Source organism: Vicugna pacos, chromosome X (genome assembly GCF_048564905.1).
Source record: "Vicugna pacos chromosome X, VicPac4, whole genome shotgun sequence".
Lineage (NCBI taxonomy): Eukaryota > Metazoa > Chordata > Mammalia > Artiodactyla > Camelidae > Vicugna > Vicugna pacos.
Window position 1 is genome coordinate 11,645,330 of NC_133023.1, and position 72,089 is coordinate 11,717,418.

The 72,089-nt window shown below is 40.5% G+C and overlaps 1 protein-coding gene across 1 annotated transcript; it reads left to right on the top strand.

The window, feature by feature from the left end:
- Nucleotides 1-5,280: 5,280 nt before the first annotated feature.
- On the top strand, nt 5,281-38,326 carry GRPR (gastrin releasing peptide receptor). The gene is made up of 3 exons (XM_006218968.4): nt 5,281-5,693; nt 29,702-30,053; nt 31,616-38,326. The coding sequence occupies exons 1-3, from the start codon at nt 5,281-5,283 to the stop codon at nt 32,003-32,005; spliced, it is 1,155 nt and encodes a 384-aa protein (XP_006219030.1). The 3' UTR covers nt 32,006-38,326.
- Nucleotides 38,327-72,089: the final 33,763 nt, after the last annotated feature.

A 72,089-nucleotide genomic window follows, 5' to 3' on the forward strand; every position in this document is an offset into this window, starting at 1 on the left:
TGTGGCTCAAAATGAAGCTTGACTCCCTCTTTCAGAAGACTCCCCCATCTCTCCTAAGTTTCCAAGCCCCATGAAAAGTCACAGAATGTTAAGAAAATAGAAGGGAACTTGAAGCGATCCCAGCATCACAGGATCTGGATAGAGTCATCTGTCTCTTTTGTTCCTGCTGCTGCACTAAAATTTGACATCTCTGACTCTTCTCAGGCAAGGGTTGCTGCAATCTTTTCAGCAGCTTCTCCATGGGGCTGCCACAGATGTCATACTGAAGTCATGTTCAGTACCCACTGACTTTCAGCACATGACCTTTTCCTCAAAGCCTAACTTCACTTGATTCTTGGCAATTTCTCTATACATTTAAACTATCATAATTCAGCGTCCTGGTTCTCAGCCAGTCCTCTTAATTATTTACCTCTCTGCCTTCAGACTTCAGCTCTCATTTGTGTTAACTTCCTTCCTTTCCCTTGTTCATATAATGAACTCAGTATGCCTGAAACCAGCTTCCACATTTCCCTCCAAAGTGGCTTCCCTCTTGTTCTTGCAGTTTATTCTCTGAGTCACGAACCTAAAAACAATAATAAAAATAAAAATAAAATTTTTTTTTAAAATCACCATCTTGGGCTTCTCCATTGCCTGTATTCCCTACATTTGTAATGGAATTCTTGCCCCTCTCTTGGGGCGAAAACGACTTATTGACCATGTAATCTGGGACAATTCCCAGCCATTATCAGTGCTATCAAAAAGCCCCAATTCAGGGATTCTTCTTTCAGCTTCTAGTTGGTCCAGTTGCTGGTTTCATTCTAAACTTGAGATTCCAGTTTCCTACCTGTTCCCAGTTCCTGCCCTGGTTTCTTAACCTTTTCTGCCAGAGCTCCCTAACACCTAGATCAGTACTTCTCAGACTTTAATGTGCACGTGAATCCCTGGGAATCTTATTAAAATGCAGATTATGATTCAGAACGTCTGGAGTGGTGCTTGAGTTCTTGCATTTCTAACAAGCTCTATGGTGATACCCAAACTGCTGGCTCAAGGACCATACTCTGGGTATCAAGGGTCCATAGCAGCAGTCTCCTAAATGTGCTTCCTTGCTCACTCTCTCCCTCTGAGGAAGGGAAGGCACAAGGACTGTAATGTTGCCATGACCTCTGGGTCGCACACTGCCTGCATCATGGGTCCCCAGCATAGCAGAGCGATGGAATCACTTTGGGACCTCATGAAAAATCTCGATTCTTAGGTTCCATCCCTGGAGCTGATTCAGCAGGTCTGGAGTAGGGCCTCAAAAATCGTATTTTTAAGAAGCATTCCAGGCAATCTTGATGAGTTTTTGAACAACCAGTGTTTTATAGGCTAAAGTTCAACCAAAAATCTTAAATGTAAAATCTTCCCCAGCAGACACAGTCTCCTTTTTTCTCACTTATTACTCCCCTCTAGAGCTTTGTTGCATACAGACTGTCTCTCAAACAGACCCAAAGCATCCCCTTCTCTTTACTCTGGTACCACCTACAAATTCTACCCACTCTATAATTCATTTATCTTTTCTGTATGTGTTTGTTGTCAGTCTACCAAGAATGCAAGCTGCTGGAGGACACGGTGCCATGCACACAGCCGGTGGGAGGAGCCTCTGCCTCCACTCCCTTTGGTCCTGTCAAGTCCACCCATCCTCCCAAATTCTACCAAGTCACTGTGCCCCAACCCCAAATTTTTAAAAATCTAATTTTCTGGAAGAATGGAAAATGTGACTCTCTTGACTGAAATAGAAATGACATTCCTGCCCTGACACATAAGAAAGGATGCTGAGTCACACTCCAATTCTATTTGAAAACTAGAGTCCCTGAGGATGGGAACTTTGTATTATGTTTGTTCTATGTTATTTTTATAAGTTGAATGCATCTCACGCTCACCATTAAATAAAAAGCTAAGCAAATGTCTAAGTATTTTGGTCATCTGCCGGAAGCTGACACATAATGGTAGGGATGGAAAGGGTCATTATTGCTAATTAGTTGAAATGACATCAAAATTCTTTAATTAGCTTTAAAACATCTTTGCTCCCAGAAAATATTAGGTGTTGAACCTGAATATATCTTCATTCCTAAAACACCATCGGGACAGTCTGTAGTGTTGTGGAACACATAACACTAACACCAGCCTTGAGAAATCATGACTAACTATCAGTATCAGCGTAACTCAGTGTAACTTACATGGGAAGAAACACTGACGGGCTGGTTGGATTTAAGAGGTGAGGCTGATTCAGCGCATGATGTCTAAAGAGATAAAGGGAAACAGTATCCGGGAGTCCTCTTTGTGAGCTAAAAATATGCCCTCTAAACCAAACTTCTTAACAAGAATACAAGATCCAACACAGTCCCATCCAAACCTGCCTCAGGCTGCATTTCACACTGCTCTTTCCCCACCCCCTCTCTTCCAATCTGGATGGTCTTTCTGGACTTGTCACTGTCCCCTGCTCAATGCCATGTGCTTTCCTTTATGTCCCATCCTGCGTGCATACTATTTTCTCTGTTCAGAGGGTTCTGCCAGACACTTAAATTTTAAGATCAAATGTCACCTTCACTGGAGAAAAGTTAGTTACTTTATTCTGGGGAAGGGCTGGAGTCTAAATTGCTGCGACTCTTTTTTCTTTTTTCAGAAGCCAGAGTTTATTTACATTTAAACAATCCTCAAGGAACTTTCAGAAGGTTAAAAGGCCCAAAGACATCCGGGTGAAATATACTATTATAGCCAGGTTCTGGCTATTGCTGCCTCTGTTTCAAAATCCTCAGGACTACCCTGGGCAGTTCAATGCCTTGCTAATTCTTCTAGTCCAAGAGTGGTGAATTTCTCTGAGTTTTGATATAATTCATACAAGGCTGTCCCTCCAGTAATGATGACAAAAACAATGCCAGAAGCAGTCATTGTCACTGAAAGGCAGAAAGGTAAATGATCAGAGAAAAAAGCCACCACAGCAACTTCAAGAAGCAGAATTACAAAGCCGGTATAGAACGAACAGAAAAGCATTTGCAGAATCTACGTGAAAACCCTTCTTGCATTATTTGACACCAGGTCCTCTGACTCTGAGCTTGCGTAGCTGGGATCATGGCGGGCCTTATAATAACATGTTCTTTTTCTCAGGCTCTTGCACAGTGCCTGGAAACTGGCAGATGTTCGATAAATGTCTTTCAAATAAATGGAGGACTTGCTGATTCACCTGTATAATAGGACCTTTTGCCTATTGATCTGAGGTCAATTTTTCTTCTGACATTATTGGGCTTCTTCAAAGCAAAATCATAAAAATAATCTCTTTCAATCACAACAATAATAATAGTTAGTAATAGCAGCCGGTGTTAATTGAGCACTTACTATGTTCCAAACACTGCGAAGTCTTAATGTGGATAATTTCATTTAACTTCACAAATTTATCCCCACTTTGCAGATGAGGAGCTTGAAGCTTAAGGCATCAAGTAACTTGCCTAAGTAACTTGACAAGGTAATGAATGAGGGAGCCAGGACTTAAGCACAGAGCCCATGTACTGCACTATTAAGCTATACTGCTAGCAACTCATCAAGGCCACTAGGCATGTGGTTGGTTATTGACTCATTACTGATGATACTGATCTCCACTGAGAAGCTCTTCCCCCTCCAGGCACAAAGCATCAGACTCTCTGGTGCTGGCTGAGAGAATCACAAGCCCTTGGATTTATGGAAGGAGCATGGTGGCCACCTCAGTGTCGTAACTTGCCACTGGAAATTTCCATGACAACGTACTTGGAGGCTGTCTTGGTGGGCCCTGGCATGGTGATGAGTGCAAGCTTCTTATTATGAATCCTGAAAAACCAAACCTTCAGTGGCAATGCCTGCTAGTAACTGGCTTCTTGTGATGTCCCTGGAAGAGCTGGCTCCACTTAAGTCTTGAAGATTCACCCTTATACATTGTTGCTGAAGGTCTAGGCTCAAGCCTTTCCTGGCATCTATCAACTCTCAGTTATTTCTTTCCACTCCCCAATTCCTCAGTATTCTATCAGTAACTCCTTTCCAGTTCATTTCCCACTCAGAGCTCAGAAGGAAATTTGCTATAAAATACAGCAATCATTAATCCAAAAATACAAATAACTGCATCACAGTGACAATTCACAGACTTTTTAGATCCAGTGGGAAAATACCCATTCTTCTGCAAAAGACTACTGATATTTGAGAGTTAGAATACAGCTGGCTTGTGATTTTATTTCTCTCTGGTAAAAGGAATGAGAATGGCTTGGCAAATCTATAGGATAGAGCACATGTGCGTTCTGCTTCTGGTTTTCCCAGATGTCAGGTGCTGAAGTTTAAGGCAGGAGTCCTGTGCCTATTCGTCCTCAGTAACAGTCCCTATTCAGATAGGCAGTGGGGAGGCTGAGCGGGACCACTCACACACGGATGCCCTGTACATGGTGTGCATTTAATTCAGAGACAGACCTCATTTTATAACGACCGTAACATGTCATTCTAATGTATCGGAAAAGATGAGAAAATTGGATGTGAGTCCCAGCTGGATTCAGAGCCTAATATCGGAAAGACTTTCAGTGCTTTACAGAGTGCAGCAGCACTTGCGAAATACCTACCATTGGTGCTGCGTCTGCAAAGAGAAGCCGAAGTTATCTGCTGAAGCTGTAGATGGAGGAACTGCAGTCGCTGGTCGATTCCCGATTCCCATCTGGGCAGAGCTGGCAACCAGGCAGTGATTGAAGTGTCCAGCAGGGGGCTGGCATTCTCTGTCTGTAAGTAGCCCTGGTTCCTGTTCAGAGCCTCAGCTCAGCAGAGCTGCCGTTTGCTGATGAAGCTGGTGACGTGCAAAGCATTCCTGCCTATAGCATTTGAGGCTTTCTCAGTGCAGTTTTTTCTACCCACTTTAAACCTTCAGGTTCTAAATATCACGGGAAATGCCGTGTGAAAATAGCAGGCCAAAAGTTCTTAGTAAACTGCAGCCAGGGAGACTCAGACTAGAATGGAGGTAGAGTTGATACAGAGTAGGTTCGATTCTAAGCCCTTTTGGGGCTGAATTTTTGTTGCTGTTCTGTTGTTAACTTATTGAATTTAGAGATGTATTACATTGGTCATGTGAAGACCAGAGCAGCACCAGCATCAAAATAGTGACAGTTTTGAATGCCATAGTATCTGTGTACTCAGAGTATTTTTATGAAAGAAGATAAAGAGCCCAGCATAAATTTTCACCCTCATCTTCACTCAACTGCAAAATCAGAAGTTAAGAAACAGCATCTAAGGGCATTTTCCAGGTGGCAGAGAATCTAGAGGATGGCTCTAAATGACTGTGTGCTTCTGAACTTGGAAGTGGACCATTTCGTGCACTGCAATATCTCTAATCACACTGTGGATCTCCCTATGAAGGATGACTGGTTCCACCCAGGGGTCCTCTATGTCATCCCTGCAATTTATGGGGTCATCATTCTGATAGGCCTCGTTGGCAACATCACCCTGATCAAGATCTTCTGTACCGTGAAGTCCATGAGAAATGTGCCGAACCTGTTCATCTCCAGCCTGGCTTTGGGAGACCTGCTCCTCCTGGTCACCTGTGCCCCCGTGGATGCCAGCAGGTACCTGGCTGACAGATGGCTGTTTGGCAGGATTGGCTGCAAACTGATCCCCTTTATACAGCTTACCTCGGTGGGGGTGTCTGTCTTCACACTCACTGCTCTCTCGGCAGACAGGTAAGTACCGGAGGAAAGTAACATTCTCTCTCAGGGGGGTAGATGCCTCAGTAAATGAGCTACCATGTTGGGACAAATAGGGCTGTTTGCACAAAGGGAAGTTTTCCTCAAACTCTGATTCCCTTCCCAGCATGTTTCTCTTCTAAGGATTACTTCTTGAGGTTGGCATCTTGGTTTAAGAAAGAAAAGTGAGTGGTTGGCGGGGACAAGAGAGAAAAAGAAAGATCTCGGAGCGTAACACTGAGGTGCATTTTCTGGAGACAATTGATTTAACCTTGCCTTTTCCTAACTTCTCCCTCCCCGCAAAGTTAATTGGTGAGAGAAAAAAAAAAATCACACCTAATAGAGTTTAAACCCCAGGCAAACGTTTCTTGGAAGCAATTCAAAGTCTTCAGAGAATAGAAAAGTCCCATTGCATTTCTTCTTCAAATATTCTTTCAGAAAGAACAAAAAGGAGAAAATAAGTGGCATTTCCTTGAAATCCATTTTCTTCAAACAGTTTAACTTTTCTTACAGCTGATTTTGTGTTTGGTTCTCTGTAACTGAATAGTTTGTGTGTTGTTTTTTCTAAGTATTTCTTAAGTGAAATCAGGCATTATTTGGATTTTTGTTCTTGAGAAAGCTCTATTCAAGGCTGATTTCAAATTTTAATATCTTTATTGATGTACTTCCATATATAGTACCTTTGGGGTTTTTTGGGGGTGAGGAGAGAGTCCAGTATAATGTTTTATTCTGGAAAATCTGCATATTTGTGAACTACATTTCTTATGTAAACATATTGCTGAAAATTTCACATCTATTCGTTCTTAAAAATTCATAATTATTCTTGGAGCATTTATCAAGTGTCTATCATATAAAAAACACTTGCTTAAATTAACCAGTCACGAAGTATCTGCAGGTTGTTCACATAAATTGCTGAACATGTCTTGTGTACTCTGAGCTCTAGAACTTGGACACGGGAATGAAGAGACTCCAGACACGTCGTAGACCATATGGTCAAATTAAGAAAAAGTGGTACAGTGAACCAGAGACTATAAATTTTTATTTGAAAATCTACTGTATGTTATGGTATTAAAGATACACAGGGATCTGAGAGTGTACTAGGAAAGGCACAGAAGCAGCGCTTGAAAATTTATACTCTGAAGAAAATGTCCCACATTTAAATACATATGGTGCCGGATTCTCACCTTGTAGAGGAACAAACAGTCCCCAGGTGATCTGGCTTTGTGGAGTAATGGACAAATAAAGATAGTGTTATCAGTATTTGTAGGCATGTGTTTGTACTTAGCTGCCTGAAGTACACTGCACAGCTCACACAACTTTTTCACAGACTGAAAAATAAGAGCCCAGGAACGAGGTTTGCATATGGCGCCGACTGGACAGGGTTTCTCAGTTCCTGTCACTCACCCCTAGCTTGCTCTAACCCTGAACGTGTGCCCACCAGGGACCAATGATGACCACAGACAGTCTTACTGTTGAGCTAGGGCAGGCAAACTGTGGAGCTAGCAGCAGGTCTGTGGCTCATTACTGATGGCCGGGGGCACCTCAGGATGAGGGTCATTTTCTTGATGGGAAGATGAGATTTTGGTTTCTGGATTAATGAGTGCAGTGGTACAGATGGTGTTTCCTATCTTCCTGGGGTGGGATGGGGGTAGGGGAGAGGACAGCGAGGGCATGCAATGGAAAGATGCAGCTGCAGGGAACTCTTCTCTGGAGTTGCAAAGCAGACCAAGTTCACATCAGCAGAAAGGCTCTCTCAAAAGCCAGGGTGCACCATTTGGCAGCTCTGGTGTGTTCTCGGTAAGTTTATAATTACTGCATGTCTTTCCCAAGTTCAGAAATTACTGTAAGCTTCCATATAACTGATTTTTTGTGTTTTGCTAAGGCTTAAAAAAGCTGATAGATTACCTGAATCATAAGTCATGCCTCTCACCAATTTCAACAAGAATAGGTATTGAGCTAGTTACAATATATGAGACCATACTTACCTACTTATCTCATCTTTAAAAGCTATCGGAGTCTTATAAAAACCTCATGAGGTTGGCAGGGCAAATACACACACACATACACAATATCTGTATTTTTTCTTCTCAACAAGGTATAATCTATATACAGTTAACTGAACAAGTGTGCAATATATTCCACATATTCAATATATTTCCACATATTCTATATAACAACATAAGCACCACCAAGACAGAGATATAGAACACTTCCAGCACCCCGGGAGTTTCTTTTATGTCCCTTTCCAGTTAATACCCACCTCCATAGGGAGGTAATCACTATTCTGAGTTTAATTATCATATATTATTTTTGCCAGTTCTTTAATCTCATATAAATGGAGTCATACTTCTTATGCTTATTGTTATGTCTGGGATAGTCATCCATGCTGGTGCACATAGCAATGGCTTATTCTTTTTAATTGTTGTGTAGTATTCCATTGTATCAGTATGCCTCAGTTTATCCATTTTAATACTGATGGACATTGGGTTATTTCCAGTCTGAGGTTGATAATAACCTGCTCTGGATATTCTTTGTCATGCCTGTTGGGGAACATAAGTGTTTCTCTTGAGTATATGCCTGGGAGAGGAATTGCTGGAGCAAAGGAGGCAAGTATTTAGTAAATATTGTCAAAGTTTTCCAAAGTGGTAATCTGTATCTGACAGATTGGTCAAAGAGTGATCCAGAAGACCCTCTCAACTGGATGGCCATTGCAGTCATTGGGGAGCTTCAAAATATGCAGATCCTTAGCCCCCATCCTAAATTTACTGAATTAAGATGGATGGTAATCATCCATCCCTGCCCCCAGTAGGTTGACCAGCAATGTGAGTACTCATCCTAACCTCTCTTCTGTAGTCCTTCCCTTTCCCAGGTGAACTTGAGTCTTTGTTGATATGAATATAACATTTTTCTAAAAAAGTGTATACTGTTGGCACTAAAGGGAGACTTCAAGGCAGTCCCGGGAACCAGAATTCTGGGTTTCACACCATTGACCAGTTGCAGATTTGCATTCAAGCCCCTTCACTATTAGTCCCACCCCGCCTTTCTTCCCATCCTTACACAGACTGATGTCCTCACATTCAGTGGTTATACTGACGACTTCCTGGCTCTGCTCCCTTGCTTACACTGTGTCACATCCACTCTCCAGAATGCTTTCTCCTTTACTAAACAGAAGACTTCTCTGCATCCCATGTGATGTATGGGGGTGGAATGGGTGTCAACAGCCCTACATTTTAAGTTTTATTTTTCTGCCGTTACTACTCATATAAGGGAGTCTGACCAGTCACATAACTCTCTGACCTTAGTTGAATCATCTATAAAATAATAGGGTTGAGCTAGGTTATTTCTAAGGTCCTTCCAAATTTTAAAATATTATAATTTTTTTCTGTCATATTGCCTACCATTTGGAATCTGCCTCAACCCTTCTCCTTAAAGCCCTAAGTTGGACCATTCTAGCCCAGATTTTCTAACCCTCTTCTAAACATGAGGCTCATTATCTGAGACATGAATTATCTTGTGACATCTTTCATCTTGCTGTTTTGAAGTATTTCACTCATTTGTCTTCTTTTAGTCTCTCATATATTCATTGCTGTGACTTTTCAAGCAGATTATTAAGACTGTTGAGGGCACAGATTTCTTATATATTCTTAAATTTTACAGTGCCTCAGATGGTTTCTTGTACCAAATGGGTGATCAACAAATATTGATTAATTAAAATTATGGTTAAGCATCTGAAAGCATACTCTTCAAAAATATATCACACAGTCACCTCCTTCTAATCTGTTCCTCTTTATTAAGCTCTCATTATTTGGGCAAATGAGAGAAAAGCTGTTCTTTGTGAATCAGTAAATCGATTTGGAGGATAAACAGATGGGTAGATGGATGGACAGATGGTTGGATAGATAGGTGAATGTTTGGGATCGATGGATAGATTTTTTTACATACTAGTCTTTCCTACTAGGTGCCCATCTCTGCACTAGGTGCCTCAAGTATTATGTAAATAGAATTTAAGACCCAAATTGAACCCTTAACAGGAAAAGGGTAAGGAGGGCTTGTGGTTTTTTTCCAGAATAATTATAAAGTATAAAGCTGGATTTAATGTTAACAGCATTAATGTCCAAGTTATATTGTGTCTGCTTTAGTATTATTACTCAGTTTTATTTCTGCTAGAATGGAGCTGACAGAATAAGTCCTAAGGACAGTTCCATTGTAAGGCAATTAGCAGTTCCATTGTAAGGTGGGGGGGGTGGTATAGCACAAGTGGTAGAGTTCCTACTTAGCATGCATGAAGTCCTGGGTTCAATCCCTAGTACCTTCTCAAAAAAACAAAAAAACAAAAAACCTAATTACCACCCCCCCCCGAAAACCAAAGTCCACTGTAAGGTGATCCTTCCCTGATTCCATGGAAAAGATTTTTCTTAAGTTTTCCCCTCCCTTGTGATTTAAAATGGGTAAAGAAACAGGACAGTATTACATTTATGGAAACTTCTTGAAGTATAGATTCTTTGAATTCATTGCAGGAATTATGAGATAATGTAGTTTTCAACCTTTCCTGACATCTAGAGCTGCATGGTCCAACATGGGAGCCACTAATCACATGTGCTTATTTAAATTTAGATTTAATTTAAATAAAACTAAAAATTTAGTTCCCTAGTCACACCAGCCACATGTCAAGTGCTCAGTGCCATGTGTGATTCTGTCAGACAGCTCAGATACAGAATATCTTCATCATTGCAGAAAGTGCTGTTGGACAGTGCAGCAGAGAGTTCACTCTGTGTCTTGGGGTCCAAATTTCTTTCCCATGATCCGTGTTAGCTGCTCTCTTTCATCGAGGGTATCAGGAATTCCTCAGATAGGCAAGTATCAGATGCATCCCAGCTGCACGGGCTCTTCCTGTCTGTAAAGTATCTTATATTGGAATACACTCAAAGATGAAGAGGGAAGAATACAGGCAACCCAATACAATCACTAGTCACAGGCTTGGGGACTTCAGGCGTCCCATTGATGAGGTTTTGAGACTCTCTGTAGGATGCATGTGGGGTTCACTTTCTGGGTCCGCATTATGAACTTCTGTCTGGTCCTTCCATTCTCTTTTGCCAGGCACTCTGCCATCTGCCAGTCTAACTTTTTACTTTCCTATCTCAAAACTCACCAGAACAAACACTGCTCAAGCTAAATTCTTACTGTCTCCCACGTGCACTGCCTGACTTCTCCCCTCTTTGACTTCATTTCCCCTCCCTGATGGTTGGGCTCTTTCCTCCATCTGTCCAAATCCTACCAGTCTCTCAAGCCCTTCTCCTCTCTGAAGCATTTCCAGATCTGCTTTCACTGACTGTTTTCCCCTTCCCAAGATATTTTTGCCTATAAGTTTCATTAAATAGTGAATCTAGCCTACCTTGTACTACTGGGTCCTTTTCATAGATGTACTTTCCACCTCCTTAATCATGTGGGAAGCTCCATGGGGTCTGCGCCTGCTGCGACACCCAGGCCCACCTTCCATCTAGTAAGATGACCATACTACAGCTGGGTTGATGTTTGAGCAGTGACAAAATGATAAAGTTCAGCAGCTACAAGTAGAAATCATCTTAAAGTTCGAGCCCATGGAAATGGTGTTCTGAGACTCAGTTTACAACAATGGGGGAGTGGATTCCCCACATATCCAACAAGCAGTTCTCAGAATACCAGCTAGGTGTCTGAGAATTCAACTCATTTCTGACACTGTCAACCAGAGGTAGCATCGGATCCCACTGGTTGAGAACTCAGTCCTACAAGACTGCATTCCACTCCCCCCACCCCCTTCAGATGCCAGTCACAAACCTATGCTTCCGACCAACTGGCTAAAAATCAGATTCCCACAACCCCATCTCCTCAGGTTCCATTAATTTGCTAGTGCGACTCACAGAACTCAGAAAACCATGTTACTTATTAAATCACTGGTTTATTATAAAAGGTGACAGTGCTTTTATCCTCAGGACAGCCAAATGGAAGAGATACACAGGGCAAGGTATGGGGAAAGGGCACAAAGCTTCCATGTCCTCTCCAGGGGTGCCACTCTTCTCAAATCTCTCCATGTATTCAACTGGGACGCTTTCCCAACCCTGTGCTTTTGGGTTTTTATGGCAGCTTCATTACATAGTCGTGACTGATTAAACCACTGGCCATTGGCAATTGATTCAACCTTCAGCCCCTCCTCCCTCCCAAAAGGTCTAAGGATGGGACTGGAAGTTCCAACCTTCTAATCACCTGGTAGAGTCTCTTGGTGACCAGCCCCATTTGAGTGCTTTCTAAAAGTCACTCTATTAACATAACAAAGACACCTGTATTACTCTCTACACACTGAGGCAATTCCAAGGGTTTTAGGAGCTGTGAGCCAGGGACTATGAACAAAGATGAAATACATATGAGAAATAGATGTTTGGTCATCTGAATGACCAAATATACATTTCTAAATGACAGTTTCTCACCGTGTTTGACACAGAGGCCAAAAGTAGTGATATAATTTGGCCTTTTTACCACAAATTCAGGGTAGAGTCAGACTAGGACCTCCAAGTCCCAATTTCTTCAGGGGCTCTGAAAAATTTTCTTCAGAAACCATCAAACAGAGTCTGATTCCATTTCCCTTCTCTGCTCAGTGGGAGCTACTGATCCTCAAACCCTGCTGTTCTGAGGGAGGTACCCTGAGTTAATCCAAGCTGGTCCTCTTCCAAGGGGATCATCTCAGTGATTCCAAAGGGTCCTCTACTGTTCTACAAGCTCAGCTTCACTGATTCCAGGGAGACTGGCCCTTTCTCCCAAGAGAGGACGATTGAATTTCTTGTAAAACATCTTTCTCAGAAAGTCTTTCTGTTGGAGGAGTTTACATGAGCCGCCAGTCCATGACTCCTCTAGAGGGTGATTTTTCTGAAGCACATGCTACGTCTCTGGAAGGAATCTCAGCTGGTGCCTCCGCACAGTGATGGGTCTGTCCCAGCTGCTGGCGGCCTCTTGGGTGTCAGAGGGCAGGTGCAATGGACGTGGGCTTTCCCAGCAAGACGTTAGAGGGCTGTGGGGAGAAGGGCAGCACCCTCTCACACATTATCTCTTAAAGTGGTAGACTTTTATGTGGTTAATTATCATTTCTGGCAACTTAAAATGCACGGAGGTAAAAAAAAGGCTCATACTTAATCATGCAGCAGAGCAGAGACTGAAAGGTCTCCCTGGTGAGTTTTTTTGAACTGTGCTTATCAATACCATCCTTTGAAAATAGACTAAATTTGCATTTTTGCACTTGTAAATCCTCTTGGTGTGTGGTGGTTGCATAAATTCTCTCTTAATTAAAGCACATGTTTTGCAGAATAAAAGAAAAAAGTTTCTTCATTCCTTTTGCTACTTCCCAGTATTAGACAAAGGGATTTTGTTTATTACAGTCATCTTTGAAATTCTGGTTATTAAGTATTAGATTAGTATTTGATATTTGCTGCTACTTGAAATGATTTGATCTGCCTAGTAACCCCGAACAGGCTGCTGGTTCATTTTACACATTGAATGTCACCTTCTGTAGGAGGACCTCATTGACCACTCAGTCTAAAGGAATGACCAGCACTCTTCTACCATCCAGTTCCTTCTTTCAGGTTGATTGAGGTGTAATTTACATACAGTATAAACTTTTAGGTGTGCATTTCTATGAATTTTCACAAACTTATACTGTCAGGTAACAACCACAATCAAAATACAGAACAGTCCCCCAGTTCTCTTATGTCCCTTCATAGTCTATCTCCTTCCTCTACCCAGAAGGGGTTTTTATTTCCTCCACATCCAAACTCTTTAGTTTCTAACCTCCATTACACACTAAGTTAATCTTACAGAAAATAAAGCCCCTGGTAGCCCCTGATCTTTTCCAAAATATCATATGAATAACATCATACAGTCTGTAGTTGTTTGAGTCTGGCTTCTTTCAACTCAAGTTGTTGCATCTGTCAGTAGTCTGTTCCTTTTTACTGCTGAGTAGTTGTCCATTGCATGGCTAGACTAGTTTATCTGTTCTTCAGTTAGTGAGTGTTAGGGTTGTTTTCAGTTTTGAGTGATCATGAATCAAGCTGTCATAAACATTCAGTTTTTGTAGGGATGGATGTCTTAATTTCTCTTGGGTAAATATCCACTTTTATTTCCTTGAGAATTATTTTGCTCATTTGTTTGTTTATCTGTTTACTGTCTGTCTCCTACCACTAGAATATAAGCTCCAAAAAAAAAAAAAAAAGGAGGCTATGGCTATTAGCATATTCTGTGACATTAGGACAGTCCCTAACCTGTGGTACGTGCTTGAGAAGAGTTTGTTGAGTACCTGAATGGATGGATACAAGAAGGAAGGAATAAAGGAAGGAATGAATTCTGGTAGATTCTATGTCCATGTTGCTGCAAATGGCAGAATTTCATTCTTTTTATGGCTGAGTAGTATTCCATTGTACAAATATACCACATCTTCTTTATCTAGTCATCTGTCTATGGACGCTTAGATTGCTTCCAGATCTTGGCTATTGTAAATATTGCTGCTATGAATATTGGGGTGCATGTGTCTTTTTGAACTAGTAGTTTTGTTTTTTTCTTTTTTTGGATATATACTCAGGAGTGGAATTGCTGGGTCATATGGTAGTTCTGTTTTTAGTTTTTCAAGAAACCTCCCTACTGTTTTCCACAGTGGCTGCACCAAATTACATTCCCACCAAAAGTGTACAAGGGTTCCCTTTTCTCCACGTCCTCACATTTGTGTTCTTTCTGATGACGGCCATTCTAAAACGTGTGAGATGACATCTCATCGTGGTTTTGCTTTACATTTCCCTGATGTTTAGCAATGTTGAGCATCTTTTCACGTGCCTTTTGGGTGATATCTTTTTATATAGAGAAATGAGAAAGATAACAGTCTTCTAGCATGTTTGATTCAAATTGACTTATTGCTAATGAGAGGTTTGAAAAGTTTCTCTCAGCTTCATAACTCATTATTGGTAATGTCATATAAATGTTTAGGGCTATTATCAAATGTTGAGGATTATCTAAGAAAGCCACTATCAAGTTTCTTTCCTATACTAGCTGTAAAATTTCACAGCATTTCAAGTTTTCTTGTACCTTGAGTAATCTTAAATACTCATTTAATTAATGATGCCCATTAACCTTTCTGCCATGAATGTCTTTGCATTATGAGTTTTAAGTTAACTTCATCAATGCTGGTATTTTGTGGGTATGCATAATATGAGTGACTTCACACAAACGTATTTGCTATTTGTAATTTGGTAACAGATTTCTGCCCTATAAACACAGACACTCTGATAAACTTGATTTTGCTGATATAGTTGGGTTTAAACTGACCATTTTATTATTCATTTTTTGTTGGTCTTACCTGTTTCATAATCCCTTTTCTCTCCCTTCTTGCCATCTTTTAAATAAATTAAACATTTTAATGATTCTATCCTCCCCCAGGGCCCCAGGATGAATTTGTTAGTTATACAAACTCTTAATATTTTTTAGGGGCTACCCTAGTGTTTACAACACATACCTTTGACTTAATAAATTTTACTGTAAATTAGAACTTTCCCACTTCCCAGACAAGGGTAGTAGGCCACTTTAACTTCATTCTAATTCCCTCCTGCATTTTTCTTTTTTTTGGTTATTGTTCCATATTTCAATTCTCTCCATGTTTTAAAACCCTCAAGACGTAATGTTAATTGTTTTTACATATACTTACATTTACTTACATATCTGCCTTTAGATTTATTTCTGTATTCACCTTTTCATGCTCTCCATTCCTTCCTGCATGTCTGTGACATCATCTGAGATCATTTTACTTCTGCCCAGAGACTGCCCTTCAGTGTTTCACTTCATGTAAGTCTAATAGGGATACATTTTCTGGTTTCATTTGTCTGGAATTGTCTTTATTTGTTGTAATTTGGGGAGGATATCATCACTGGGCATAGAATTCTTATCTTTCCCACTTTGCAGTTGCCATTCCACTGTGAAGTCAGATAGTTTCATTGTAGCTCCTTTAAAATTATTGATTTTTTTCCTCTTTGACTGATTTTAAGATGTTTCTCTTTATCTTTGGTTTTCAGCAGCATTATTATGAAGCACTTAAGTGTGGTTTTCTTTGTATTCTTCCTGCTTGAGATTCATAGCTTTTTTCTTAAATCTGTGACTTGAAGATTTTAGCCACATTTGGAAAGTTCTCAGCCATTACAACTTCAAAGATTGCTTCTGTCCCATTCTCTTTTTTCCTCTCCTTCTTTATGCTGTGTACATATAAATAGAATAACTGCAGGTTAACTTCAAGCTTTTCAAGTTTTTTTTCCCCTTTTGGTTGTTTTTGCTTTTATTGAGGCAGGCAGTTTTATGCTTGGGTCAGGCCTCTGTGACCGGAAACTATTTTAAACGCAATTTCATTTCACCACTTCACCCATACATTTCTATTACCTTTCTGTATTTTCCATTTGTTTTTCTCACAGTACTTCAGTCTGGCCATTTTTCAGCTCATGAATCCTTTCTTCAGCTGTGTCTAGTCTGCTTCTGAAGCTTCAATTTAATTCTTAATTTCAGTTATTGGATATTGCAATTCTTGAATTTCTATTTAGTCTTATTTAATCACCCAATTTCTTGAATTAGTCCTAATATATTATAAACTCCCTCTTGGGTAACTCTAACATGTGGAATCTCTAGAAGTCTGTTTCATTTATATATTTCCTCTCTTGTTTTTTGGTCATTTTGTTTTGTCTCCTGGTATACAAAGCAATTTTAGTTTGACTACCTGATTTTGTGTATGAAGAATTATAGATAATTTGGGGCTCTGGATGGTATTATCTTCCACAAAAGATTAGCTTTTGCTTCTTCCGGGCAGGTAGGAGGTGGCAGTGCATCTAACCGAAACAGGGATTGAGCAGATTGGAGGCTGGGCTTTGGTCTTTGTGAGAATTGCTCTGTTTCCGGTTCACCTGTACTGCTAGAGTGTACCCCTTTGGGCATCTTAACTGTAAGCCTGGGGGGGGGGCGGTTACCTGGATACCTCTCTTTGGTGGGCCCTGAACTCCATTTATTATTCCTCTTCATCCTGAAACCGCTAGTAGCTCTTCTCAGCTCTCATTTTCTCTGCTACTGCTTGAAATTTGGTAAATGCTGTAAGGGGAAAGTGATGCTGAATAACAGCTTCATCTCTTTGTGCTTCCCTTCTCCCTAGGATTTTGGTCCCTCAAGTCCTTACTGCCTTGGTATTTCTCTGATGTTTTGGAAGAGATTGTCTGCCTTTTCATTTCAGAAGAGTAGGTCAGCATCAAGCTAAGTTGCCATGATCAGAAGTGGAGAATCCTGTACCACCTCTTCTTAAAGACCTGATCTGCTGTCCCCGAAGCTATCCACATACCAGTTCCTCTAGAGAGGAGTACAGAACTACCTAGTCAGATGTGGGGAATCAGCATTTAGAGTCTCAAATTAAATCAGCAATTTAGATTTAGAGAAATGAGCTCTGGCTAACCTTAAAGTGAGTAAGTCAGGAATCTCAGCTGAGGCCTGCAGCAGTGGACACTGCCAAGTATCATAGGTACATCAAAGTCTCTGGGATCTTTCAACTTGGCCAGGACTCTTAGCCCCAATAAGCAGGAGCTAGAGCCAACATTTAGTTACGCAGTGATTGATAACAGCTGAAATTTCATGGGACCAGCAGGGCCAAAAAGGTTGCTAAGGTACACGTCTTTAAATTTCACTTCTTTATTACTTTTTCTTTTTTTGTCTTGTATTCAGACCAGTTGGCCAGTGGTGATGGCTAAAGGTTACATAGGAAAGAAATAGGGGGAAAATGCGAAATGCAGCACATAAAGGAATTTATTTCCAATGTGAGAAGAATTTACTGTGACAATAATATGTCCGTGTGACTCACTTATTTCTAGGTTGTCTACATAGAAATAGAATAATTAAAGATCAACTTAAAGCTTTTCAAGGTTTCTTTTTTCTGTTTGGTGGTGGTGCTTTTTATTGTCAGGCAGTTTCATACTAGGGTCAGGCCTCTGTTATGAGAACTATTTTAAACACAATTTTAAAAAATATAAAATTATGTAAAAACAAAATTACGGTGGTTTCTCCATGAGAACATATGGGAAATGCGTATTTCTTTTAAAATAAATGGTGATCAAGACAGATTGTTAAGAATTTCATGATTTTCTTTTCCCCTACCACTTTAAATGATTGGAAACATCACAGAAGAGCAGAAAAAACAGAATTTGATCTTTTCTTTCCTAGATTGTCAACAGAAGTGAAATTGAAGGTTAAAATGATGGCTTCAGGAATACATACATATACTACAGGATGAAGATAAATGTAGTCAGTATTTATTTTCAAGCATGTTTCACTTGTGCTTTAAAAAAGCCTGTGAATCTGAAGTGCTATAGACTTGGATCCAGAGACAGAGGTTCTAGTCTTGGTTCTCATCTAACTGGCTGTGGGACCCCTATGGACACCAGTTTCCTCTTCTTCAAGTTAAGGAAATGGGACTTGAGTTTTATATTCCGTAGTTAGATATAAAGTAGGTTTCTAATCAAACATGTACTCACGTGTCTGTACCATGATGACAGCGTTTAATCTGTTCTGAGTGCTCCACCAAGGGGAATAGACATATGTGAATATCATTCTCTTGTTCTTTAAGGGCTTTACTTGAGTATATCTCATTTCCTCAACTAGATTTTAAATCCTTTGTGGCCTGGGGCTTTTATATCCATAGCGCCAAGCATAGCCTGAGATACTAAATTAGTATTTTAATGTGCTGATAAATTAACTTAGCATCCTGAGCCATGAGGGTTTAATATTGGAAGACCAGCAGCAGAGGTTAGTGGCCTGTCTCTTCATTATCACAAATTAGTGAGTCTAACAGGTGGTGCTATGTGAAATGGAAGACGGGCTTTCCTCTGTCTAAAGAAGGAACCAACAGCTTCGGTGTGGACAGGGAGAGAACAAGAGAAATGGGAGCCCTGGTCATACATTCAGTGCACATAGGACAGGGGCCGGGAAACCTTTTCTGTAAAGGGCTGTATAGTGAACATTTTCCTCTTTGTGGGCCGTAAGGTCCTTGTTGCAACCACTCAGCTCTGCCATTATAGCAGAAGAGTAGTCATAGACATGATGTAAGTAAATGGTCATGGCTGTATCACAGTAAAATCTTATATATGGACACTGAAATGTGAATTTCACGATGGTAATTTTCATGTCATGAAATCTTTTGATTTTTTTCCCCAGCCATTTAAAATGTCAAAACCACTCTTAGCTCGTGGGCCATATGAAAACAGGCAGAAGGTCATGTGTGGCCAGTGGGCCTTAGTTTGCTGTCCCTGATACAGAAGCCTGTGTACACTTGCTGAGGTGGTCATTTAGCAGAGAGAGTTCCCTATTTAAATGGAGTGGGACGTAGGGGAATCCATGACCCCTGTCCAGTTAGCCAGGACAGACTTCCTAGGTGATATCATAAAAATACAGGTCATATGGCTGTGTGATGCTTTCTGGTATCATATCAGGCACATTAGCTTTGGGATCATCAAAAAACTGAGTCAAGCCAACATCTTTAAGCCACATGTCTTTTCCAGCATGCCTTGGGTCCTCTGTGACACTAACAGTTGTTTAAATGAAGAAAATGGGACTTTTAAATCCAGGCTTAGCTGGATTCCAGCTCCCATGGGAGGTGGGCATGGGGACAGAGCCTTCCTGTTGGGGAAGTAAAGATAGAAACAGATGCTGTGCTTCTCACTACCTCCTCTAATGTTCCACCATCAGGCACGGTGCTGCCTCCTCTAAGCTCTTTTCATGCTAGGCTCATGTAAGCAAGTCACTTAAAAATTGTTAAAAAGAGGAATTGTGCTCAGGGAGAATCATTTCCTCAGTACCCCCAGGGATTCTTCTGGGCTTGAAATGGTTAGAGAAGTAGGAAGTATTTGGGTTACAGGAGATCTCCTGGGAAAAGCCTAATAAGATTGGTGTCCAGAGTGATTTGGGGCAAGTGGACTTAAGAGGAGGGTTTGGCTAGAAGCATGTCAGCGGGGGTATAGGTTATTTTGAGCATCATGAACCCATTTCCTTGTCTGAAAGTAAGACATTACAGGCCAGACAAATTGGGTGCACAGTTCTAGATTTTTAGTTTTCATTATATATTTATTCAAAAAATAGAATAGGCGTAAAATGAACAAGACATGGACTCAACCCTTAAGAAACTCATAGTCCTGTGATGCAGGGTGCATGAGCCTTTTTAATTTCCAGGATGGAATGAGAGAAGATGTCACTAAGCGTCCAGGGCTTATGCTGCTTTTGACCTCTTCTGTACCTAGTACAGGGCCGTGCAAAAGTAGGTGCTTAAGACATGTTTTTGATTATTAAAAGTGCTAGTTTTTCATGAGTGAAGATGTTTCATTTCATTTAGACAGGATGTATTGCACTGGAGCTAATCCCAGGAGGGATCTGTGAAAGCAGGGTCGTTACCCTCTAGTGACTAGAGGGGCTCCTTAGAGCTGAATGGACATGGTGCCCAGAGAAGCCAGCTGGCATCTGCAGAGCGCCCCTGCTGGTTAGAGGGGTCACAGGCATCCTGAGGCAGATGCTCTTAGGCTATAGATCCTCAAAAAAGATACAAAATTGTATGCTCTGGATTCTGTATAAAAGACAAAGAAATATTGGAAGGAAAGACATCAAAACATCACATGTAAGGTTTATGGATGATTTCTTCTTCTAAGAATTCTCTGTCTAAATTTCTACAATGAGCTGTTAATTAAACTTTTCAACTGAAAAAAGTCATTCAAATGAACTAACTGCCTCTAGACTGCCTTCCTGGAGGACGTCTTTGCTGACTCTAAGCAAACTTTTCCAGTTGGTTCTCAAGATACCCCCAAAGTTTCAGGGTGACAAACTTACAAACTCCCTCCCTCCTTCTTCCTTCCTTTCCTTCTTTCTTAATTTTATTGTGGCAAAATATACATAACATAAAATTTACCATTTTAATCATTTTAAAGTTCACAGCTCAGTGATCTTAAGTACATTCATGTTGTTGTGCACTTATCACCACATCCATCTCCAGAATTTTTTCATCTTCCTAATCTGAAACTCCATACTCAAACAATAGCTCTCCTTTCTTTCTTTCATTTTATTTTTCTCTTTCTTTTTTTCTGTCTTTCATTTATTATGTTTTTGAGGTTCACATTTAATAAAGAACTGTTCATAATGAGGGTAAATTCAAAAGCATTGAATTTGATTGATAAGATGTCTTGAGTTTGAGCCCTGAGTCTTCTAATTGTCAACTGTGTGACTTTGAGCAAATTACTCTACAGGCCTCACTTTTCTAATCTGTAAAAAGGGAATAAGTGTATTTACTTTTAATATTTCATAGGAGTGTTGTAATTTTTATAATGGTAAACTTTTATAATGTGTTTTATAATGGTGAAAAAATATGTTGACTTCTTTATGAGCTGTTAGAATTTGCAATCAAAAGAGTGAGTGTACCATTAACATGATTGTTGTTTATGTTTATAAGGGAGCCAAGAGGGCTCCCTTTCAACCAGTTGATGTTCTAGTGGACAGTCACTTGAAACGTGTTGGGAGTTGTACCAGGCACACAATAAGTGTGAAGAAATTTTTGTTAAATAAAAATTAAAAAAATAAAAAGAAACTGAGACAGCATGCTTATACACAAATAGCTAATTGTGGAAGTGGGAGTAGAACACAGTGTGGCTCCAAGTCTTCATCCAGTCCCTCTCTCTCCCTGTCCTGGGCTACTTCACCACTAGCGTTACCTCCCTGACATGGCCAGGATCAACCCCCGGGTGAGGAGACTCAATAAGCCACACAGTTGGGTCACCATTTCCCCATGTATAAAACCTCTCACAAAAGATTATTTAAATATGGTGGTGTTAAATTGTTATAATTAGACACAATGATTCATATGCCATGGTGATATTTTTGAGCTGTCATGATTTTCATTTTGAAAAAAAAGATAATGCATTTTATTGAGATAATTTAGGAATTTAGAATTTCTATTTTTATCCCCAATAATTTGAAATATGTTTAAAAACTGAAATTGTCTCATTTTCTATATATATGTTTGGTAAATTGACTGGACCAGGAGAAGAACATAGTGGATGCTGTTGGTGGACCCTGGAGGTCAATTACAGACCTGGACTTTCTGTATTTCTCGGGCCGAGGGTGATCCTGGCCAAGGGGAGGTTTGGGGCAGAGGCCGGAGTGCCCCAGAATTAACACCACAGGACAGTTTTCAACCAACGAGGGATGGGAGTTGGTGGGTAAAAACCCCAGCCTCTTCACCCATTGGTGGCAAGTTCCAGAATGTGCTCACCACAGTCTCTCAGGGGGTCCCCAGCAGGCCTGTGCTCCAGGTGCCCTGCGTGGTCCCCTTCTATCCCGTCCCTGCCCCACTTCCCCACTCCCTCGCTGTGCTTCCAGAGAGCCCCTCCCAAATAAACTACATGCACCTAAATCGTTGTCTCAAGGTCTTTCTGGAGGTGAATGACAATTTATGACTCAGAGTCTATTATACCCTCCACCCTAGAGTACAGGTGATTTTTTTTTTCTGTCTTTGTGATTTTTCCCCATTCTCTGTGTATCTTCTATGCCACGCAGTAGAGTAAATGCAGACTGTGTCTAACTTCAATTTGCAGATGGGATTTATAAGTGTTCTTCAAACTTTCTGGCTCATAAATAGCTGAAAAAGTCTAACAAGTTATAAATATATGTTCCTCCCTCCATAACATTTTTGAGGAATGGCCTACAAACAACTTATGCCAGGATGTTTGCACATCTACTGAAATTTACCTGGGTTACTGCTTTCCTTTGTCATTGTAAACATACCCACTGGCAACTGTAATATTTCATCTTGCTTATACCCCTTCTGACGGGCTCCCTTACAAGATTAGCGCTGAGCTTTGGAATTAGATCATCCTGCTGAAACCCATTTTGGGCCCAGGGGTCAATAGTTACTCAACTCTTTCTGCCAAAGCACCGTCAGATGTCCACCAGTTGCTTGCATCTCTCTTCCCGTTTTATACGTCAGCTTCTACATCCCTTATATCCCAGAACCAGTACCTGTACTTCTGAAACCCTCCCCGCATCAATGACTCTTTCTCTAGCCTCCTTCCAGCCTTTGGTTTTTAGTCCTTCCCTGGTTGGTGCCTTTTTGCCTCTGCTCCAGGGTCTCATTCAGATGGCCTTTTTAGGCCCTGAGGCCTCTGAATATATGAAAGAGCCCAGACTTCACTCTAGGCCTCAGGCCATGAAGAACCTCAGGATGAGTATATAGGGGTGAAAAGGCAGGAGATTAAGTATAACAGACTCAAGGGAGAACAAGAATTTTGGGTCTGCCCAGAAATACACTACTTTCAACATGGCTGCAGCAGGTGGGGAGCAGACATTCTGATCATTTCTTTGGTTTTCTCCCTTAATTCCAATACCAGTGAAGGGGAGCAGAATTTGCCACCTCAAAATGTGCCTCTTTGGCCCAAGGATTATTTTAAGCTGCTTATTTTTAAGAGAGCAGACAGAGGTGAAGATCTAAAAACTGAGTAGCAGTTACCCTCCTATGAGAGATGTTTACATTTATAAGGAAAATCTCCATTTGTAAGGGTGTCTCCCTCTTGGTACCAGATTACCTGGTCAACCACAGGACCATCATGATAGGAAACAGCAGGGCCTAGGAGTGTAGACTTAGGGGACAGCCCCTGCCTGGGCTCAAATCTTGTCTCCAATGCTTAGCACTGATGGCCTGGGAAAAGTTACTTTGCCTAATCCATTATCTGTAAAAGAGCAATAATATTAGTACCTGCCCCATAGAATTGTTGTGAGGATAAAAAGTGACAATTTAAACAAGACTCATAGCATAGTTACCTGATCCATAGAAAGTCTCAGTAAGTTTTAGCATTATTATTGTTGTTGTTCTTAACAGACTCAATCTAACTGAAACCCAGGTACAGAATGGTCTTATTCCTCTGCAATCTGTTACAAGAAAAAAATTCCCACATGGTAGTTGTAAAGTAAGCCTTTGAAGAAAGTAAATATTTACAGGTCTAACTGCCAGCAGCCCTTGCCCCCCAGATGTCTCCTCCATCTGCTGGAGAAATAAAGAAAAATGCCTTTATTGGGAAACAGAGCCTTTCTTCCATAATCAGAGGTAGGACTCTCATAAGGAAGGTGATCTCATTGACTTCAATCCATACTAAAGAAAGGCTGACATGCACTCCCCTCCTCAAAGAAGGGTTTGATCTCAGGGAGGCAGTGGGCTTCTATGGGAAGAGAACACCATGGAGAGGAAATTTTGATTCACAAAAAGGTGACTTCAGGACTTTCCTCAGGGTTGGTGGGTGGATCCATGATCTATATCTTAATCTCTCTGAAGAAACTGAGAAAAAGAAAAGGCATGATTACACTTCGTAAGGTAGATCTAGATCCTCTGCCCTGGCCTGAGTTTAAAGCTTGCTTCCTCCAGAGACAGGTCTTCACTGCAGACCCTTAGAAAGCCCCCTGAAACCTTTGCTAAATTTTCTGGAAAGTGTGTTCTGGGACACTGGACCCCAAAGTGGGGTTCATGTCTACTTATATTGATTTTTATTTAAAAAGAAGGATGAACTAAAAGTTAATACTATGTAGTATCCATATTGAAGCTGTCCCTGTCACCGAGTCCACGTCAGAGGATCCCTTGTTGTCTATAGTTCAGGCAGCAGAAGTAGGGGTCCCACCATGTACAGGTATCAACAGTGACCTTACTCTTCCCTGCACTTTCAGAAGATGGAGAGGCATTGCATACTGACGCATGCTTGTGCATAATTAACCTCCCCAAATGGACAAGTGGCTTAAAAATATTCCTTCCAAAACAAACCAGAGCAAAACCAACCCCCACAGACTGTAGGTGATATAAAAATTGTGAGTTCAAGAGACCAATCTGAACATAACAGAGAAGACAACTCCCTCATTCTTGGTAGAGGCGCTAATCAGATATGACTCATGCAGTCACACTATAGTTATAATAAAGTTTTCTGATGACAAAAGGGTATACTGTTAATAAAATATATAACATATTATTTTAAAATTATTTTACTGTTAGTTCATCTTTTTAAAATTCTGTATTTTAGTGTATGTTTCCCCCCCAGCCTGTTTATAAACTCCTGTATAATACCCACCCACATTCCACAATTAAGATTTCCTAGACTTTGTTCTCACTTTCTAGTGTGTATGTGTGTGTGTGTTTTGTTTTATTTTGCTGAACTCTGGAAAGTAAGGTCCAAACATCCTGAACTTTCACTCCTAAGTATATCACTGGGTATTTCCTGAGGACAAGGACACTCTTCTACAAAACCCAATGCCATTAGCATACTTAATGAATTTAACAATAATTCCTTAGTACCATCTAATATGTAACCCATAATCAAATTTCCCCCATGGTCCCAAAAATATCTTTTGTAGCTTTTCTTTTTCCTAAATCCAGGATCAAATCAAGGTGTATACATTGCATTCACTTGTTATATCTTTCTTTTTTTTTTTCCAGTTGTTTTGAGATATAATTGACACATAACATTATATAAGTTTAGGGTATAGAACATAATGCTTTGACATATGTAAATGCTGTGAAAAAGACTACTTGTTATATTTGTTTAATCTCTTTTAAGGTAGAATAGTAGCTCCCCTACATTCTTCTGAAAAAACAGTGTTGACTGTTTTGATGAATCCAAGCCAGTTATCTTGTAGAATGTGCCAGGATTGGATTTGTCTGATTGTTTCCTCCTAGTTAGATTCAAGTGAAAAATTGGGGACAAGAATACTGCTTAGGCAATGTTATGTCTTCCCGTTTCTTTGCATCAGGAAGCACATGATTGCAGATTGTCCTGCTACTGGTGATGCTAAGTTTGATCAGGGCCGCTTTACAAATTTCCTGGGCCCTTTGCACTTTTACCTTCATGGGATCCTTTATCCATAAAAAATACTAAAAATCATATTTTATAATTGTATTGGCACAATTATAAATATAATCCAAGATGCATTATATTCATTTTTTTCTTCTGATTTTAAAAGAAATTAAAACATTTTCCTGAGCCCCTAAAGGTATCATGGGCCCCAGACCTTGTGCCTGCTTGGCCTGATGAAGTTCACTGTGGGGTTTGACCACTTGATTAGAGAGAGGGGTGACCTCTGGATCTCCCCAACATAAAGGTACATTTTCCCTTTGTAATTAGATAGTAATCCGTGGGGAGACTCTTCGAGACTGTGAATATCTTGTTCCCCTAAAGCCTCTCCCTCTGGTTTTATCATTTTTGCCTGAATCAGTTATTTATTACATTGAAGGTTGCAGGAATTACCTCCTGTCCAGGAGTGAGAATACTTAGGTGCAAAGAGTCCATGATTTATCCAAGATCATAAAGCTAGTGTGTAGAATCACCATTAGGAACTAGATCTCTCTGCTTCCAAGTTCACAGTAGAGCCCAGAGGAAACTGGAGTATATTAAGAAGGAGTGAAAAAGAACATTGTATTTATTTGGCCCAGAGAGAAGAACAGAAAGGCATGACTAATCTGTTACATACTTAAAGATAACGGTTAGATGAGCACCCAGAATCAGCAAGCTCTTCACTTGCAGAGTAAGAGCTCAAAGGAGAGAAGACTCCACTGCTCTGGATTATAGTCATTTCACAAACCAGTTAATAATTGCCTCACATTTCTTCAGAAAAGTTCTTGGCGTTATTCTTAGGGGAGAATAAAGCCAGTGTTTAATAGTCTTGTCAAATCTTATTAGGTATTAGGATTCTAATTTAAATGCTGACAGTGTGTCAATTACCCTCAAGACCATTTTAGTTAATTTCATTTTCTCAGTCCTCTCCAGGTAGTGTATGCATTAGTATTGTAATGGAGATTTTAAAATTTTGTTGTTCAACAATTGCTACAGACTTCAGTAGGTAATTATGGACAAATAAGGGCTGAAATACTGTATCCTTAAAAATAAATAAACTGCCCGTATTTGAATAAAAGACATACCTTTCTGTGGGCAAAGGTTTCCAACCCTGGGTTTGGACGCCAGCTACTTCCACTTGCCAAGAATCCCTTTGACACATTAATCTTGCACAGAGAACGTTTTTTGACCTTTGCAGTGTTTGCATGAGAAAAATGAAGCACACAAGTTTTCAGAAGTGGGAAGCAATTGTCTTCAGCCCTATAGTATCAGAGGAGTGAATTTGTCAGTCTGTGGAAGAATGATTCTTACTAAGTGTGTGAAAGTGAATCTGCTCTTGCTTGTTTGTGAGAAGTTGAAAATAAAAGACACATCTGCAAATCACATGTTATTAATCAATTAATTAGCAAGTATTTGCTGAGCCTCTATTTGAAATAAGTGATATGCAGAACAGAGGACCTGGAGCATTTAAGTGATATGGAAAGAAGGGAAGAGATGTAAGCTTCTGACCTCAGGAACTTATAAGAAAGTTAGGTAGAAAAGACATGCCCATGGAAAGCTAGCAAACAATTCAAGATAGTGCATAGTAAGCACGAAACGAGAAGAGTAAAATTAGACAGGTTGGGAAAAGGAATGGAAAGTATGGAGGCCTAGATTGGTCAACAAATCTTCAAAATAATACTTCGAAGCTGAAATTTGGAAGGATAGGATTCAAATGGATGGAGACTCTGGGAATGGGTATGAAGAAAGGAGGGAGGCAGGGAAGTGATGGAGAATTTAAGAACAGGACATAGACTAGTCTTTCTTGAGTACAACCAGATGTTGACAGCTCATTCTTTCAGAGGGCAGCAAGTGGGGGAAGACCTATGCAAAATGATCATGGAAGTAAAATCTGATAACTTAAATGACCATCATGTTTAATTGTTCTAAAGTTCTTTTGTTGACAAAGATGGAGGCCACTCAAACTAACTCAAGTGAAAAGGGAATGCGAGAATTGTAAGACGGTAACAGGAGACTTCTTGAACATTCAAATGTAGTTCATGAGCCAGGAACCAAGGACCCTCTGTATGACTTAGGGCCGCATCATCTCAGCTTCTTCTTTTATGTCTACATCATTCATCTCTTTCTCTCTGTCTACCTACTTTGCTTATTCATTTTCCTTGACATCATAATCTTCCATTTCTAGCATCTGTGATTACTAACTATATCCTCTCAGTTTTTTAGTTTAAATATTTACGAGAAAGAGAGACTCTTTAGTAGCTGGCCAGGCAGTCTACTGACTGGTTTAGATGACTGAGTATCCACCCTGGTCCAACTAGGACTTAGGTCCATAGCAGTAATGAACTTGCAGACACCCTGATATCCTATATTAGATGTGCCATTCCCCTAGTCAGGGACAGTTAGATAAGCCACAGGCCTCGCTGAGCCCAGTGCACACGCCAGGTTCTGCTTCCTAAACTCGCCACTTAATAACTCACTCCCCCTTCCCTGGAGGGAGGCAGAAAGTGAGTGAGGGTTCAGGGTGTAGCCAAGAGTGGTAACTCAATGGAGGTTTAATTAACATGGAAACAAGTGGAAATAACTGTTCCTCTGTCACTGAAGTCCATTATATAAAAGAGTATCAGAGGCAGAACCCAGTGTTAACATAGCACTTTCAGCAATGAACACCCTCATGTTTGTGTGGTCCCAACTCATATCAAATTCCATACTGTAGCAGCTCATGCACAATTGATCAAATGTTTGTACAGTGTGTGCAGATCACAGTACCGGCTGATATGAAGATAGAAAAAGACACAGTCTTTGCCCACCAGAGGCTCATCCTCTTGTGGGTTCTCAGACAAGCAGACAGAAAATAGGTGTGCAGCCCACCATGCTATGTGTTGTATGGGGAGTTGTACCAGACATGGAGATACTCTGCTCAGATCTCCCTTGAAGAACAGACTCATTGCCCAACTATGGGGACTGTGGTTAGCTCACCACCTCCAGCTGTCGGCTCCTTCTGGGTCCACTTCAGTTTCAAGCTATGGTCATGTTCTTCTTGGGCAGTTCCTGCCCAATGACAGAACCAGGTAGTAACTGAGGTCAGACTGTTTCTGGGTGGCCCCAACCAATGACCAAGCAAGGTGGTGATACACCGGCTTGGTCATTTCCACCAAGATAGGACTCCTCCCTCCATTGGGCAGTCTTTGCTCCTGAGCTTCCCATTGGGCTAGTGTAGGGTGACCAGCTGTTCCGATTACTGGGACTGAAAATTTTCCCAGGATATAGGACTTTCAGTGTTAAAACTGGGAAATTTCTGGGCAAACTTGGTCACTTTCACTGGTATAAACCTTGTCAGGTTTGCATCAGGGTCTGACAGCTCCCTCTGCCCAGTCCTGCTTCCTCCCTTTTTCCCCACTGGTATTCCTAAATGATAAACTCTTTGTCCTCCTGACTTCATCTCAGTGTCTGCTTCCAAGAGCACGCAACCCAAGACAGGGGCACAGGTAGCAGCATGGAAACCAGGAAGGATCTAAATACTACAAGAGAAGATGAGGCTGAAAGAAAGTAGGGCAGGGGGAAGATTAATTTGACAATTACGGGGATGCTCTTGTGTATAACTTTTTCAGCAAACTGTTTGTTCTGCAACCTTTGAAAAAGAAAAGAGGCATATGTAAATACTTGGTGACTAAAGGTTTCCTAAACTGCATTTGAATACTCAAAATGAAGGCTTTGCCAAGAAAAAAAAAGCCAACATTCTTGTTCCTGTGTTCTTTGTTAAACATTCTTTGTTATTCATTTCTATGATCTAAGAAGAAAACTGAAAGGAGCTTCAGCTTTTCTGAGAGAATATGGCCAGAATGTTACTGCTGGAGAAAGTGCACAGCATCCTTCAGGGCTTGGACTAGGATAAGGTGAGCGAGGTGCTTGGGGTGCAACATTTAAGGAGACACTCAACTGTGAGTTCAGAGTCGAACCCGAGAATGAGCACCTCCTTAAGTATTGCACCTCAGGTGCCTAGCTGCCCTCACCCTAGTCCCAGCCCGGGCATCCACAATAATACTAGGCAACTTAACACAGAATGTTCCCTCTTTCCTGCCCCAGGTACAAAGCCATCGTACGGCCAATGGATATCCAAGCCTCCCATGCTTTGATGAAGATCTGCCTCAAAGCCGCACTGATCTGGATCATCTCCATGCTTCTGGCCATCCCAGAGGCTGTGTTTTCTGACCTACATCCCTTCCACGAGGAAAGCACCAACCAGACCTTCATTAGCTGTGCCCCGTACCCACACTCTAATGAGCTGCACCCCAAGATCCACTCCATGGCTTCCTTCCTGGTCTTCTACATCATCCCACTGTCCATCATCTCTGTTTACTACTACTTCATTGCCAAAAATCTGATCCAGAGTGCTTACAATCTACCCGTGGAAGGGAACATACACATCAAGAAGCAGGTGGGTGCTTAGGAGTGATTCATTTCCTCCTTGGGCGTTTGATGCCTTGCATTCCTTTTAGACTCCACTGACAAGTCCAGTAGTTAGGTGGTCACGTCGCCTGACTCTGCAATGAGAAGAGGTGAGTGATCTGCGACCAGATGGTAAATGGGAATGCCTAGCTGCAGAAGACCAGGGATTCAGGTGTTCTTCAGAATCCAGTTCTCTTATGAAAGACCTAAGCTAGGAGGTGTTGAGAACCTGAAAGATTTGGAGTATGGGTTTCTTTTTGAGAAATATCTGAAAAAGTGTTGTTTTAAAAAATAAAATAAAATGTTGAGGCTTACAGGGATATGACTTCTTTAAACTCCAATCACGTTGTTTGGATACGAAGAGGGTTACCACATGTGATAAAGCAGAAGGGGCAGGAAAATGAGGCCAGTTGAAGAAAAAGAAATAGTTTGATTAAGATGGGTTCGCATTGATGTGAGTTCAAATCCAGACTTCCTGACTTACTCACTTACCCTCTGTAAGTGTCAATTTCTCATCCATGATGTAGGGTCATAACTCTTATCTTGTAAGGCCATTGGAGGATTACAAGAGAGAGCATATGTACCCCTAGGTTGCCCAGAATGCAGGATGCCCTCTGTATCTGTTAGACTTCCTTCCCTATCCCCCACCCTATCACCCCCACGATTTCACCCTCAGGCTTTAAATGGTAGAAACCAGGGCTCTGGCTTTCTCCTCTTTGTCAGTTTTTTGCCTTCTAGTCCAAATGTAGATCATGCGATATTTGTGATGGAAAAGCAGAAGACTCCATCCATTTAAAATGTATAGCTGACTCAGTTGGGGGCTGCACCCTCTAAAATTCTTTTTTTCCCCCTCAATTATGGGGGGAAGAGTGGCACTTCTCAGTGAAACTATCTCCCTGCTTGAAAGACCTCTCAATAGTGCACATCCATTGTACCCCAAATTCTTTAATGAGAACGATGTTTCCCTTGCAGTAGCAGAGGGAGTTGGGAACAACGGAGATACTCAGCCTGCTTGGTCTAAGACCCTTCCTATATAGTACAGACCAGAAATAACTTGAGAGTAAAAAAGATAATAATAGGCAGTTACCTTGCTTTGGCCATTGAGGAAGAACAAAGCTGGCAACTTTTTCAAGCATCAGAGGGAAAAAGAAATTATTAACTGTGGAGCTAAAAGGCCTGAAGTCATATGCTTGATAACTGCACCAATGCTCTCCTGAGGAAAAAGAGGGCACTTACTAGAATTTCATTGTGTGTCCGCTGAAGCGCATAATCCACTTTGTGTGAAGATCTGCTCTCAGCGGCACGTTCTAACGGTACTCTACCTCATTGATTTCTGCTTCCCGGCCTTTCCCTTTCTGTGTTTCTAACTTGCTTGCTTTCTCTGTTTCTGTTGCTTTTCCCTCCTTTCTCTCTCTCTCTCTTATGGAACTCGTTTTCTGTGACTTTGTGAGCCCGTCTGTTTCCCAAATTCCTTTTCCCTGTCTTTGTCTCTGTGTTCCCCTACCCTGTCCCTCGGTCCCGCTGTCTCTCTCTGGGTGACTCTCTCCACAGATCGAATCCCGAAAGCGCCTGGCTAAGACAGTGCTGGTGTTCGTGGGCCTCTTTGCCTTCTGCTGGCTCCCCAACCATGTCATCTACCTGTACCGCTCCTACCACTACTCCGAAGTGGACACCTCCATGCTCCACTTTGTCACCAGCATCTGTGCCCGCCTCCTGGCCTTTACCAACTCCTGCGTGAACCCTTTTGCCCTCTACCTGCTGAGCAAGAGTTTCAGGAAGCAGTTCAACACCCAGCTCCTCTGTTGCCGGCCCAGCCTGATGACCCGGTCTCACAGCACCGGCAGGAGCACCACCTGCATGACCTCCTTCAAGAGCACCAACCCCTCCGTGGCCACCTTCAGCCTCATCAATGGAAACATCTGTCACGAGGGGTACGTCTAGACTGACCCTTGATCCTGCCCCCCCTAGAGACCCCTGGCTTTGCTTTATGACCCATAAGGAACCCTCGCATCTCTGATTGTCTCTGTACCCTCAAAAGACCTTTTGGAAGGCTCGTAAGTGGTGTAGGTGGGTTGTGGAGAGGCCCAAATGGGTCACTATTATGTTTGAAAGGCCCATCAAGGTTTATGTTTTCCATTTCAACTTGTGAATGACACTTCCAATGTAGAATACACATTCCCCTTTTTAGAAAAGGAACCAGGTAGGAAATCATTATTTTAAGCATTAAACCCTGATATCCAGATGTGGTCCACTAAGTCATAGAAACTATATGAACAGCCAGATTTATATAGCAGAAATTGTACACTGAATGTCCACTTTGTGAAACACTTCACCCTGTCGTTTCTTTAAGCAGAAGCTTTGAAAATATGGTTTCAGTCATTGTTCAGGAATATTTATAGTCACAAACCAAGGAACTTTTTTTACACTCATAGCACAAAAAGTCAACTCCAGGAGAGTCTCATGATAAGGGACAGTCCCCAAATTGATAACACTGGAAGCCAATTTAAAACAAGTCCCAGAGTGTTGATTGTTTTTTAAAGACATTGCTAAGGACATAGGAGAAACATTCACCACTTCATTTTAAGACAAAAACACAACCAAACACATTGACATGTGTATCAATGTCCAGATGTGGCTGTGGAGTGGTATCTCAAACTGAATTCTAACTTGATGGAGGTCCTTTCTGCTGTTACCCAACTATCTTCATCCATGGTACGGTTCCACCATATCAGAGAAATCCTTTTGGGGGAAAACTGATCATGTTATCAAATTCATCAAATATTTATTAAGTGCATAAAGTATAGTTTTTTTGTTTGGTTTGGTTTGGTATATAGGTTTTCAGCCAAATGTGTTTACTTCTATTTGGCTGTCATTGTCTGCTACATTGAAGCAGTAGTTTCACATGAGAAGAAAGGGATCATGTTCGAGTGGAAATAGAAACACATTTACATTTAATGTGGAAATAGAAACACGTTTACATTTAACGTCTGCTTCACCTAAAGTCTGTTGCAGGAAATGAATACAATGCCAATAATATGTGTTTTTGTCTGAACATGTGTAAAAAAGTTTCAGGGCTCTTAGCTTTAAGAACCAATTGAAAAACAGCTACATTAACTTTCTACTTAAGAGTATTTAGGAAACAGCCCATGTGCAGAAAAATACTGGACTTAAATCTTTTTCATTTTAAGTGAGTAAAGGATTTTGACTCTCTTACTCTAGAAATCCTGAGTCAAGTTTTTGTTGACTCAAGGACAGGCCAATTCTGACAGATTGCAAACGTGTTAACCCACTTTCAGATAAGTCCAAATTTTGCAAATGTGCCCTCCCACCCTAAGACAGTTTTAGTTGTGGTTTTCTCTATCCAGGTGAGATAGAACAGTTAGCTCTCATTTCTACACTGCACATTTTAAAAGATTTTTCTTTCTTGATACAAGGAGGCCCTCACTGTCTGCAGAGCTTTGAAGTTAGGACCTAGACCGTTATAAAGATCTGTGTTTATGGTTGTATGAGCTGGAGTGAACTCTGCACTTCTACTGGCCACGTGCACTTATGTACTGTACACACCTGCTTCCCCAGCGCTCCTTAATTAGAGGGGCCAGTTTGAAAGAAGACAGGTAGTGTAGCTGAAAGGACCAGATTTTAAGCTTGATGTCCCAACTCTGTCTCTAGCTGTATGACCTTGGCTATCATTTTTTTCATCTCTAGAATCAGAGGACAGTCCCTTCTATTGCTAAGATCCTCTGAGCTCCATCATTGTTTCTAGTTCTGTCTCTTAAGCCCTTATGTAGCCACCTGCTCACAGCTGCCTCACTTCTACCTTTGCAACAGCTCCTCTTGAGAAATCCTTCAACCACCGTTCTACACTTATGTTCCCATTAGCGGAATGGAAGGTGAAAAAGACTATTCTATGGCTTGGAGTAATTTGTATGAATGATGTCCCATTAGCTTGTCATATTTTGTAGTTAGAGCTGAAAGAGACAGAAAAAAACATATTGCTATCTCCTCATTGTACAAAGAGTACTCTTGCTATTGACCCTTTGTCAACCTCCATGCCCCTGTTATCTTGAATGACTACTCCATAATTCTACCCTTGGCTTGCTTCAACACTCTTGAGTATGAGTGACTCCATACCTGGTTAGTTGCTAAGGTGTATAGCACTCTGGGTTCCTAACATGACTTATTCGACATCTCTGATCTACCTGCTTCAAAAGCCATTTTGGGAGTAGGTCTTATCCTTCAGTTAGCACCATGGCATAGACTGCCTCTGGCCTCCTTTCTAGTTTCTGGATAAACAGGAGATCAATGTCTATGTCTAGCTTTGTGTTCTTAGGCAAATCCTATCACCTCTTTGAGATTCTTAAGTGAAAGGGTTGGAGGAGGCCTTTGCCAGCCAGTAACCTAGGATTGGTCAAATTATTTTGTGAGTCTACTGATGGATTGACTCAAATCTTTCGTTTCAGATGAACTTAGCTGGGCCCTTCTCTAGGGAAGTCAAATTTTTATTTCTCCTCCAGAACCTATAATCTTGGTGAGAGAGATCCAAGCCCCCATGTGGTATCACCTCTCTGCTAGGGGAGAGCGTGGCAGGGGCTGGAGCTAAGACATTGCACGCCTGGCTTCCAAAGATAATCACGTTTAGTGCTTATATCTTTGGTGAGGGGGAAAAATCAATTTTGGCTGTGGAAAACCATCTGTGTTTATTCAATTGACAGACACTACCTTTCAATCTATCTTAAATTGAGCCTCCCTGAGGCAGGCAGCTCAACAGTGATGGATTAAGCAATAAAGGAAGCAGTCTTCCCACCAACGGCTGCTGCTGGCAGGGAAGGTGCGGCCGCTGTTAGGAGGGATGTTCTGCAGCAAGATGATCCTCCCTGCATGGCGCAGTCAGGGCCTTGTCCTGCCGTTGAGGGGAGGAGCCTCCATGAATGTGGATGGCTAACTTCTGTCCTTCTGGCTGCCCTCACCCTCTCTCCTCATTGAACCTGGCCTTCCTCCTCATTGCCAAGCCCTGGATTTCCCACTTTGCCCCACAATTTGGTTTAATCTTGAAGGATGGAGAACCCTTAGATAAATAAACAGCTTAGAAGCTGCTTCACATGAACCAAGTTCAACTTGTTATGAAAACATACGTTGAATAGAAACCAATGAACTTTTCCACAGGACCTGGGCACATTTGTTATAAAGTCTTCGTTTATGCCTAGAGTAGCAGTTGGTTATTGGCTTAGACCTCTGTTCATGCACCAAGTGGCTTCTGGTAATAGTGATTAGTTTTGTTTGGAGACTACAAATTGAATGACATCCTCTATCTGTGGACTGCAAGATGGCTAAGTCACTTTTCCTAGGAGCCAGATAGAAACTATGGCCCTGGGAAGCTGACTGTATGGAAGTTGAATAATTGTACACACTGTGTTGTGGTGAGATGAGGGGAGCAGTGCAAACTTTCTTGCCATTTGTGCCTTTCACACCAACATCAGGAAGGAGCTGTTGTTAAAGAGTAGCTTAGTATTGGGGAGGGAAATAGTCCAGTGGTAGAGCGCATGCTAAGCATGCATGAGGTCCTGGGTTCAATCCCTAGTACCTTAATTAAAAAAAAAATTAGAATTAACCCTGGGTTGCTGGGAGAAATGGAGCACATCTGTCTAATTTTTGGCTGAATTTTCATAAAGTGGATTAGCAGCTGAAAACAAAGGAATTATTCACTTTCCTGGGACTAAGCTTTGTATGAACTATTCAATGAAACCAAACCCTAACAAACTATCTGGATGGTCATTTCTCTTGGCCGCCATCTCAACAACCACCCCCTAACACGCACATGCGCCAACACAGAAACAACCGTAACTTTGGCCTTCCCAGATGCCCTTCTGGGTGAGGGCTAAGCATTATCTTCAGTAATCAACAAATTGCACACTGAAAACAAACTTTTCTCATGTGAAACTTCACGTTAGAAATGCATTCCGTGGAATTTATCTAATTTTTTTTTAAACTTTAAATAAGAGCCCCTCGGTTAAAATATTACATGTTCACAATTCAAACAATACTTTGCATTGCCCTAGTGTTCATGGCCCACAAAGCACTTTTATACCCATTGCCTCATCTATTCCAAGCCTCCCCTGCTGGCCTAAGAGCTGCTTTACATCCTTCATTTACTGTGGACATTTGTAAATAACACTGACTAGTGACCATCCACTATTAGATTAAAAGGCCCATGGAACTATGAGGCCGAAACATGAAACTGCAAAGACTGGGCCAGATTTGACATACAAAAAGGTGATTTCATAAATTTCAGTATAACCTGATCTCATTCATTCTCATGGCCCATTCTATGATACTGGAGAACAGCGCTGATCGTCACTTCCCCGGTTACAGGATAGTCTGCTGCCTGCCAAGTGAGTCTGTTTAACTTGGCACAAGGGAGTGAATGGTGTCATTGTCCGAATGGAGTTCTGTGGCTCTAGAAGTGCTGGAAGGAAGGGGCTCGGCTTCGCCAAGCACCGATGACGTGCTGGATGCTAAGCACACTGCTTCATCCTCACAAGCACTCTGAAGAGCATTCAGAAGATGAAGCTGAGGCTCCTGGAGATCCCTTCTCTCTCCCAAGGCGACCCGACACAGGTGAATGACAGTATTCACGCCAACCTGGATCTCTCTTACGTCCGCGGCCGCTCCACTGCTCAGCAGTGCTTCCCAGATCCACCCATGTGAGAAATTCACTTCATTGGACCTCATGGACCGGCCTGTGCCCTACTCTAGATTTTGTCCAAAGGCCTGAACTCATGATAAAGTCAAAGAATATACACAGAGGCATTGAAGATGTTTCTAAGCACCTAAGTTAAGGACTCGCTGCAGGCCGAGGTTGAAATACAGTACAAAGTAGGTAGATAGAATTCCCTTAGTTCAGTTGCTCCCAGAGACACAATTCAGTTGCAACCAGAGGCCCTGGGAAGAATTTCCCACCTTGTTCTATGACTAACCGAGGAGGAAAAAACCTTGGCAAAGGGCCATGTACAGAGAGAGGCCCCGAATGAGAATAGTCAGTCCAGGCATCATTCTTTGAATCAGGATTAGTTGGAGAAAAGGTTTCAGGAAGAGGTGGAACCACCCACTTCCCTGCTTCCACCCACAAAGAGTAAGATACGACCGTGGATGGCTTCCTGGAGCCTGGAGACCCAGGCTACATGAATAGAGTCTAATAGAAAAATATCTCCTGGACTAAGGGACCAAGTCATGGGCTCAGGTATAGACTTTGGTATCTGAGGGCCTAACCCCAAGTGCCCTGTTACAATCCCAGACAGCACTGTCTCTCTGCCCTCTCTGAGCTCATATTGTAGAAGATAACATTATTTTCTTTTTTTTCCCCCAATTTAAATTTCATTCCCAGAGCAATATAATACCATGGAAGGACTCATGTAATTTTATGGTCTTTTAAAATAATCATTTTAATGGATAGTATAACCTCACACATTCAACACCTCATTAATTCCCAGACAAGGTTGAAAATTTGGGTATAATCCAGGATTTTAGTGTTCAAAGTACATTATACAATTTGGGCCTGTTGTGAACTCAGATTTTTTCACCACTTTGCTTCCGTTTTAGCTATTGATACTGATATATCAATAGTGACCATGTACGTCATTAAGGAAGTAAAACTGATTTTCTTCAAAAAATTTTTCTCTGTTATTTGCGCTTGACTGATTTTAACATGACCTTTTTGCATCCAAGTCAGCAGGGTTTTGGGTAATAAAATTTGTTGAAATGGTCAATTCAGTGAGTTGTAAAAATATCTGGCATGAACTTCTTAAATGTCATTTTCTGTTTTGTTTTAAATATTAGACTCATATTTTGTAAATTATAATTGTACTTGTTACTATTAACTGTAAATATTTATTGCATTAAAAATGTGCTCTGTATTAAATAACTCAGAACAAGTTCCAGGTGTGGTATGTAGTATAAATAATGTCATGACTTGGCTTTGCGTAGACTCCTTAGAGTAATGAATTATTTATAAGAAATTCACAATAATAATATGAGTGATTCAGATCCTTTTAAATGTGCAAACTTAACTGTGTGACCATGTAAAATTCTATCTCTGAAGTGTGCTTATTGATTGTATTCTGATTTTTCAAGAAACGTTCCCAGTGCTTCTATCACATTGTACCTAGTCTGTATGACATGAAGTCAAATCCAGTGTAGTAAACTGAATATTCAAGTCATAGAAGATAAGAAATGTGTTTTATTTCTTAATATAATAAAGCATAACTTATGAAATGGACAGATGCATGTATGCAATGCTCAATAAAAAATATAGCTCTTGCATGAATGTAGTCTGTGGCTATATGCCCCATAGATGGTTCCAGAACCATCTACATCAGAATCACCCAGGCCACTGGTTGCAAAATGCAGATTCCCCAATTCCACCCCTACTGACTCTGGCACATCTGAGGGTGTGACCTAAAAAATCTGCATTTTAAAGCCCCCCCGGGGATTCCTCAGAACACTCGAATTTTGTTTTATTAAGTTTTTAAAATAGATATATTTAACTTTTGAATAGGTAAGACATTCTCATGATTCAAAATTGAAAGCACAAAAAGGTATTCAGTGAAAAGACACGAGGCTGCCCTGTCCTCACAGTTTTCAGCATCCATCACCACCTTCCTCCAAAGGGTGGTTATTGTTACTAGTTTCATATACGTGTGTATCTCTGGACATTATTTATGCATATGCAAATAAATACAAATATGTGCTTTCCTGCATCCCACCACCAGTTTACAGAAATGGTAGTATATTATATGCATTGTTTTGCCCCTTGCTTGCTTCAGTACACACCGTATCTTGGAGATCTTTCCCTGTTATATAAGGAAAGTTCTTCCTCATTTTTCTTACACCTACAAAATACCTCCTAATTTATTTATCCAGTCCACCATTGATGAACATTTAGGTTGTTTCCAATATCTTGCTATTATGAACACTGTTGCAATGAATACCGTATATAATTTCATGCATGAGCAAGTGTTGCTGTAGGAAAAAAATCTTAAACGTGGAATTGTGGAAACAGACCATATACCTTCATCATTTTGACAGTTATTCCAAATTTTTCTCTTTAGGGCTTGAATACCAAAGTTTGAGAGCCTCTGCTTTCTGGGATAATCCTAATCATCAGAGAGCAGGAAAGCAGCAAAGAAACGACACAACGACTGGCTGCAGATGGGGGCTGTCCATGCCCCCTGCGCCCTAGGTGAGAAGTGGTAACCAGGCCCGCCCATCAGATCAGTCAGCCAGTTCCCAGAGGGGCACACTGACCACCAGGCCAAGGGCGCTCCAGAGTTGGGGTTTCTATAACCACCATGAGGTTATTTGGGAGAAGGTTCTCTGTTCCCCAGATGTATCACCACTCCATCTGCCAAGCACCCCCGCCCCCAAGACGTGTGGCATGTACAGCCCACGGTTAAACTGTAAATGCCCCCTGAAAGTGTCACCGCTTTAAATAGCTAATAGTGATGATTCATATTTGCCCCTAAAGTAGACCCCTTATCTCTAGTTTTCCTGGATTAGATGGGAAGACGAGGAAACTAAAATCTTTGAGGCACCCAGGGCATAAAAATCCAAATTGACATTTAAGATTGGTATGTGTTAATTGCTCAGGGCGCCACCCAAAGCCCAGGTGATTTTTCGTATTAGAAATACTCTGAACTCTCTTTGTAAGCTGCCTCCCATGTCAGAAAAGAAAGCTCTATTAATGCACAGATTGTAGTATTGAGAATTTAATATTCTCTGAGAGTCATGAATTATTGGAGTTGGAGGACACCCCCAGAGAATGCCCAGACACAACCCCACATCTCACAAATGAGGAAGTTAAAGGAAAGTATCATGATGTGTGTTTCCACGCAGTCATCAGGCTTTGGGAAGATGAAAACTTACTGGCTTGAAGATGACATGGATGAGGAGAGGTTCATCAGGCCCTTCTGCTAGAGGGAAGGTAAATCACTTGGCACTATCTTATAACACACCAGGCAGAGAATCTTCCTCCTCACTGGGTTCAACGTTGATAAATAATGGCTTCTAATGCAAGAGAGATGGGATAATATTTTGTCAAGAAAATGACACAAAAGCAGGGGTCCTGTCCCTTGAATATGGACTGAACTGTGTTTAAAATTATACAAATAGATTTACAAAAGCACCCCCCCACACACACACACTCTTCCCAGAGCTGAGGTCGAGGAGGTCAAGCATTTTGCTCCAGATCACTTGTCAACTTTGACATTTACCCAGTGTGTTTCCCAGTGTCCCTCTCACCTCAGGGCCTCTCAGAGGGACTAAACTTGCTCTGACTCACTAGTGTACTATTTGCTAGAACAGTCTATGTGAGTGTAGAGTTTTTCCAGGATATTGCTACTTAAAGTACAGTCTGTGGGTCAGCTGTCACCATCACCTGGTAGCTAGTTGAAAATGCAGACTCTTGTACCCGGCCTCACACCTATGGCGTCAGCATTTTACCAGATCCCCGAGTGAATCCAACACACATTCAATTGGTGACTACTGGCAGAGGATATCATTTGCTGTGAAGAAATCCATAATAGGCTTGATATTTTTTCTGTGCCTTCTGGTGATGTCTACACATTTCCCCAAAGCTTCTGGGTTGAGAGCCTTGGAATTCTTTCCTTATGTGGCCTGTGTTCACCACCTTTGTCATTCAGACCTAAACTCTGCCCATATAGAGTGGCAAGGTCCCTCAGTGTCCTATCCCTGTGCTCCAAGGGCTGGGAATGTAAGAGTTCAGGATATTAGCCTTGCAGGACTGCTCACCCTTATTGGCCAAGAATCATCGTAGAACTCACCACACAATTGATTCTTTTTCCTTTCTCGTGGTATACAAATGAGGTCAACCAACAGTGGCTGTTGTCTGTTGTACTCAAGTCATTCCTGCCCAGAAAGACTAATTTTACCTGATAGCAATTAATGGGATGTGTCAGGCTTCCCAAGTTTCCATAAGAAAGCTTTGTCCAAAAAATAATAAATTAATAATAATAATAATAATAATAATAGTAGTAGTAGTAGTAGTAGTAGTAATAGTAATAATAGTAATTGTATCTGCCTGTTGTTTAATGTTTCTTTTAAAGAACTGAGAACTATCTGGCCATTAAACCGACCTCAAAGAAGGTACTGGATTTCTGATTAGATGGTACTGTTCCAATTTTACCTAGGTCAAAAAGATTGTTAGAAGTCCAGTATACCTGCCTTCTCAGAAGCAGAATCCTGACCACAAGCAAAACCTTCTTTGCTGTTCCTTTAAAGCAGGAGATGCAGTTCTGCTTGAACAAATGCAAAAGAAAAACATCTCACAAGCCAAGGGATAAAACCAGTTGGGTCCTATCTGAATGTGGCAGCAAGAACGAAGGGGCATCACTCCCCTCACTGGTCTCTAGATCTCTTGAAGTTTCTGCCTTTTTGCCCATTTTAAGAGAACATAGAAAAGAGGTCACTCAAAGTTGTGCATGTACCTAATAATAAAGGCCAGTCCCACTTTGATGCCAACTGGTTATTTACATCCCAAACCAAATCACTGTCTCTCAAGACCTTCACCTCTTTCTGTGTCTCCTTTGCCTTCTAGTGGCCATCAAAACTCCCCCAATCATCTAAATGCAAAACCTTACCCTCATCTCTGACTCCATCCATTCAGCATCATCCACATCCAGCTAGCCTCCAGCGCTTGCAAATGGCTGTCCAAAATGTCTCAGGTGAAGAAGCCATCGCCCCAAAGCAATGCTCATTCAGTTCAAAAATACTTTCCCACTCGTGGGTAAACAGCTGCTGGGCTGAGCACCCAAATGCCTCCGGCCTCAACTTCTGCTCCAGGACCCCATACTTCTCCATGATCCAGAAACTAAAGGATCAAGCTCCCAGAGCAGGGGTCTCTGGGACTGGATAGTGGAGGCCATCCTGATGGGTTGGTACCCATGTCATGGCCAGCCTATAATTTTGACCCTCACTCCTGAATCTACCTGGCCATGTGTCCCTGCCCTAGATAAGATGTGCTCCTTGTTTTGCTTAAACTCTTACAAATAGCCCCAACAGCCTCCTATTGTTTATTGATTCTTCACATTTCTTCTAGATTACACTTATTTATGTACAGCTCTGATCATGTTGCTCCCATGCCCACATTCTATTATTGTTCCTTTCCCTGGGACAAAATCCAGTATTTCTAGCCTGGAGGTCAGCTCCCTAGTTCCTAAGCTTACCTCCCACTGCTCTCCCCTTCCCCCTGCACCGACAGAGTTCTCTCCACACCTTGCTCCTACGTGGTCCTTCACACCTTTCTAGCCCAGTGCTTCTCAACCTGGGCTGCCCTCAGAGTCACCTGAGGAGCATTAAAAAAATCTTGATGCCCAGGCCCTGCCCCCGAACAACTGAGTCAGAATCTTTGAGAGGGGAGAACCAGGCATCTCTATTCCAAGCTCCCCTAGTGATTGCGATGAGCAGATGTGGTGGAGGACTGTCTCACCTAGGATGCCCTCTTGGATCTCAGCTGGCCCGAATCCACCCTGTTCCTTGAAGCTCAGCTCCAACATCCTCCCTCGGAGAAGCCCTCCTGCTCTCCTATGCTTGCAGAGCACTTTCTCTACGGGTCCTAGCTTTTATCATATCCTGCGTTGAATTAAATTTACTTGTGTGAATGCTGGTCTCTCTCGGGAGATCAGGGATTGGCAAACATTTTCTCTAAAGGGCCAGAGAGTAACTATTTTAGGCATTGTGGGACATACAGTCTGTCAAGACTACTCAACTCTGCCACCACTGTAGCATAAAAGCAGCCAAAGATAATGTGTAACAGATGAATTTGGCTCTTTTTTAACTACACTATATTTGCAGAAACAGGTGGTGGGCTGGATTTGGCCTGAGAGCCATAGTTGCTGACCCCTACATGAGACTAACACAGTGCTTTCCAGGCAGGAATCTTTTCTTCCTTCCTTCCTTCTTTCCTTCCTTCCTTCCCTCCCCTTCCTGGAGGTACAGCTTCCTCATCTCTTGTAACTCCAAGACAAGGAACCATTTTCCACAAAGTTTACAGTAAGGGAAACTGCTTAAGAGTTTGAAGAGATGTGGAACTTCCCAGGAAGTCTTTAATCAAGGAGACAGGAACCAAAATGAGGACCCCCCTGTAAGAGGGCTGGGGAGACCAACACCCCAGAATATAGGCAAACCCACAGAGACCAGCCTAGGGCTACTCCAAGACCTCTAGGGCTCCAGGCAGGCCTGTGAGGCTGAGCAGTCCCTTCAAGACTCTCAGGATCATGATGGCCTTGGTCTAAGGAGGGAGGGAGAGAGGGGTCAGTAGAGGGAGAAGTGTGATCCTCTGACTGACATCAAGGTGAGGACCCGGAGTAAGGAATGAAGGAAGGACTCAGCCAGAACAGCAGGGTCCTGTAGAGCCCTGCCCTGCCTGTTGCCAGTGGAGGTCTGGAGCAGCTGTGGCTGGATTTGGGTCACCCTGACTTCCAACTCAGTGGTTCCAGGAAGGTGAAGATCTGAGGGAGCAGCCCCAGGTCTGCTGAGGGTGGCATCTCAGGAACGGGCCTGATGCCACAGTGCTTGGGGTCAAGGTGAAGGACGGTGAATGAGGAGTGAGGGAACCACCCCACCACCCCCAGAACATAGGAGACCCCACAAATCTCCCCCGTCCTGCTCCAGCTGGCCACCCTGGGGGGCCCAGGAAAGAGTTATCAGGTCAAGGAGCCCCCTCATTTCTGCCTGGAGGGTCACAGGGAGAGGAGGGCTTTGCCTAGGGGGGTGGCCCCAGTTCTAGAGGTTCAATAAAAATCAGGGTTGGGATTCAGTGATAGGAGGGGACCCCGAGCCAGCAGAGAAGCTTGCACAGAGCCTGCGTGTTCTCATCCCTGGAACGCCCACAGCAGAGCACTCAGCTCAGGAGCCCTTCATTTTTGCCTGGAGAGTCACAGGAATTGGAGGGCCTTGGGATAAGGGGCGGCCCCAGTTTTGCAGAGGGAGGAGTTTTGGCCCCAACTGGTGTCCAGGTTAGGACGCTGAGTACCAATGAGAAGACTTCTACCCCAAACAGGGGGCTTCCCAGAGCCCCATCCCTGGTCTTGGTCTTGGGAGGCTTGAGGCAGGGGTAACTAGATGTATAGCACCCGATGTCCTAGGGTCTCTTGGAAGTGAGGACCTTGGTTGGAGGCTGATTGACCCAGATCAGTAGAGGAAGGAGTCCCAGGCTTTGATACCCATCAGTGGGGTCCCAAACAGTCCTGCCCCTGCTGTCAGGCCTCGGAAGCCCCATACAGCTTTGAATGGATGTGGTTCGCCCTTACTTTCTCCTTGGGGAATCCAAAAGGTGGGGGACCTCGGTGTGATGGGCACAGACTCAGCAAAGTTGAGGGTGGATAAAGTAGCTTAATATCCTTTGGCCTTTAGATTCTCCAAGGAATGAGAACCCTTAATCACAACACTAGCAGGGAAAAACAGGAGTTTGACCAAATCATAAGTGCCTTTCTTTTCTGGGTTTAGATTAATAAATAGAGCCAGAAATCTCAAGACATCAGTGCATTGAGATTAGCCAGAGGGATTTTGATACCACTTTTCCTTTTTTTTTTTTTAACTCTAAAACCTATATCGCATATAGAAAAGCATATAAAATATGTATGTAGAGTTTAAAGAATAATTACACGAACACATATGTGCCCACATGTAGCTTAAGAAATGGAATATTGTCAGTACCTCAGCAACACCCAGTGGTCCTTCCCCAGGGGCATACCCCTTCCTACCTGCTATGGATTGAATGATTGGGTGCCCCCAAATTCAAAATGTCGAAGCCCAGATGTCCTGGTGTTTGAAGGTGGGGCCTTTGGGGAAGTAATTAGGTCTTGAGGGTGGAGCCTTCATGATAGGATTAGTATCCTTTAGAGGAAGAGAGCTAGCCCTCTCTCTCTCTCCACTGTGTGAGGACAGGACCAGAAGACAGCCATCAACAAGCCAGGAAAAGGGCCCCCACAAATCTGCGTGCACCTTGATCTTGGACCTCCCAGTCTTCAGAACTGTGGGAAACAAATGTTTGTCGTTCAAGTGCCCCAGTCTACGGTAGTTTGTTACAGCAGCCGGAGCTAAGACGCTACCTCAGAGGTAACCACTATCATAAATCTTGTGTTACTTGTTTTCTTACTTTTCTTTTTCCCAACTTTGAATGTATTCCTAAACAATCAAATCCTTTTTCCCATTTTGCCTGCTTTTGATCTTTATATAAATGGAACTACATTGTAGGTAATCAGCTGTGACTTGCTCTCTGTTGTGTTTGAGATATACACCTGTGTCCAGGCATGTGTTCCTAGTTAGTTTGTTCTCATTGCTGTTAGCAGTCTGTTTTGTGCCTGTCTGAGCCTATCAGTAATCAATATTGTGGTTGCACTGGCCCTTGTGGTTCTTTTTATGATTGCAAGATGCCCTTCAGCAATAACCATCAGGAAACTTTGAAAAATAAAAGGGTTATTACTTACAGGACCTGGAAATTACACAGCACACCTGGGGCCACACGAGATCACGGTGAGGGGTAGGGAGGAGAGAGAGAACACAGGCCTGGGTTCTGCTTTTATTGGGGTGGGAGCCTAGGGTTTTGAGGGCTCACTCTTGCTCTTTATTGGCAAATTTAAAACATAGGAGGGAAAATTTAAAGGACAGAAAGAGAAAAAAAAAGGTGCCTAAGTGCTCAGTTATTGAAATCAACCAAGATTTTTAAAACAAAGGAGCATAGAGGGGTGGGAGTGGGGGTCGGCTGGGCACTTTATCTAGTCCTGTGGCTGGTGATATGTTTATTAGAGATAGCCCTCTTTGAAGTGGGCTCTCAAAGCTTAAGTCAGGCCCTTGCATTACAAAAAGAAAAGCCAACTGTCAGGGTTTACACTACACATTCCAGTGTCTAAATATACCACAATGTATTTATCCACTTTACTTTTGTTAATATTTGAGTTGTTTAATGCTGCTGTGAATATTTTTGTAGATATCTCCTGGTTCACCTGTGCATGCGTTTTTCTTTCGGAGTTTCTGATCTGGTAGTGGAATTTGCTGGGTCATAGGGCATGCACAAGTTCAGCTTTGCCAGGTGATGCCTAACTCTTTCCAAAGTGCTGGTACTCATTTCACCATAGGGAAAGAGAATATGTTGATCCATATTTTTCACCAATGTTTGATATTTTTCAACTTTTTAATTTTTGTTGATTTGATGTGTAATGATGTCTCATTGGGGTTTTAGATTGCATTTCTGTTTACTAATGAGGTTGGCAGCCTATCCATATGTTCATTGCCCACTTTGTTGTCCTCTCTTGTGAGATGTCTGTTTAAATTCTGCCCTCATTTCTCAGGTAGGTAATTTCCTTATTGATTTTTTATATGAGTTCTTTACATATTCTGGGTATAATCCTCCCACAGTTAATATGTTTTATAAATATCATCTTATAGTATATGACTTTTTTCATAATTTTTACGATGAGTTTTAAAGAAGTCTTTAATTTCAAGAATTGCTTTCAAATTTATCAGTGCCTTCCTTAAAATTGTGTGGTTTTTATTTCTTGGGTGAGAAATCCTGCCACTTTAAGATGATAAAATATTCTCTCATATATTCTTTGGAAGCTTTATTATTTTGCCTTTCACATTACTTCTTTAATTCAGCTGGTGTGAATCTTTGGGAGAGTTGTGAGAAATGTATAACATTTCTATTTTATCCATATTCAATATCAGTTACTGAAAAATTCATCCTTTCCCCAATAATCGGTGCCTCCAGTCATGTACTCAGACTTCACACATCCATGTATTTTAGGTCTTTGTGTTGTTCCACTGGTTTATTTGTTTATCCCTGAGCCAACACTGCATCTCACCCTTCTTCCTTAAAAGTTTCTTTTTTCTTCTAGGCCCTTTAGACTCTTCCACATAAACTTTAGAATCAGCTTGTCAATTTCCAAAATTGTTGGAGTTTTGATTGGTATGAATTTAACTATAGATCAGTTTGAGACTTTATACCTTGACAACACTGAGTCTTCCAATCCATGAATGTGGTATATTTCTCTAATGATTTGTCTTCTTTAATAATTTTCACTAAAGTTTTATAATTTACTCCACATTGTTAAATTTCATTTGAGATGCATATATTTTTCGTGGTATTATACATGGGAATCCCAATCCCTCCTAATGTTTTTGTTGGTAAAAAGAAATGTAATCTTATTCAACTCTCTTACTGATTTTCATTACATGTGCATGGTTTAGGCTTTTTTAATAAATATAATCACATCCCTTGTAAATAATGATATTTTATTTGTACTTTTCCAAATATTCCTTGTTTCCTTTTCATGCCCTATTGCACGGAAGAGGACGTCAGCACGATGTTTAATGGAAATGATGAGTGAGCCCCTCACCTTGTATCAACATCACAGCGAAGGCTTTTAGGATGTCCCCATTGACTATGTTTGCTATAGCTTTTTGTATTAGGTTAAAAGATATAAAAATTAGTGACATTTGACCATTCTGACCTACAAAAACAGCAATTTCATATATTTTAACATAAGAGGTGCTCTTATCAGGTTAAGGTAGTTCCGTCCTATCCTGATTTTTTTTTAAAGGTTTGGGATAATTTTGCATGTTATGAATGGTGCTGGTTTTTTCCAAATGCTTTTTCTGCATCTACTGAGTTATCATATGATATTTTCACATTTTCTTGTCAATTATTGATTTTTAAATACTAAAGCTATCTTGTGTTTCTGGATTAAACTCAACATTTCTTATCTAATATTTTGTATTTATGTTCTGGAATGAATATGTCCTGTGAACATGAATTGTGAATTCATGTTGAATGAATTATGAATTATATCCCATGACTTTATTTTATTATACTGTGTGTTCAATATTGTCTGTGCCTGTTTGCTCTCTCTTTGCTATCTATAATTCTGATTAGATGTGTAGTAGTCTTCTTATGCCATTCTTTATATTGTTTGACCTCTCTTTCACATTTTGCCTTGTGTTTGTCTTTCTCTGATGCATTCTGGATAATTTCTTCAGAAAAATCACCCAGTTTTTTAGTTTTTCTATAGCTGGGTCTGATTTCTGTTCAAGTCCTTTTTTGAGTTATTTATTTTTAACTTCTAAAAGCTCTATTTCAAATCTGCATGGCCATTTTTTACAATTTCTTGTCCCCAGCATCCATTTTTAAAAATTATTCATTATTTATTTAAGTATAGTAATCATTATCTATTTTATATTCTGTAATGAACATGTGAAATCTTTATAAGTCTGTTTCTCCTTGCTCTAATTTTTTTCTGCTAATTCTCACTCATGGTTCCATACTCTCTTGCAATTTTTTCATGATTTCTTTTGACTGTTGCTTGTATTCCTTAAAACTTACATTTGTTGCAATCCCTGGAGATTTGGAATACAGTTCCTAGCATAGAGAGAATTGGCCTTTGCTTTCATCTGCCAGCTATGGGCACTTATCAAGCCTGTCTAAAACCAGTAGATTATTGGTTTGAGGTTTTGTTGAACACCCAAGAAATATGAATTTGGGCTGCCTGGGCTCTAAAGAGTCAGCTTATGATCACATCTTCCTGAGGGCATCTCTTCCCTCTCTTCTCAGTGCAAAGATTCGGAGGACAATTTTTATTACAGTCCCCTGAGACTGGAGCTCTTTGGGCTCCCAGTGTTATGGCTGGGCCTTCTGTTAGGCTCTTCCTCTGAGGCAGACCCTTGGTTTCTTCTCCTGTATCCATGCCATTACAGCAGTGTGACACTGAAGTTCAAGTTCACATCAGTTTGGCCAGCACTCTCGATGTCAAAGACTGCTTTAGTGTACTACTTACCTCTCTGGGTTTCCATCTTTAATCAGTCTATTACCTACATGGTCCTTTCTTTCTTGCCTGCTGTCAGCTCTTTTAATAATTTTTTAATCCAATATTTTAAATTGTTTTCAGCAGAAGGGTCAGTCTGAAATCTTTGCATATTCTATTACTGGAAATGGAAGTCCAAAGGCAATATTTACAACTGGTTAATCTTCTATTGTAACACCTATCATGAAGTCAATGAATATAATTAGCAACCCTCAGGCTCAAACTTATTTATTTCCCTGGGGAAGCTGAAACAGAGAAGCAGAGAATCATGTATTCTGGTACTTAAGACAGTTGGTATCTCTCTCCATCCTGGTCCATCTCATATAGCGGTAATGAAGATCACAGCATTGACTTGGCATAGGTGTCCCTATGAAATCCCTACTGCCTCTTTATTCTGTTCCCCAGCCAATATTAAGCAGTGCGGTCAGCCCTCTGGATCCATGGGTCCTGCATTTGCAGATTCAACTAACTACATTTCAAAAATATTTGAAAAAAACAAACAAAACCAATTCCAGAAGAGAAAAACTTAAATTTGCCACACACCAGCAACTATTTACATGGCATTAGGTATTATGAGTAACCTAGAGATGATTTAAAGTATATGAGAGGTTGTGTGTAGGTTATATGCAAATACTATGCTATTGTATATAAGGGATTGAGCATCCGTGGATTTTGGTATTTGTGGGAATCCTGGAACCAATTCCCCTGGGATCCAGAAGGATGAATGTATTCAGATAGTGCCCACCATGACTAAGGCTTCCACTTGTGAGATTTCTTCTCCCCTCAATCTCTGTCTAAGTGTGTCTGAATTGAAATGCTCAGTGATTCTCAGACAGAGTGATTTCCACCCCACCACCACCCCTGCCCAGGGCACATTGGGCAAAGTCTGAAGACAGTTTTGGTTGTTAAAACTCAGGATCAGAATGCTTCTGGGATCTAGTGGGTAGAGGCCTGGGCTGCTACTAAACGTCTCCCCTGACAAAGAATTATCTGGCTCTTAGTGTGTCTAGTGCTGAGCTTGAGACATGCTGGGAATTGATAAACTCAGAGAGTTTGGCCCATGAGAGGATGAATTCCTTAAAGAGTGTAGGTGGCAGGAAATGTGGGCTACATCATCAGCCAAATGCAATTCTATTACCTCATGAGAGGAAGGTCTAATTGTCAGGTCCCTCTCTAATGTAAAAATTGATGTCATTAGAGCAAGCTGGCACCACCTCTGGGCCGAGAGAAACCTTTCACGGAAATATTTAAGCAGTACATTTTCATTCACTGCAGCACATATAAAGTGTCTTTAGGGACATGCACATGGTGTGACTTAGTTAAGTACAAGAGAAAAAAGTTCCAATTTCCAGTCCTATTTGTTTCCCACAAAAGTGGAAAAATCACTAATTGTATGTTGAGTGTTAAGGCAAGTCGGGGCAATCGTTCCAATTTTAGTTTATGTGCTGCTGAAGCGAGCACAAGTCAGGGCAATCCAGGACAATTTAAACTCCCCCGAGAAGGAATTTGACCAAGGGTCTCCCAGGACAGCCGTGTAGCAATTTAACTGAGATCTGATTATTAGAGTTGCTCAGTCAGTCTATGTCACCAACAATTTCAGTGGCTTCCATTCAGGAGACCACTTTCCCTCAGAAAAAAATAATTCACTAGCACTTGAGAAACAGAGATTTTTCTTCCAGCTGATTCAATCACATTTTAATATTGATGTGTAACTTAGGACACAAAATATATAAAATGTCAAGGATTCTGTGCCAAATAATATTGTACCAGCAGGCTTGCTGAAGCCATTAATAAGAAGGGGTGAAATAATTTCTAGGACAAAATCTGAACCAATCAGGGTTTAACAAAGAAGAAGAAAAATGATGCATGATGTAGAGTAAAGGATTTATTATAGGGTTTATTGTGGGGAAGGTGGAGCAGTTCATGTAGGGCTGTTTTCTCTGCGTCTAGTGTAGAGCCGGAAGGCATTATCGTTCAGCCAGACCGGCATTTGGATGTGAACGGGGCATAGATGAGAGCAAAGACAAACCGGAAGCTGCATCTATCTCTTACTACCGCCAGCCTCAATGGCATGGGTGGCCTTCAGGAGAAGCTGGCTTTGCCATGGCACTGCACATACACTTGTCCCAGAGAAACCTAAGGAGGGAAGATATTAGGAGCTAGATGAGCTGTGTGTCCAGGTACTGCCCCTGGCTGACAAACTGAACCAGCAGATACATGACAACTCACCTGGTCCTCTGTAACAGGATTGTAAATATAGCTGCTAAGCATAGCCGCTCCTTGACTTTCTGAACTTCCACATCTCACTCAACTTTCTCTTGTGGCCAACCCCAACCTGGAAGCATTCAGCGAAAGAAGTTATGGGAAACACAAGACAAAGATGCCACAAATACCCTGCTTTCCAAAGGAGGAGCAAATACTCATGGGTAAACATTTCCCATCGTGAAATCAGTGGATGACAGTATGAGAGGCTGGCAGTAACCTTGGGAATGTGGAGGCTAGAGACAGAATTCCAGAGGATGATAAATAAAGACAAAATGACACCAGAAGTGTTTCTCAGGGAAATCTCTACCCAAGAAGATGTGAACTATGCAACAGGCCGTGGGTGTCATGTTTAAGGTGGCAGCTAGAACTGTGATAGGAACTGGGCAACAGTGGGGACCAGAAGCTAGTTCCTTAGACACCATGACATTTGACTCTACCTTATAAATGTGGGAGTGTAAAAACTTGTTTGAAAGACTAAGCTGGAGATCGGAAGGTTAACAAATCAAAAGAAAATGACATATAATAGTTTTTATAGAATCAGAGAAGTCATTTGATAAATTCAACATATATTCATGGTTTTGAATGAGCTATCAATAAAATAGGAATTGACTTATTTACTTTATTATGATAGAATGTAACCAAAAAGTCAGTATAATGATTTATGGGAAAATGGTAGAAGTATTTCTATTAAAACAGGACAAGGTAAGAATAGTCTTTATTACCATTTTTGAAAAAATTTTTAGCCAAAACAAGACTAGAGAAAGAATTTAAAAGGCATGAAAATTGGGCAGGAGGAGATAAAGTTATCATTACTTATGGATAAATTTATAAAATTATATATAATAGCTAAATTATAATAAATATAATATAGTATATAGCTAGAAAACCCAACAGAATGAACTAAAAAACTGTGACGAATGATAGGGAATTTTAGTGCATTTCTGGTGATAAAATCAATATACAGAAATAATCATTCTCATATAAGTAAACAACAATTACAAGAGATACTGAAGACCCTACTTGAGCAGTTGTAATGTGGACTGTATATATGCTGCAAAGGTGAAAATATCTGTTACCTGTCCCTCTACAGAAAAGCTTTCTTGACTCCTATTCTAGATGATGGGGAAGAACTAGAAAACAAAACACTCAATACAAAGCAATGCAAAACAAAAAAAATCCTTGCCCTCATGGAGCACATATACCAATGGATTTTGGAGGATGAGAGCCACATCTTAGACAAAAAAAATCTAAAAGCAAAATATCTTTGCAAAGTCTATGAAACCTAAAACAAAATTTCTTTATTAAAGGTATTCTAAGTATTTACCACTTTGCAGAGATAAGTATCTGATCAATTTTCTAATTCCTATCATTCCTTAAGGAAATGCTGTCTCTCCATGACTAATCTCTGTGTGAAATAATTAATTACTTCCTATCAAAGGCCTATTTCCATTAATGCTATTTATCTTATGCTAGTCTCCTATATTGATTTCAGTAATATATCCTGAATTTCAAGTTTGTCACATATTAACTTTTAAAATGTATTTCTATCTTGTGTCTTTGAGTTCCTTTCCTCAATGAAACAAAATCAAGGCACTTAAAATGTGCATGATGTTTATAGTAATATTATATAAATATTTCCTCCATTTTGATCTCAACAGATTAGATTTAATCTGTGTGCAAGGTTCCAGTCTTGGCACTTTTTTTTTGAGTCTTGGTGCTATTGACATTCTGGACCACACGTTTTTCTTTGTTTTAGGGCCTGTCCTATGCATTGTAGGATGTTTAGCAGCATCACTGGGCTCTACTGACTACATACTGGTAGTGCCCTCCAGTGAAGACAAACGAAAATGTCTCCAGACATTGCCAAATGTCCTCTGGGTGGCAAAATCCCAATTAAATTCAGCCTCTCATGTTTTCCGATTACTTTTTTATCTTCATGATTTTTTCAAAGAGTCAATCATAGCCTTTGGTATTAGAAACTACCAGGAAAATAATTTGACTTTTTCATTAAGTATAGTTTGAGAGATTGCCCAAGGAAATCACTAGTATCTTTGAAAACCATTCCATAGAAGCAAACAAGTACAAGGTTACAGCTTCAACTGACAAATACAAGCTAAATAAGTTATTTTATTAATACTGATGTTGTCAACCTAAAGAAAATCCTTGTTCGTTATGTGGGAGCATCATCCTAAAGCTATTTTATGTTAAACTAACTGTGGTAGAAAATCACTTCTAGGGTTGGTGGCATAAGGGCCTCTAAAAACTCACTCCTACATAAAAGGTTTCAACAACACTATAAATCAGCTAGACCTAACATACATCTACAGAACCAACAAGAGCAAAATACACATTCATGTCAAGTGTACATGGAACATTCTCTAGGATAGGCCATGTGTTGGGCCACAAAAACAAATTTCAATAAATTTAAAGGAATTGAAGTCATGCAAAGTATATTCTCCAACCACAATGGAAAAAAAATAGTAATCAATAACAGAAGGAAATTTAAGAAATTCACAAATATGTGGAAATTAAACAACACACTCCTAAATAACCAGTAGTCAAAGAAAAAATCATAATGGAAATTAGAAAATAAATGAAAATACAACACACCAAAACTTGTGACATGTAGCTAAAGTAGTACTCAGAGGATAGGGGAGAATATCTCAAATTAATAACCTAATATTCCATCTTAGGAAGCTAGCAAAAGAAGAGCAAACTAAACCCAAAGCAAGCAGAAGGAAGGAAATAATGCAGATTAGAGCAGGAATAAACAAAACACAGAATATAAAAACAATAAAGAAAATTGAGGAAACCAAATGTGGATTATTTGAAAAGATCAGCAAAAATTGACAAACTTTTAGCTATACTGACCAAGAAAAAAGAGAACACTCAAATAACTAAAATCAGGAATGAAAAAGGGACTTTATTACCAACCTTGCAGAAATAAAAAAGGTCATAAGGGAATTCTGAGATATTATATGCCAACATATTAGATAACCAAGATAAAATGGGCACATTCTAGAAAGACACAAACTACCGAAATGGACTCCAGAAGCAATAGAAAATTTTAGTAGACTTCTAACAAGTAAAGAGATTGAAATAGTAATCATAAACTTTCTACAGAGAAAAGCTCAGGCTCCAAAAATTCATGCCAGTCCTTCACAAATTCTTCCAAGAAATAGAAAAGGGAACATTTCACGACTCATTCTATGAGGCCTTGATACCAAAACCAGACAAATACATCAGAATAAAAAAGAAAATGGCAGACCAATATCCCAAATGTTATAGATGCAAAAATCTCAACAAAATCCTAGCAAACTAGCAACATATTAAAAGGATTATATACCATGACCAAGGAGAATTTATCCCAGGGGTGAAAGCTTGGTTTAACATGTGACAATCAATTTAATTCATTATATCAATAGAATGAAGAACAATAGCCACATGATCATCTCAATAGATGCTGATAAAGCATTTGACAAAATGCAACAAACTAGCAAACTAGCAGTAGAAGAATTTCCTCAAACTAACGAAGGGCATTTACAAAAAAAGAAGGAAAGTTATATCGTGCTGAATATTGAAAGACTGACCAGTTTCTTCTTAGGATCAGGAAAAATACAAGGACACCTGCTTTTGCCACTTCCAGTCAACTTTGTGCTAGAAGTCCTAGACAGAACACTTAGGCAAGAAAAATAAATAAAAGGCATCAAGATTGAAAAGGAAGAAGTAAAACTCTCTCTCTTGGTAGATGACATGATTTTGTGTATAGAAAATCCTAAGGAATCCACAAAAAACTATTAGAACTAATAAATGACTCCAGCAAGTTTGCTGTATACAAGGTCAAGATACAAAAATCATTGAATTTTTATATACCAGCAATGAAAATCCAAAAATGAAATTAAGAAAGAAATTTCATTTATAATAGCATCAAAAAACCAAACTACTTAGGAATAAATTTAACAAAAGAAATACAAGACTCACTGCACACTGAAAATTACCAAGCATCATTGAAAAACTTTAAAGGCCTAAATAAATGGAAATACCATGTTCACAAATTGGAAGATTTAATATTTTTTTTAACATTTTTTATTGATTTATAATCATTTTACAATGTTGTGTCAAATTCCAGTGTTCAGCACAATTTTTCAGTCATTCATGGACATATACACACTCATTGTCACATTTTTTTCTCTGTGAGTTATCATAACATTTTGTGTGTATTTCCCTGTGCTATACAGTGTAATCTTGTTTATCTATTCTACAATTTTGAAATCCCAGTCTATCCCTTCCCACCCTCCACCCCCCTGGCAACCACAAGTCTGTATTCTCTGTCTGAGTCTATTTCTGTCCTGTATTTACACTTTGTTTTTGTTTGTTTGTTTGTTTTTGGTTTTGTTTTTCAGATTCCACATATGAGCGATCTCATATGGTATTTTTCTTTCTCTTTCTGGCTTAACTTCACTTAGAATGACATTCTCCAGGAGCATCCATGTTGCTGCAAATGGCATTATGTTGTCAGCTTTTATGGCTGAGTAGTATTCCATTGTATAAATATACCACTTCTTCTTTATCCAGTCACCTGTTGATGGACATTTAGGTTGTTTCCATGTTTTGGCTATTGTAAATAGTGCTGCTATGAACATTGGGGTGCAGGTGTCATCCTGAAGTAGATTTCCTTCTGGATACAAGCCCAGGAGTGGGATTCCTGGGTCCTATGGTAAGTCTATTCCTAGTCTTTTGAGGAATCTCCAAACTGTTTCCACAGTGGCTGCACCAAACTGCATTCCCACCAGCAGTGTAGAAGGGTTCCCCTTTCTCCACAGCCTCTCCAGCATTTGTGATTTGTGGATTTTTGAATGAGGGCCATTCTGACTGGTGTGAGGTGATACCTCACTGTAGTTTTGATTTGCATTTCTCTGATAATTAGTGATATTGAGCATTTTTTCATGTGCCTTTTGATCACTTGTATGTCTTCCTTGGAGAATTGCTTGTTTAGGTCTTCTGCCCATTTTTGGATTGGCTTGTTTATTTTTTTCTTATTGAGTCGTATGAGCTGCTTATATATTCTGGAGATCAAGCCTTTGTCGGTTTCATTTGCAAAAATTTTCTCCCATTCCATAGGTTGTCTTCTTGTTTTACTTCTGGTTTCCTTTGCTGTGCAGAAGCTTGTAAGTTTCATTAGGTCCCATTTGTTTATTCTTGCTTTTATTCTAGGAGAAAATTTTTCAAATGTATGTCAGATAATGTTTTGTCTATATTTTCCTCTAGGAGGTTTATTGTATCTTGTCTTATGTTTAAGTCTTTGATCCATTTTGAGTTGATTTTTGTATATGGTGTAAGGAAGTGTTCTAGCTTCATTGTTTTACATGCTGCTGTCCAGTTTTCCCAACACCATTTGCTGAAGAGACTGTCTTTATTCCATTGTATATTCTTGCCTCCTTTGTCGAAGATTAGTTGACCAAAAGTTTGTGGGTTCATTTCTGGGCTCTCTATTCTATTCCATTGGTCTATATGTCTGTTTTTGTACCAGTACCATGCTGTCTTGATGACTGTAGCTCTATAGTATTGTCTGAAGTCTGGGAGAGTTATTCCTCCAGCCTCTTTCTTTCTCTTCAGTAATGCTTTGGCAATTCTAGGTCTGTGATGGTTCCATATAAATTTTACTATGATTTGTTCTAGTTCTGTGAAATATGTCCTGGGTAATTGGATAGGGATTGCATTAAATCTGTAGATTGCCTTGGGCAGTGTGACCATTTTAACAATATTGATTCTTCCAATCCAAGAGCATGGAATATCTTTCCATTTTTTAAAGTCTTCTTTAATTTCCTTCATCAATGGTTTATAGTTTTCTGTGTATAATTCTTTCGCCTCCTTGGTTAGATTTATTCCCAGATATTTTATTACTTTGGGTGCTATTTTAAAGGGGATTGTTTCTTTACTTTCTTTTTCTGTTGATTTGTCGTTAGTGTAAAGAAATGCAACTGATTTTTGAACGTTAATTTTGTAACCTGCTACCTTGCTGAATTCTTCAATCAGCTCTAGTAGCTTTTGTGTGGACCTTTTAGGGTTTTCTATATATAGTAACATGTCATCAGCATATAAGGACACTTTTACTTCTTCTTTTCCAATTCAGATCCCTTTTATTTCTTTCTCTTGCCTGACTGCTGTGGCTAGGACTTCCAGGACTATGTTGAATAGGAGTGGTGATAGTGGGCATCCTTGTCTTGTCCCAGATTTTAGTGGGAAGCTTTTGAGTTTTTCACAGTTGAGTACTATGCTGGCTGTAGGTTTGTCATATATAGCTTTTATTATGTTGAGATATGTTCCCTCTATACCCACTTTGGCGAGAGTTTGTATCATAAATGGATGTTGAATTTTATGAAATGCTTTTTCTGCATCGATTGAGATGATCATGTAGTTTTTGTCCTTTCTCTTGTTGATGTGATGTATTACATTGATTGATTTGCGTATGTTGAACCAGCCTTGTGTCCCTGGGATGAACCCCACTTGGTCATGATGTATAATCTTTTTTATGTGTTGTTGGATTCTATTTGCTAAAATTTTGGTGAGGATTTTGGCGTCTATATTCATCAGTGATATTGGCCTATAATTCTCTTTTTTTGTAGTGTCTTTGCCTGGTTTTGGTATCAGGGTGATGGTGGCTTCATAGAATGAGTTTGGGAGTATTCCCTCCTTTTCAATCGTCTGGAAGAGTTTGAGAAGGACTGGTATGAGTTCCTCTTTGTATGTTTGGTAGAATTCTCCGGTGAAGCCGTCCGGTCCTAGACTTTTATTTGTAGGGAGGTTTTTAATTGCTATTTCTATTTCTTTTCTAGTGATCAGATTGTTCAAGTGTTCAGATTCTTCTTGATTCAGTCTTGGTGGACAGTATGTTTCCAGAAACTTGTCCATCTCCTCTAGGTTATCCAGTTTGGTTCCATATAGTTTTTCATAATATTCTCGTATGATATTCTGTATTTCTATTTTGTTTGTTGTAATTTCTCCATTTTCCTTTCTTATTTTGCTAATTTGTGCTCTGTCTTTTTTCTTCTTTGTGAGTTTGGCCAGAGGTTTGTCGATTTATTTACTTTTTCAAAAAACCAGCTTTTGGTTTGGTTGATTTTTTTCTATGGTCTTGTTAATCTCTATTGTATTTAGTTCCTCTCTGATCTTTATTATTTCCTTCCTTCTGCTGCTTTTTGGGACTTTTTGTTCTTCTTTTTCTAATTCATTCAGGTGGTGGGTTAAATTGTTTATTTGAGATTGTTCTTCTTTTTTGAGGAAGGCCTGTATCGCTATAAACTTCCCTCTTAGCACTGCCTTTGCTGTGTCCCATAGGTTTTGAGTGGTTGTGCTTTCATTGTCATTTGTCTCAAGGTATTTTTTAATGTCAGCTTTGATTTCCTCATTGACCCATTGTTTTTTCAATAACATATTGTTTAATCTCTATGCTTTCCTTTTTTTCTCCTTTGTTTCTCTGTTGTTGATTTCCAGTTTCATGGCATTGTGGTCAGTAAAGATGCTTGAGATAATTTCTATCTTCTTAAAATTGTTGAGGTTTCTTTTGTGCCCAAGTACATGATCAATCCTGGAAAATGTTCCATGTACACTTGAAAAGAATGTATATCCTATTTTTGGGGGGTGTAATGCTCTGAAAATATCCACCAAATCTAGTTTTTCTATTGCATTATTTAATTTCTCTCTTGCCTTGTTTATTTTCTGTCTGGAAGATCTGTCTAGTATGTTAATGCAGTGTTAAAATCTCCAACTATGATTGTATTCCCATCAATATCCCCCTTTATCTCTGTTAGTAATTCTTGTATGTACTTAGGTGCTCCTATATTGGGTGCATATATATTAATGAGTGTAATATCCTCATCTTGTATCACTCCTTTAATCATTATAAAATGTCCTTCTTTATCTTTGTTTATGGCCTTTGTTTTAAAGTCTATTTTGTCTGAAATCAGTACTGCAACACCTGCTTTTTTGGCTTTTCCATTTGCATGGAATATCCTTTTCCATCCTTTCACTCTCAATCTATATGTGTCCTTCTCCCTAAAGTGGGTCTCTTGTATGCAGCATATTGAAGGTTCTTGGTTTATTATCCAGTCTGCCACTCTGTGTCTTTTGACTGGAGCATTTAGTCCATTAACATTTACAGTAATTAATGATAGATGTGTGTTTATTGCCATTTTGAACTTATCTTTGCAGTTGAATTGGTATATCCTCTTTGTTCCTTTCTTCTTCCTTTTGTGGTTTTGTAATTTTCCTTTGTATTATCATGGATTTTATTTAATTTTTGTGACTCCCTTGTAAGTTTTTGGCTTGTGGTTACCCTTTTTCGTAAATCTATTAACCCATTACTATAACTGTTTTTATTAAACTGATAGTAACATGATTTCAAACCCATCCTACCATTAAAAAAAATTTAAACAAGAAAGAAAAAAATATATTCTATATTTCCCTGCCTCCCTCTCCCACTCTCAGTGATTTGTATGTCTTCTTTTATAATTTCGTGTTTTCTTTATTTGTAATTCATGAGTTATCACCTTTCCAGTTATGAGTTTCTCATTTCTGTAGCATCCTGCTGCTTTTCTATTTAGAATAGCCCTTTCAATATTTCTTTTAGCGTGGGTTTAGTGTTGCTAAACTCCTGCAGCTTTTTTTTGTCTGTGAAACTCTTTATTTCTCCTTCTATCCTAAAGGATAGCCTTGCTGGATAAAGTATCCTAGGCTGCATCTTTTTTTCATTCAGGGCTTTGAATATATCTTGCCACTCCCTTCTGGCCTGTAGTGTTTGTGTAGAGAAATCAGCTGAGAGCCTTATGGGGGTTCCCTTGTAACTTACTCTTTGCTTTTCTCTTGCTGCCTTTAGAATCATTTCTTTATCCTTGACTCTGGCCATCTTGATTATGATATGTCTTGGTGTGGGTCTATTTGGGTTCTTCCTATTTGGGACCCTCTGAGCTTCCTGTACTTGGATATCTGATTGCTTCTTTAAGTTTGGGAAGTTTTCAGTCATGATTTCTTCAAAAACCTTTTCAATCCCCTTTGATCTTTCTTCCCCTTCTGGGACCCCTATTATGCGAAGATTGGGACGCTTTATATTATCCCATAGGTCCCTTATGCTATTTTCATTATTTTTTATTTGTTTACCTTGTAGTTCTTCTGAATGGGTGCTTTCTATTGTCCTGTCTTCTAGATCACTAATTCATTCCTCTGCATTATCTAGTCAGTTTGCACAGCTATTAAATCATTCCTCATCTCTGTCAATGAGTTTACCCATTCTACTTGGCTCTTCTTTATAGCTTCAATTTCATTTTTGACATATTTTATATCTCTAAACACTATCTCTTTTAATTCCTTCAGCAGTTTGATCACTCCTTTTTTGAAATCTTGAGCTAGTAGGCTATCGATATCTATTTCATTGATCTTTCTTTCAGGGGATTACTCTTGTTCTTTTAATTGGGAAAGGTTTCTCTGCTTCTTCATCTTGCTCATACCTCTCTGGCACTGTGATTTATGGAGTATCAGTTGTCTATTTTGGTCCTTAAGGAGTTTATCTATCTAATGCCTATTTAGGAATAGAACTTAGGAAAAAAAGAAAAAAATAAGAGAGAGAGAGAAAGATTTTTAAAAGAAGGGACAAAGAAGGTTTGCAGTGTATAATGAATAATAGAAGAGCGAGTTGAAGCAGAGTATCAATTGGGTTGAGACGTCCTTTTAAAACCTTTAAAAAAAGGGGGGGGAGATGAATAGATGTATTTGAAACCTGTGTCTAATCAATAACAGGACATCAAAACCCAAGAGAAATAGAAATGAATTAAGAAGTAAAAATTAAGAGGGTAATAGAAAATAGAACAGGTAAAAACAGATTTAAAAAAAAAAGGGGGGGTTGTCGGTGTTCTCCTGGAGTCTGTGTGCTTTTAATGTGAAGTCCTTCTGTCTTCGTCCTGTTTTGGAAACTCAGCTTGTTTTCATAGGCCCTCCATTGGCGCCCTCTTCTGTGCTACTCCCAGCACCTGTAGGCAAGCAGATCGCACCTCCTCCAAACACGGGGTCAGGTGCAGCTCTCCTCTGCTGTGGGCGGACGGGTCACTGCCCCTCTGGATGCCACAGTCAGATGTTGCGGACTGGCCAGGTAGGAGGGCGGGTCGTGCCCTCTCCCAGCACCTCGGTCAGGGGCTGTGTTCCTGCCCGACAGGCGGGGCGGGGGGGGGGGGGCGCTCTCCCTCTGCCTGCGCCGCCTGTAGCTCCACTGCTCTGTGCGGCTGCGCGCTCTGGGCCGGCGCTCCGCCCTGGTCGCGCTCTGCGTGTGGGCTCGGGGAAGACCCAGGGGCAGCCTCGTCCCTTCTCCGAGCCAAGACCCAGCTGCCTGTTTGTCTTTGTGGAGCAAGTTCTCTGGGGGACCAGAATGGAAGGATCCTATCTGCCTCCGGCAGTAGGCAAGTCTCAGTCTGGCCCTTGAGGCTGCTAAGCCCTTCGGTGTGGACGCAGGTTTCGCCCCTGCCCCCGCCTGGGTGCTCAGCGCCGGAGAATATGGCGGCTGTGCCTGGGCCCCGCCTCTCTTCCCCAGAAAAGTTTCCGCGGGTTTTCAGAGATGGAGTATGCACCCTTCCCCCCAGGGCACATCAACCTTGCTGTTTTATGGAGGGCCCAGGTTGTTCTGCCCTGTGCACCCACAGCCCCGGCGCCCAGCCCCTTGCAGTCCCCCGGGGCTGCCTCCGTGCAGCCGCCCCCGTCCTCCGCCCGGCTTGTGCAGCCTGGCCCTGCCCGCCGCTGCCCGCCCGCGTCTCAGGCTGGGTGTCGGGGGGACCCTCTGTGCCCGTTTAACTTAGTTCTGTCAGACAAGGGCTGCTCTGTACAGATCCGAGCCTCGGAGGCTCCCCCTGCGTCCCGCTGGCCTCTCAGTTGGAGAGGGGAGACCCAGCGAGCGAGCGCCAGTCCTCCTTTGCCGCTCCCTCCCCGCGGGACCCGTCCTGCGCTGCTTTGCCTTTTGTTCTTTCTTTTTTCCTTTTCTTCTACCAGATTTTTGGCGTCTTTATCTTTTGAAGAGGGCGATGTTCTGTCGGAGTTCCGCAGGTGCACTGGTTGGCTGAGTGGGTCTGTGGATGTGGGTCTTGGTGCATTTGTGGGAGAGGGTGAGCTGTGAGCATCCTTCTACTCCACCATCTTCTCTCTTCTCCCCGATTTAATATTGTTAAGATGACAACACTCCTCACATTTATCTACTGGTTCAATACATTCCCTATCAAAAGGCCAGCTGCCTCTTTTGAAATTGATAAGGCGATTGATTCTACATTTCATATGGAAGTACAGGGTACCTAGATCACAAGAACCCTGTGATCACCTCTCCCCAGAGATGCCAAGGCAGATGTCTTTATTGTCAAAATTCCTGCAAAGGGACTCATTCTTTATCCCTTGTTTTGCTGCTAAAGTCAGCTATCTGGACTGAAGAAATGCCAGACATCTGAAAGCTATGGCTTTTTTGCATCTAAAATTACAAGATTGTTTTTTCCCCTCCTTCAAAACTCAATGCCCAGGGCAGGCATTTGTAGCACATGTTTGCTGCGCTCCTATGTCCCTGAGGCAGGGACACAGATAAGGATTGGCTCTCCCATAACAGCTCCCTTTCAGGGTGTGTCACAGAGGGCTTGGGCCTAGGCTCCTTGGCAGCAGTCCTAGGTGAAGCCAACACCATCCTCCCCTGTCAGGTCACTCCTTGGGCTGTGTGAGGTCACCGGAGCCCAGGGTGGAAGAGGCCCTGATTAAAACAAAAACAAAAAACAAACCAAAAACCAAAAACCTGTAATAGTCAGATCAATTGCATATTCTGGATATCTTTGTAATTGGCGACTTTATGAAATGTGACATCCCCTCATTCCTGCCAGAGTAACAGTTCAGAGAATGAAAATTAAAAGCCAACTTTTTCTCAGCTCTGCATTTATATAATAATTTAAGTATTATTCTAAAAGTTCATCACCAAGCAAACAATGATATACCAGATTCGCAAACCCAGAGGGCTTCCCACTCCTGCAAACAGCCAAAGGGCACAGACATTAGCTTTGGTGGATCCATGGCTACTGATCCACACTTTCAGAAAGAAAGCCTTCTCAGTGCTTGAGTTCTCAATCTTACAAGACCTAAAGCGGCAACTTCTCCAAGGTCCTTATTCCTCACAATCTGTAGGAAAGAAATGGGGTGGTTAATATAACGGGATTGATAAGTTGTCAGGGTTTTGATTAGCAGACCTGGGTTTGAATCCTTGATCCACCACTTACTAGCTGAGTGACCTTGGATAAGTGACTTAACTTCTCTGTGTCTCATTTTCTCTGTCTATGACATCGTAATGATAATCCCTAACTTACAGCGTTGTTATAAGAATTGCAGATGACCTGAAGAGATGCACAACTTAACTGGTAATCAAGAAATGGGAAGACAAGACTGCAAAGAGATTCCATTTTACACCCATATGATTGTAAAAAACAGAAAGCTTGTCAATACCAAGTGTTGAGAAGGAGCTGGAATGATGGATCTCTTACATAATGCATCTCTCATATATTATATATTGGTCCAAGTACTTTGGAAAAATAATAAAACATTAGGGGGTAGGGTATAGCTCAAGTGGTAAAGCACATGCTTAGCATACACAAGGTCCTGGGTTCAATTCCCAGTACCTCCTCTAAACATAAACAAACAAACAAACAAACAAACCTAATTAACTCCCCCTTCCCAAAAATATAAATAAATAAATAATTTTAAAAATAATAAAAATAAAACATTAAATCATAAAGCTTAACATCCTTAAAGTCTATGACCTAGAAATTCCACCACTGGATGTACACCCAAAGGAAACTCTTGCACATGGTTATCCAAAAATATGTACAGAAATGTCTATAGCAGCACTTCAAATAGCAAAAACTGGGAAAAACCCAAATGCCATTGACAGGAGAATGGGTAAACTATTATGATATGCTCATACAATGGACCATTAAACAGAAGTGAAAATGACTGAACCACAGCTACTTGCAACAATATGTTGGGTGAAGGCTAAGTAAAGTACAAGACCCTGTCATCAAGTTCATTGCAAGTCAAAACAATTGTATATTGTAAAGCAAACATATATGTTATGAAACAAAACAAAACAGAGACAAGGGAACAATAAACACAAAACTAACACAGTGACTACCTCTGAGAGAGACTTAGGATGAGAGAGGGGCAGAACACCGAGTAAGTCATTGGTGATGTCCAGATTCGTAGATTGGGTAGCAAGTTCAAGGACGGTCATGAACTCTCAATCAGTAACAGGTATTATTAGCATTATAAGTGAAGTTTGGGGTGGACCCAGGTGCTAAGGAGGCACTCTTTAAGAGAAATAATACGAACTTACAAATACATAATGTTCTTGGCCACTCCATTGTTCCCCAACATGAGGGGAAAATGTGATGGAGAGGAAGTCAAAATGGAAAGAGACAGTGGTCTTAACTGATTCCATTTAAAACATCTTACTTTTGCAGATTTTACCTATAGTCCTGTCAACCCCTTTCTTGGGCCCTGCTATTGAGGTGGAAGAAGAGTCTGAAGTTAGGAGCCTTGAGGATTAAGCTGCACTGGCTTCAGGTAAATGCACTTCTGCCTGATCAAGGAGGATAAATGTAAATGGCATTGCATGGCTCTAGTCTTAGCTCTACAGCTACAGCTGTGTGTTGTCAGGCAAGTCACTTACTCTCTCTGAAACTCAGCTTCCTTCTCTGTGAAATAAATGGATAAACTAAATTAATCAAACACTATCTTCAAACTCAAATATCCTGCAACTCTACTAGTGAGGATCCAGAGACTCATTTAATAGACACAAACAGTATGAATTGTGTGTCATCATTATAATGTGCTTACAATAGATGATAAATTAACACTCTGTCATCCACTATGTAGCCTGTGATAATAGAATTTACCTTGAGCACAAAGGAGAGTTCTTTGACACAGAATTTTTATTCCCTCAGGATGTAAATACTTTAAAATACAACATTATGAAAGTGCAAGCAATTTAATACAACAGGGAAGGTAAGTTATATATGAGAAGAGGGGACAAAATTAAAGTTAACCTCAATTAACATGAATGTTTGCTTAAAAAGCCAAGACATTACAGTGTGTAATTAAAGGTCCTAATAAAATGGTTCAATGAGAATGAAGGGCAATAACAAAAATAGACAAACCACAATCACTTTTCTTTTAATTCCAGGTACAGAAATCTGAGTTCTTTCATTCCCCAGACTAGAGAATATTATCACCATGGGGTGGTACATAGTCACTTTCTTGTTTTATTTTATTTTTCTTCATTACCAATCACTAGTCCCACGGCTCCATCTCCACTCTAACCAGAAACCCACTTGAATGTGTTTGTCATCTCTCCTTCGACATATATGCATCTTTGCAAACTAAAAACCATATGTGTTTAAATTTATACGATGGTATTGTCTTCAGATCACATCTATTTCTTTTTCTCAGTTGAGAATGTATTTTTAAGATTTTTCCACAGTGCAAATGCTTTTCATTCCAGAATAGCGTGCATTTTTATTTATCAATTTCCCCTTTGATGGACAGCTAGGTTGCCTCCAACTCCTTGTTTTCCCAAACAAAGGTCCAATGAACAAGCTTATTCAGATACCATCATGGATCTGCATGAGAGTGTATCTACATTCTGTACAAAGGAGTGGGAGTTCCAGTTCATAGGGAATATCTATAATTTCACTTAGAACACCACTATATTTGTCACCAGTAGCTGCACCAGTCTAAACCTCTGCTGGTAGTTCATGAGTTTTTCTGTTTCCTCACTGCTTCACAAACACTTGGTATTTTATGACTTTTTTGGCAACAACATGAAAACAAGGTCTATTGCTGTTTTACTTTGTATTTTTCTGATTACCAGAGAAGTTGAGCATCTCCTCTTGTTCTTGTTTGCCCATTTAGAATTCTGTTTCTGTGACTTGTCTTTTCATGTAATTCACCCATTTTCCTATCTCCCTTTTCTTTTTCTTGTTGATTTGCACAATTTCCTTGTATATTGCAGGTATTTATACTTTGACTATAGTTTTTGATGTTGCAAAAATCTCCTATTAAGCCACTCATTAATTTTATATGGGATGTCTTTCAAGACTAAAAAGGTCTTTAGTGTCAATGTAAACAAATAATAACATCTCTCAACTAGACAATGATTAATTTTTTAAATAATTGGAAAAATCCATTTACCAGGAGAAAATCTTATGGAAGGTGTGTGATGTTGAGATTACAAAGTGAAAAGATTCAGCCCATGTTTCCTTAAACTAATTTTGAACTACCTTCAAGCTTTTGTGAAAATCAGACACCTTATCTGGATGCAAACACTGCTCTAAAGCACAATGAGTAAAATGCCCATATTTCCATATCATATTGACTTTGATGACGAGCAGAAGTCTATTTAAGAATGATGTTTGAAAAACAACAAAAAAAGAATGATGTTAAGCTCTCTTTTAAAAATTTACTCTTGGGAGAGGGTATAGCTCAGTGTAGAGCACATGCTTAGCATGCATGAGGTCCTGGGTTCAATCCCCAGTACCTCCATTAAATAAATAAATAAACAAACAAACAAACAAACAAACAAACCTAGTTAGCTGCCCCCACCCCCCAAAGAAGTAGAAATTAAGAAAAAAATTTTAATCTATTCTTTGATTTGTACATGATTATTTTATACACAATGTTTATGATTCACATTATACAATAATAAAAGTTAATAAGCATGATTTCTATAAGCTTTTTATAGATCTTTATCAGATTAAAGGGATTCTTTTTCTTTCCTTTCTATTTTTTGGTGGATTTCTACTATTATTATAATATTCCATTTCTCTATTTCTAGCAATGCTTTTAAATTAAATTCCACTTTACATATTGCTATCACTTAAATTGATTAATGTTAACCAGATGTATTTTCTCCTAGCTTTTTATTTTATACCTTTATGTGTGGTTTGTTTTGAGGAATTTCTCTTATAAATTAAAGGTAGCAGATTTGGTTTTTGGTTTTAATCCAGTCTGATAGCCTATGTCTTTTATTGGGTAAATTTAACTCATTTACATTTATTTTTGTTATTTTGTTTGGACTTATCTTTTTATATTTTTTAGAAGTCACTCATCAACTTTTAAAAACATATTTAAGTATAAATTTTTCTAAGCCAAAGTTAATCAGTTTTATGTATCCTCCTTCCTAAGGCAAAGATTTTAACATGTTCTAAGTATGCACTAAACAGTCTCCACCATTTTATTGTTGTTCTAAGATTTAGTTTCACTCTTGTTTATAAAAAATGGTTATTTTTTAAGTCATTCATTAGACTTACTGACATATTTTATCAGCTCATTTGTCCATTGTTATTTCACACATCCTAAGCATTCCCTCTGCGCTCACTTCTCTTCTTGCCAAAGTATATACTTTAATATTTCTTTCAGTAAGGTGTGTGAGTCATAAATTCAGCCTTTGTAAATCTGAAAATATTTTTATTTTTCCCTCACTGTTGAATATGAATTTATATGCACATAAATTTCTAGCTTGCATATATTACTCCATTATATTCCTGCAAGTATTGTTAATGAGAAGCCTACTCTCTTCCTAATTGTTCTATTATATCTAGCATTTCTATTCGGTAGCTTTTAAGATAGTTTCACTTTATCCTTGCCGTTCTTCATTTCCACGACGATGCGCCTAAAGTTGGGTATAATTTTATTTGTCCTGCTCAGTCTTAAAGTGAACTTTGTTCTGAAGACTCAAGTCTTTCTTCAGTTATGGAAAACTTACATCAATATTTCCTTAAATAGTGCTTCTTCAGCTTCCCCCTCTTTTTTTTTTTTCTCATGGCACGTGTATTATGCCTATGGATTTCTCGATCTTTACACATTATAATCGATCTTTTATATTTGGTATCAGGATCTATGTGCTAGGTTCTGGATGAATATTCAAGACTTTTCCAGTTCACAAATTCTCTATTCAAATGTGTCTAGCTTTGAGTTTATCTTATGTTGAGGAACTATCTTATCCTATTTTAAATTCTAGTCACTTATTTTTCTATTTGATTCCTTTCATATGTACTGAGACTCTTATTCTTTTGTCTGCTTTGTTTTATAATTACCTGTTTAATTTATGAAAATTTATTTTTTTAACCTGTCATCTTAGGCATACTTACGAGCAAATCTTTTTAAAGCTTATTCTCTGATTTCAGTTTTATTTTGAGTGAATTTATGTTTTGATCGATGATTTTGTCAACTGTTTTAGCATATGGTTTATTCACTTTCTTTGGCATTTTGATTTACAAGATCATTTTGAGACTTTGAGAGGAGATTCTTTCTCTCCCTTTGCTTCTTTCCAGCAGGTTTTTAGAACTTCTGCTTTGGGGCTGATGATTCAGAACCAGGACATATTTGAACGTTCTGGGTCTCAGTCTTGTGAAGGTATCAGGGACATCTCAACTCCAGTCACAATTAGCCTGTGAACATATTGGCTCCAGTCTGGAGTGAAGGCTGCCTGCGTCCTCTCTCCCCTCACAGGCGCACTTCTGAACCACAGCCAATAAACTGCAGCCCCAGGCAGCAGTGAACAGCAGGTCTTTATAGCTGCCTTCGCCCTTTACTACTTTTTCTCTTGCCCCTCTAGGCAAACAGGAGGAGATGACACTTGGCACTTATTTCTAAGAGGTGGCTGAACTTTGTGCTACCCCACCGGCTGGATAATGTTTAGCATGTACAGCAGGACTTCACTAAAGACAGAGAAGCAGACAGTCTTTCCAGATGGGGAACTATAGGGAGTCAGGCTTTTAAAGCCCAAGAGGGAATTTTACTTGAAAATGAATCTAACTGATTTTATGTTGGGTTATTTGGCCACAGATGACATAGAAAGATTTTAACCATCACCGCTTTTGGTGGGGGGAAGATCAAGGACTCAGTAAGTGAACCTACTTTAAAGAATACCAGAACGTGAGGAAATATTCCAAGGACCAAAATAAGGACCAGAGCAGAGGAAGGGGGCACAGAGAGAGGGAGAGGGAGAGAATCTAGGAGGGGGAAAGGAGGAAGCAGATGGAAAAACAAGGTAGAGAGACGGGGCAGAAGGACAGGAAGGGAAGAGGCAGAAGCAAACAGAGGCAGAGGTGGAGACATGAGGCAGGGTTGGGGGCAGAAGGAGCCAAAGGGAAGAGGAAGAGAGAAATCCAAACAGTATGAGAGAACCAAAGGGAGACATAAAAGGGAAAAGCTTGCAAGAAACATCGTGAATACATTGAAGGAATTCCATTTTCTTGCTTTTGAAAAAGAAAACATGGCCACAACCATATGAGTTGATGTACCCTATTTGCTGAGTCTGTTGAGGGGATAACCCAGAAGAGAGTAAGGAGGCAAAATGACTAATCTTCCCATCAGTGGTACGACCCCCTCCAAGCCTGAGACAGAATGCTGCTCTCCACTAGCTGTTGCCCGGCAAAGCCGAGGAGCACTCCCACCGCCTCTGGTCACTTCTTCCAGGCAGGCTGATTTGATAGTCTCTTCAATAACCCATTCATCCACAGCCTTAGATTAGTTTTCGTCCTGAGTAACACGAATTGCCCTCTGGCTGAGAGCATGTGTGAGGCACTGATTGATGACAATGCACTATTTTCCACTTTAGCAGCGGCCACGAGGTCTTGGCTGACACACACATCCCTCCCCACATGGCAGGTGAGGTGATTTCAGGACCAGTGAGGGTGGGAAAGCGAGCCCTCCTCAGCAAACTAGCAGTTGGGTTAGTAGAATGAACCACAAGAGATTAACTCCATCCCGATGACTGATCTTCCCCCTTTGAAACAGCGCACTCAGCTATCAGCGTGAGGCCAAATATTTGCTTTTCTCCAAGAGTGCTTCCATTTATCCAAACCTGTCTTTGCTTGGGTTTCCCCAGAAGCAGAATCTGAGCAAAGCATATGAGAGCAATAGTTTATTTGGGAGGTGCAGATAGCACTGGTAGGAGAGTGGGGAAATGTGAAAAGGGGAAGAAGGCAGCCAACAAAGCATGCGTCATCAAACCGGCATCCTACATGTTAACTCTGAGAAACGTGTAAAACCCCTGTCCCAGGTTACTTAAAGAAAGGGGTGTGGGAGCTGAGGTATTTACACACTAACTCTTGTCAGTCTTTGGCCACTCCTAGAAGGCATCCTTTCCTGGAAATTCTATCCTGTCCTATCTATGAGCAGAGTGGCCTTCCACCTAAAGAAGTGTTGACACTGGCAGGTAGAAGGTAGCTGGAGTAGACTAAGTCATAAGGCCTCAGGGATGTCTGGGGCTCCTACAACTGATGCCCAAAAGCCTTAGGGGAGACATAGAGTCTTGCCTCCTTTTCTGAGCTCCTTGGAGCAAAGCTGCCCATGTCTGAAGTTTCATAACATGGGCTCATTTACAAGTAGTCTGGTAGCCTCCACTTGATGTACATCTGAATTCGTCCTAGCACTTTGAGTTAGGTTCAGTCTCAGCACTTTACTTGCTGTACAACTAACCAGACAAAGACATCTAACTAGCCAAATCTCAGTTTTTTCCACCTATCCAGTGAAAATAATCATACCTGACTGACTTCCCTCACAGGAATGAAATGAGGCTCAAAATCACAATATGATAATAGTTATCAGGAGTTAATAAATTTTTCCTATAAAAGACCAGACGGTAGACATCTTAGGCTTTACAGACCATGTGGTCTCATAACTACTCACCTCTGCTGTTGTAGCAGGAGAACAGTTTAGACAATGAGTAAACAAATGAGCATGGCTGTGTTCCAATAAAACTTTATTTACAAAAATAAGCTGTGAGCTAGATTTGACCCACCAGCCCATGAGCGGTGGTTTGCCAACCTCTTGTATACAAGAAAGGCCTTTGTAAATGTCAGTGCTATGCACACTTTCAGCATCATTTATCCCTCACTTGGTAAGTCATTGGGGTTCACCATGGTGGGAGTCAAGTTCATAATCGCCTTCTTCATGCAGCCCCATGTACTGAGCACCTCTTCTGTGAAAGGCATTACACTGGCCCTGGGAATTCAGTGCTAATAAGACAGACACTGTGCCCAATGCCTGGGAGGGGAATCCTAACTCTGCTCTCCCACCAATCTACACCACGAGAGAGCCATTCTTTTGGGTCAACAAGTGACAATGGGTGCTCTCTCAGTGCCTGGCAACTGGGGGCAGAGATGACCTTACTAAAGAAGCTTAAGCTTCTGGGCCCCCCCATTGGCAATGACTCCTTCCAAGACCCTGGAAGGGACAGGAGCAATGATTCCTGAGTCATATGTTTTCATCAAATTCACACATGTAAGCTATTTTAACCACAGTTGATCAAGGTCACAGTCTTTTTCCTCTCTGGAATCCTCCATCACACTTCCCTTGTGTTAGGTGGTTTCTCTGATCCTCCCCTTTGAAAAACTATCAGTCAACAGTCATTCTAAACTCTTTTTAGTGAAAAACATTATCACTGTTTCGACTTTGGAGTTATGGTCTATTGAGACTGCTTTGAAACAGGCCCCCGTTGGAGAGGCAATAATTTGTAATCTTTAAATAATTATTCACTGTGGCTCTTTGGTGTCCCTATGTGCCAGAGCACTGTTGGGGAGAGCTGGTATCAGTCATCATGATTATTTCTGGTCCAAGAACTACCGGGAAATGTAAAATGACAGGAGGGGCTGTCAAATTCTTTAAGGAAGCAAAGTACCCAAGCTCAGGGAGGCAACTTGGTAAAATCCAAATGAAATTTATCATCCCTAAGATTTGGAAATTTACAAAGTCCCTTTTAGCACTTTACAGGTATGTATTCATCCCTGAGCTAACCTGGGCCCTGTAATTTGATAGCATTTGTGCATTCA

What these genes read in the sequence shown, in the direction of transcription:
- GRPR (XM_006218968.4), top strand. Translation starts at nt 5,281, where the DNA reads ATGGCTCTAAATGACTGTGTGCTTCTGAACTTGGAAGTGGACCATTTC. An exon ending in ACTGCTCTCTCGGCAGACAG is followed by an intron (nt 5,694 to 29,701) that starts GTAAGTACCGGA and finishes TTCCTGCCCCAG; the next exon opens with GTACAAAGCCATCGTACGGC. An exon ending in ACATACACATCAAGAAGCAG is followed by an intron (nt 30,054 to 31,615) that starts GTGGGTGCTTAG and finishes CTCTCTCCACAG; the next exon opens with ATCGAATCCCGAAAGCGCCT.